The following is a 70,179-nucleotide window of genomic DNA, read 5'->3' on the forward strand; positions in this document are numbered from 1 at the left end:
GCGTCGCAGACCTTCGCTACGGAAGCAAGCAAGCCTGTGTTTATACCTCTGAGATGCTGTTCACAAGCCGCTTCTCCAGCCGAGAGACCCAGCCACGACGCGATCTTTTCAGCGATGGTGCGACCTTAAAGATGGAGCGCTTCCTCTCTGTAACGATCTTTCTAATGTTACCAAGCTTTTGTGCCGGACCCTATCCGGCTCTCTCCCTCGCTCTCCGCCGCTGGATCGTCGACGACCAAGCGAGACTGCTTTCTCACTCAGTCAGTGAAATCTCTAACGCGACTCCACGACTTCCTCTTCGGATACAGAGACTTCTTGACGTCATGCCAAGATGTCTGCCGGAGAGCATTGGTGTCGCCACGTCTGTGGGTCGATGGAAGAGCGGGCGAGTAAGCGACCAAGCGATCTGTCGCATCCCGCACGATCGGATGAACGATAGACAACAGTACATTCGAGGAAAAGGACTGAAAAATATGCCGAATACTCGATGCATGCCTACCCGTGCTCGATCATGCGTCCTCGTAGTCGCTTGTGCTCACTCGAGCCTCACGGGTACCAGTTTTTCTCCTCTATGTTTCACAATAACTACCGCGAACGTCTCGCAAGGCGATGCTGCTCCTGCGACCGGAGGCGAGGGGTCGCTGGGACGTCCTGCTGGTTGTCTCTGCTATTTATTTCATACGTCCTTTTAAGTGGTTGCTGGGAACGGAATAAAGGAGGAACCGACAGAGGCAAGGCTTCTGGTTTTACAATCGACTTCCTCTCGCGACACAGCTTGAGGCGAGGCGGACTCAACCGAAAGCCATCGGAGCGTTTAGCCAAAAACGGTCATTCGGACGGACAGAGCCGAGAACGACGATGAGAAAAGTCGGGGAAATAAAAATTATTATCGTTCGACTGAATAAAACGCGGTCGAAACAACGCGGACGACCGACCGATCGAGAGAGCTCGCCAGCCCAAGAGCTTGACGGTCCAGCGATGTTCGGCCGACTTGTCCGGCGGTTATTATCCTTCCGAGGAACGAATCGGATTTCAGACTCGGGGTCAAGCTTGAGAACAGAGCGCTGGAAGGTGGATTCCGAACACGACGGCAACGTCGCTCGTAATCGACTTCCGGACTTCGGCCCGATTTCGAGGAAAATCAAGAGACGGGAGACTTTGGGAATTTCTGGCGGGAAAATGAAACATCTCCACACTGAGTACGAGGCGGGACGATTCGTTCTCGAGTCTTGCGGCGCATACCATACATCTCCGATCGGTATTTCCCGTCGGAGCTTCTAATAGCAAAATGATCATCATTCAGAAATATTCGCCGGGATTCTCCGGGAATGCCGGCCCGAGATCGTGACCTCGATCCGTTGATCATCGGATCTGTGGAGATGTCGCCCAGGCGATCCGCTCGGCAAGGTCGGCCCGAGGAGTTTTTGGCCGAAAAAGAAGAAACGCATTACTGTATTGCGTGATAGCGAGAGAGCACTGCGAGGATATTTCGTCTTGGGCAGAGCGTTCCTGCGGGAATGCTCTCGGTCGGTGGCCGTCGTCCCGACATCTCGAGGACAATACCTTGGTAGGGGATGGCGGGCGGCCGGGGAATGCCAGGCCGACCCACTCTCCCCTTGTCCGCTCGCATGGCTGGCGTGTAAGGATACGCCATTGAAGCTCAGCTAATTAAGTGCGTAATGAATGCGTGGCTAACTTCTACGCTGAAAGAGAGATTGTGCTCTTCGGGCGGTCGAAAGAACAGGACGAGGAAATAGGAGAAGAAGAATAGAAGACAGATGTTCGCCATCTGTCCACTCATTGGCGCAGAGGTCACCAACGCTGGAAAACAATGTTCCTCACTGACGGAACTGCCGACTCAGATTTCTCCGGCGATCGCATTCGTGGAACAGCGCGGCGACTTCCGAGAGGATTTCCCGATGCCGGAAACTGCGACGAGTCCGCTGAAATAGCGAGCAACGATGTTTCAAAGGGATTGGATCCGCCGACGGGAAAAAACGCGGCTTGCTCGCGTATTATCCGGATGTAATCGCTCAGAACGGTCATTATTTTCATCGGAGCCCCTCCCAATCGGGACTTTCCGACGACTGACTGAGATGGTGGAAAAATCTTAAATTTGATCCCTATGCTCACGGTGGCCGTCGAGAAGAACGCATCGGTGATGGGAATGAGAAGGATTCTGACGGCTCAGGGAGCGAAGGTCGATCTAAAAACGGACTCACAATCGGCTCGATCGGAGACTGACTCGGAGCTGTGTCTATCCGACTCGATAGAAGGAGAGAAGATGGAAGTTTTTCCACGACGGCAAACTGAACTGCGACTACGGAGGATGACTTCTCCACAGACTCCGAGGTCGTCGTCAACGTCCACGTCGACTTCGCCGTTGGTCTCCCGCGGTGCCTCGATTGATACTGAGGCCAGTCGATAGGATCAACGTTTCATAGTGCAGTTGGCCTTACTTCGTCATTTCACTCTGAAAGCTTTTCCTCCCGTCCCGCAGCCGACGGATCTCTCAGGCTCTCTGCCGGAACAGTTTCCTTGACCGCCCCGAAGAAGTCGCTGTCCGGAGGCCAGCAGTCGAACGAGACGAGCAGAGTCGAGCGGTGTCCTCGTTGCGCCATCTCAACGACGTCGAAGACGGCGGAGCGACCGAGACGTCAACGACTACCAATAATATCTCCGCTGCTGTATAATAATTAGACCCGACTTGCTTGTCGTGACTTGTCGCAAAACTACAGGACTTACGACCGTGCAGATCGAGGAGGAGACCGCGGTCGAGGGAAGATACTGCTTTCCGTGTCCTTCTGCTCGGTCGCTCGGTCCGGCGGTCGTTCGGAAAACGCGTTCCCCGCAGCCACAGAAGGAGCGAGAGAGGCGGTGGGTCGGTCGATCGGCCCGGGGAGTACACGGCGTAAAACGAACTTCGATGCATGGCTCCGACGATTGCGACGCGGGAGCCCTTCCCGAAATAGAGCCGTTCCCGAATAATTTTTCCGAATAGTCGTCGACCGATTTCATTCATCCATCCATCCCTCCGTCTGTCTGCCTGTCCCAGAATCCATCCGTCTGTCGTCGTGTGTATGCGATTTCGGTGGCCCCGACAGTCGTCGCAGCAATTGTAATCGTTGTCGTCATCATTCCCATTGTCTTCTCCATGGTTGCGTGCATGCAGAATGAACTTGATTCGACGGTTCGTTGGTCGGGCGGACGGGCAAGCTTTCGTTCGTGCGTTCGTTCGTTCGGCCGGTCGGTCATTCGTTTATTCTCCGCTACGTCCGAGCATTGCAGGCAGCGGCGCGCTCGGTTCCTTTCCGAGTCTCCGTTTTCCTCTCCCTCGAAGTCTCGCTCGCTCGCTTCGGTAATTCATGCGCAGATGTCCCGCACAGCTCCTCGTTCGAGTTAACCGAGTTAACGAGAGAGAACTCGATGTTCTCGTTAGTCTTACGCATTGCCGGACGTTTTCTACATTCAGGTACACTTCCCGCGAGCGACCAAATAAAGAGTGATTTTCCGACCATCTAGTTCATTTGTTAGTCTACATCATGCTAATCCATCTGTGTCCATCCGAGAGTTTATAGGCGCGTCATAGGTACACTCACACATTTACGCATGACGTATTCTCATGTCTACTATTTATGTACCTGCATTCAGCAGCAGCGAAAAAAAAATCCTGCCCCCGTACAAAATGGATAGTCTGAATACACCCCGAGACTTCCTGTGTGTAGGTTATGTTTCGGCTCGAGTTTTCGATATACGGGTTCAACTCGGGTCTCAAGCTGTGTCTCACTGCCTCTGAAACAATCTTCGGAATTTTGCTCAAGATCTGCGTTTGTTTGAATCTGCGCTCGTTCGGATCTGCTATCGAATCCAGGCCCTCGACATCGGATCTCGATTCGATCTGACCGGATTTTGTCGTTTCTTCTATTCCATGCGTAGGCGGATCTGACAATCGGTCAGTTGATCAGGAAGCGCCAGCTGCCACAGTGCCTGCCGAGGCCACCGGATATCAACGTAAGACCCAAGTTCCTTGTGTAGGGAACTTCAGCAGGTTCTACCCTGTAGCTGGATATAGTTATCTTTCCTTCCGCTGTCGGGACAGGCAAATTCTTTTCCTCGGTCGCGTGGGGACGAATGCAGGGCGTCTTTTCGTACACTCAACCTGACCGAGCAAGCCAGAAAGGCTCTAAGAAGAAGCGTGAGGTCATTCAGAAAGATACGGCTCCCTTGTAGTTAGGCCGAACGTCCACCTATCAGAGATCTCAAAACTCGAAATCAGTCATTCGAGAACCTCTTCTCACGGGAACTCTCCGCCGAGCCTTGATTCTGTCCCCCTGTGGGCACGGAGATTCATGCCATGATTTTTCAAGCTCCACCTTACAGGCGCGACATGGCTTTCACTCCTCTCAATCGCCTGTGACGTCCTTACGCTTAGGAAAAATCCCGGTGCCCGACCTCTCTTCTTCCAGCGATCAAGAGGACAGTAGACGGTGATTTATTTTGAGAGGAAGAAAATCCAGTACGCGTTTATCGAAGGAGAGATGTATATTCGAACATCCCCGCTGATCAAGTCTGTTTTCCGATCCCCCGTTGGAGCCGAAAATATCGGGAATATGAATTAGGGACGAGCCTTCTCGACTCACAGACCGACCGAATGAGTGAGTGAGTGAGTGACTGTCTAACTGACTTGGTGGAGACTCAGTCGGTCGACCCATCGAAGCGGTCGACCGGTTGGGTGGGTGGCCGGGAGCTCACCTCGGTACTCGGTTGAGTGGAGGTTATAGGAGAAACAGGAGTAAGGCAGACGAGCAAGACAAAGTGTGGGGTACGCCAACCAACGGCGCTAACGAGCTGTTTGCTATCGGGTGGGGGCGTCGACATATGTTCATATCGTCTGGGCCCCCAAGTTTTCCTCGTCGGCTGCTTCGCATCCTCGGTTTTTGCTCCCGATCATCCCTCGGTACGGCTTTCCTCCAGCAGCAGCTCTTTCTATCCCCAGCTCGCTGTCGAGAGCCTCATCTCCTGTGCTTCTTTGTCAACTCCCTGTCGCTCCTTCCCTCTTCCGCCCGAGCAATAAGAGCAGCCAAGAGGACTAAACTAGATGTTTGATGTCGGTATATAAAAACAATTAGTGATATCGACAAGAGATGAAGGATCGTTCTGGCCCAGTGGTCCATCTCCGAATATGGATCGCTGCAAGCTGGGTGCTAACGGCCCCGCAATCGCCATTGATTTGCACATCCCCGCTGGCTGGAGGTCTTCTCGCCGCTGCTTGCGCGGCTGTTTCGGGCGCTCGTTCTCCGCTTCCTCTGTCGTTCGGCTCATTCAGCGGCGAATGTGCGAGCGCGCGCGCGACTTTCAATAATGATGAAGAGAATATTTAGCGATCGCGGAAGCTTCTCTCATGATCCCATCAGAAAACGAGCACCGCCGACTACATTCTACGGGAGGCCATGTCGGAAAATGTATAGCGCGGAGGAGCCGTTCGATCATCGGGGTGACAGCTCTGGTATTCCTCGGGAACCTGCACGACGCTGACGGCGAGACGGAGGAGTTTATTCCACGATATTTTGTTGTTGTTCGACACCTGACTCGATCCGCTCCGTGACGGATATTTCCACATAGCAATAATCGACGCCTTGCCGGATGGAAGTTCGGGGGAATGAATTCGAGGAATTCTTGATGCGAGGCGTTTTCCGCGGAATCCCGAATGATCATCGAGACCCACGAGGCTCGGGGCTTCGGCCGGTCTTTTCGGTCCTGCGATCGACGTATACGTACGTATGTACGTAGTATACGAGATTCACGCAACGTATATCAGCGTTTGTGCTTCACATACGATTGACATGTTCGGGGAGCGGGAATAGCAGAGGAATAGGGAAGGAAAAGTTGGTGGACGACAGGAGTAGAAACCGAGAGAGGAGAGCGATTGGCGAGGAGCCGCGACCACGGCTTTCTAGATCGACCATTGTGGACAGAGCGCTAAACAGAGCGTTATCGTATCCGGCGTTGGGCTCTCGCCTCAGCGAGTCCAATAAGACTTTACCTTCCACATCACCTGTTTCGCTCTTCTTTCAATATCGCTTTGCTCGTCCTCTTTGCTTCCTATTCGTTCCCACGTACGAAGCTGGCTCGCTCGCTCCCTTCATCCATCCGGAAGTACGCTGAATTGTTCGCGAACCGCTCGCTTCTAGCCGAGTCTGACGGCATGCTGAGCGAATCTATTCAGGGGTGAACGTCGAATTATTCTCGATATCGTGAGCTCGGGACATGAAAGCACATCGAGGCAAAGGTCACATCGCACTACGCGTCCGCGCGAGAATATGGCGGTGCCATGTGTGATTTATGAGCTTTCGACAGGCAACTTGCCCCACGCTGAGCCGACGCTTCCCGAGCATTTTCTTTTCCATCGCTGGAACCGTGGTTCGGGGCAGAATGCCTGGTGCCTTCGGTGAGACTTCATCCGCGCCTGCTTGAAGCCGCCGGAACGAGGCATACTTGAGCAACATGGAGATCCCGTGGGTCGCTCTTGATGACCGCTGCCGCTTCCGGCCTTCGCCGGACCGCTGCCGGTTGGATCATTGTTCTGGGCGGGTTCCTCGTATAAATTGAATTGTACAGCATTATTCTGTTGGGAGCGTAACTGGACGTTGTTGCTAGTCGCAGTGGTGCTGCCGGAGTTATTCGGTACAACAACCGGTCGCGGACTTGCTCGGCTGATGGCACCGGGTGGAAAATTCATCCTTTGCTGCGTGTTCGTGATGCAGCGCATTCCGAGTTTGTGTGCGGCCCTCCTTCCTGAGGAGAGTTACCTACGCGGTACTTTTTCCAACTACTGTGGCTGCAGCTATTCTCCTTATGTAACTGTCGTAGCGTCGGCCGCGGCAAGAACACCGGTGGAGCTTAACCATTCATAGGAGGCCGGGCTGATGGTGGCCAGCTCGACAGACAGTCGGTCGGGCTGACCATGGACAGGGTGCGCGACCAGCGTCTTCCTGGAAACGGGCAGGATCCTGCTACGGGAGCATCTTTTTTACGCAGGCTGTTTGCGTGCCTCGCTCGCGGGCTGTTTTGCGAATCTGTCGGTCCGTCTGTCCATCCGTCAGGCTGGCTGGCTGGCTGGTTGCTCGTCTGTCGGCTCTTCCGCTGCAGGAGGATATGCTGAGCACGTCTTGTTGCGGCTCTCTCGAAACGAAAAATGAAATATGCTCCTTATGCCTCTTCTTCCACTTCGTCTCCCACTCTTTTTCCGTGGCTTCATATTCTGCTTGTCTGAGCGTGGGGGCCGTAAGGCGAGCCGGCAGGCAGGCGGACGAGCGAGAAAAAATAGCAGATACACCATGAGAAACAGGCTGTTCAGGCGTAGCACGGAAGGGAGAAGCGCACAATTCCGCCTCTGGAAGACTCAATTTAGGACTTGAGGCTTCAGTCTGTCGTTTCCTTGCTCCTACCAAACTCTATTCGACTCTGCTCGCCGCTGCCGGAGCGGACGGTCGAGTGAGCGGGCAGGCGGGTGGGCTTCGGGCCTTCCGTGCGACGTTTCCGTGCTTGTCTTCCTTGTCTTTCTTTGTCTGCGGAACGGCACCGACGGCTCTGGCAGCCGCCGTTCCCTGGGTGAAATTGGCGAGAACAGCCAAGAGCTCGGGAACTCACTCTGGCAACCGCATCCTGACTGTGTAATATTGCCTTTGTTCCTCCTCTCCAAATCTTCTCCTGCAAACGAAATCCGCTTCCATTGACCACAAAAAGAACACTCGATGAAGAAAAGGATAAATACCACGAACAAGCCGCTGTTGAGCTGGTAGTGGGTACCGACTTCTATCGAACGAGGGATGATCGCCTGCGACAGATGCGGCCGGAAAAAAACTCACTCGATATCAAGTAGGGAGAAAACCGGAGAGGAAAGAATTTGTTCCCTCCTGAGACAGCCTGGAGCACTAAGTCGTCGTCGACCGGTGAAATCGAGCGACGACGGACAGACGAACTGATGTCCGTGGAGTCTCCACATTGGGAGCGATCGAATGTGCTAATTCAAGATGTGGCTCATTTCTACGCAGCACACAGGTTGGATTTCTGGTCCCCAGCTGTCGGTCACGGGAAGACAAGAGCTGAGGGGAAGCTCGAGTGGCCGAACGAATGAAGTTCGATATGGAAGCGGAAATTGCTTCGGGGCGTATTGTATTAATCATTCATACAGAAACTCACATACATATATAGATAAATCTATGCATCTATCTATCTACGGGTAAGCGGGACAGCGATACATCCAGAGAATCGGAAACGAGCGAGGGCAAGCATTATCCTGAATGGTTTCCAAAGAAGCCGAAGAGCGGAAAAAAACCGAGGCGGACACAGAAGAGCAGCCTTCGGGGACACTTTCTCACATCGCCTCGTCGCTCCATCCAATTGCAGCTGTCTCTTCCGCCCTGCAACGCCACTACTCCGTTGCAATAGTTCCCGCACCCTGCTATTGCTGTATGTATCAAGTGTCGTTGAAAAGCAAACGAATTGCCGTCAAAGATTGAGAATTTTATTAAATTCCTCTCCCGTTCGCAAATAATACTTCGCAGCAATCCTGCTCCCGGGCGGAATGCATTCCGCGCTCCTACCGCGGCCCCGTCCGCTATCGGCGACGCAGCTTCTGCCGCTGCGGGAACCGTCGTGGTGAAATACACCCTTCCCCTCCGATGTCTTCCGATTCCTCTTCGGCTGTCCTCCGGCTTTCGTTGGCACGCACGAACCAGAGCATCTGAGGGGTGCAACAGCGGCACCGATCGCAGGGGCAAATCGAGAGATCCGGCAGAACGGGGAGAATTATTATTATTGTCGGTGCACCTACTGCCTGTCGCATCCCCTCGCAGATACGACGTCTGCATTCCTTCATTTTGTAACGATGTGCGAATCGCTCGTAATTGATACTCTTTTTGTGATATCGAGAGGATACCAGGAGCGAAGGCATCTCGAGATTCGCTAGGGGGAAAAGGAATTCGGTGTCTTGTGTGAAGAACAGGTGTGCGGGAGTACTTGGGTGTTTAAGACTTTCTTCGTCTGAAGAGCATCGGCTGGCACCCATATTCTCTACGCTTCCTATGTACGTGGCTTGAGATCGACGAGATCGAGCTCTCGCAGAGGGGAACGGGACCTTCGAGGAATCCCGTGTATTTCATGCTGTATGCAGCCGTTTCCGACCGATATTGATATCTGAATTCGGTATTTGCCCTCAGCCCTGACCGGAGTTGGCCGTTCAGGAGGGCTTGATGGAAAATGAGCTTGACCTCAATAATTATCAGCGTGCGGATCGTATCTCTCGACCTGACTCGGGATTCGGAAGGCTGTTCCACTCATGTTGCACGGGAGTTCAGCTCGAGCTGCTCTCGAGTACTTGGAGTCCCATGATGGCTTCGATTGCTTTCCCGTAATGAATACCGAAGATCGCTTAATTTTAACCGGGAGTCCTGAGGAGGCTTGCGAAACGAGCTCTCTCGCTGAGTTTCCACGCAGGATCTCGGCGTTCGATGGTCCCCCACCGCTGGCGCAATCTTTCTCGATAACATCGAAGTCGAACCCCGATGGAGGAACTCGAAAACCCGGAAACCGAGAGGGATAAAAGACAAACATCGACGATCAGCGAGACGGGCAGAAGGGAGAGACCCCCTCCGAGCAGTGGCGTTCCTAGGGGGGGGCAACCGGGGCACGTGCCCCGGGCGCCGACTTCGGAGGGGCGCAAAATCGTGATTTCTGTTCATTTTAGCTAAGCGCGAATAGGGAGGTTAGAATTGATTCTAATACAGTGGAATTCAAAATTTATACAAGAGACAGTGAAGCTATCTCCTCCCGCAACATGGAGAGCCATCCTATTGGTCCGCTCGAGTGAAGCGAATGTCTCCAAGAGATATATGTACGTTCTCAGTGACCCTCGCTGATCCTCCTCCCCGTGTCTTTGCGCCACACGGAATTCACTATCTCGCTCTCTCGCCAAAGTTTGGCGCGTAAACAATTAAGGGTTCTGCGAGAAATACACACACATACATTACTGTGGAAATTCGGGTGAGTTCTGCGACTTCTCCGATGAAATTGAAGCTCCAAATCCATGACTCGAGTCACGGCGAAGCTCTCATGTTAGCTTGTTTTGCAGACTGAAGTATAGACATGAAACGAAATGGTATTAAGGAAAGCGGAGCTCAGGGCCGAAAACGAAGGAAATCGATCCATAGACAGACGGAGAAAAGTCGAAAGGTTCTCCTGTCATTTTTAGCTCGGAATAAATCGACAACACCGCAAACTCTTCCGCCGGGAACCCCATTTGATCACGATGAAGTACCACCGACTCCCCCTGATTCCCTTTGTGATAGCGATGAAATACCGTTGACTCCGACTGATTCTCTTCGTGCTCGCGATGAAATACCGTCGACTCCGACTGAATCTCTTCGTGCTCGCGATGAAATACCGTCGACTCCGACTGATTCTCTTCGTGCTCGCGATGAAATACCGTCGACTCCGACTGAATCTCTTCGTGATGGCCATGAAATACCGCCGACCCCGACTGATTCTCTTTATGACGGCGACTCAGACCCAGTGACTTCGGAAGAAATTTCCCGGGATACCAGTGTCACAGCATCATCAGTGAACGCTCCGGAAGACTCACTCATAACCAATGTCTCATCCACACCGGCAGCTATCGCCGAGCACGATCTTGGGCTACTGGAGTTTCACTCGAATTCCGGAAAAGTCACCGTCTCCGATAGTTTAAGAGTTGAGATGGTGACCCTAGGGAGCGAGTACTTTCAGAACAGAAACGGCCCTTTTTTTTCGACGCGGCGGAGATGCATGACTCAATCGTGGTTCTACAAAAGGTTGGGAAATGGCCTCGGCACAAAGATTCTCCGCACATGGCTCGTCTACTCTCCAACGAAGGGCGCAGCTTACTGCTTCTGCTGCCTTCTCTTCGCCAGAGCTGATGGACACAATTCAGCACTGACGTCCTCCCAAGGATTCACGAAGTGGAAAAATATAGAAAGGATGGATGCTCATGAAAATGCTCCGTCTCATAGAGCCTGTTTCGCTGATTGGAAAGAGCTCGAAAGAAATCTGAGAACTAATAGCGCTATCGATATCGAAGTGCAATCAGTGTATGCAACCGAGAAACAGAAATGGAGGTATGTTCTCAGCAGAATAAGTCACTGCATCAAATTCCTGGCTACACAGAATTTGCCACTCAGAGGCCACCGGGAAAACCAATGCGAAGACGTGGGTAATATCGGGAATTTTCTCGGCCTAATGAAGCTCGTCGCAAACTTCGACCCAATCATCAAGGACCACATGACTCGCTCTCGGGGAAATCCGGGCTCGACGTCCTATCTGGGGTCTAGAACGCAGAATGAGCTCATTCATCTCATGGCAGGACAAGTGAAGGAAAAACTCCTGAGAAAAATCAGAAAGGCCAAATATTACGGGATTCTCGTGGATTCCACACCCGATCTTGCTCACAGAGAGCAACTTTCGTTCGTGTTGAGATATGTCGACGTTGATTATGAACAGAAAAAAAGCTCAGGTCAGGAAGTCTTTCCTCGGCTTCGTTCAAGTACATGAAAAGAATGCTGAGGCATTGGTAGCGACGATCTTGAAAAAACTTGAGGACGACAAGCTGGATTTCGGGAACTGCCGGTCCCAATGCTATGACAATGCCGCCGTCATGGCCGGTCACCGCTCCGGTGTGAATCAACGGCTGCTCGAGAAGAATGGTTTAGCGTTATTCGTGAATTGTGATAATCATTCCCTCAATCTAGCCGGCTTGCACTCTGCCCGCAGTGAACCAGCAATGATTAGCTTCTTCGCGACTATTGAAGCCCTGTACGCCTTCTTTTCCCGTTCGACTCTGCGATGGGAGAAGTTGAAAAAGACGATCCCCGTCGGACTGAAACGCGAGTCTGAAACAAGATGGAGCTCTCGCAGCGATGCTGTCAAAGTAGTCAGCACGCATGTCAGGGAGATTATCGATCTCCTGGATAAAATGTCTGATGACTCCTGCGACTCGGTAGAAACTAGAAGTGAGGCACGTCAGTTATTCACCCGCATGGTCTCGTATGAATTCTTGACGCTTCACGGCTTCTGGAATAACCTCCTGAGCAGAGTCGATAGGGTCCAGAAGAGACTCCAGGATCCCTCCATGAATTTCCATGAAGCTGCCAATGATCTGTCGTCTCTGAAGAACACCTTCTCCAGAGAAGGATGCGATTTCGTAGACGCAGCCATCACTGATGGCCAATGCCTCTGCGATGAATACGATGTAGCATTCGAGAAACGCAATAGGAGAAGAAGAAGTATGCCAGATGAACACCGAAACTCTGAAATCTCCGCTATACAAGAAATGCGCCGTGTTATGTACTCAACGATCGACCGGCTTCAGCGAGAAATGAGAGAAAGGTTCGAGCGACTGACAAACCTAGACAATACTTTCGGGTTCCTTCTCGACACTCAGCGGCTACTACAAGGCCAGCTGAACGAATTGAGGTCCGATTGTTTGTCATTTGCGAATATGTATTCGGATGATGTCGACGGTAACGACTTATACAGAGAGATATGTGATTGTAGGATGTTAGTCAGCGTGCGGGAGGAGTTACGATTAAGGAAACCCGAAGAACTCCTCAATTTCATCATAGAATACGGCGACGAGAGTGTCTTCCCCAATCTTCGGGTAGCGATACAAATACTACTGACGATTGCCGTCTCGATCGCCAGTTGCGAGCGATCCTTCAGCAAGCTTAAGCTCATCCTATCATACCTCCGAGCGTCAATGGGGCAAGACAGACTGATTGATCTCTCTATCATGAGCATAGAGAGAGAAGTCACCGAGGACACCGACTTCGAATCTTTAATCGATACCTTCGCTTCGGTGAAGGCTCGAAAAGTCGTATTTTAAACATGTGGTATATTGTGATACGTGGTAATTCGGAACCTTCGAATGTTTTAAGTTTAAACAGAGTGAAGAGATCAGAACAATAAATGTAAAGATGTATATGTAAAGTATACTGAAAACTCAATCCGTCGTCTTCTGTAGAAAAAAAAATCGACATGAAGGGGGCGCATTCCCGTCCTCTGCCCCGGGCGCAAAATGGGCTAGGAACGCCACTGCCTCCGAGCAAGCAAAACCGAAAACCGGGTCTCTCTCAAACTGGTCGTTCAACCTATACGTGGCCCGGCTGAGTTATGCTGTGCCGAAGCGATGAGCATCAAGGCTGACATCAAGATACGGGGGCGGACGAACGAAGAGGCATCAAGGCTTGGCGAGCGATAGTGTTGCAGCGAGAGCGGGCATCTCCCGCTACCGCCGCGCCGTCGCTTCGCCTCTTTCCCCGCTTCGTCCGTGTTCTGATTATTACAAAAATTGGCCGCATCATCTCGGCTTGGATTGCCTGTTTTTCGCCTGGGGCCTGCGTCGCAGGATGCCCATCGGCCGGTCGCTCAGCGAGCTCGGATCGCATCCTGATCTCTTCAGAAAAGGAAAGTACAGGCATGTACAGAGCGATCTCGCGGGCGAGAGACCGCTCGGAGCGCTTGCTCGCGCAGTACTCAAACGGCCTGATGGCCTTCTCCGCGCGAAGAACGAACAAGAACTATCCGAGAAGGGACAAGCCGGGAGGGGAATCGCTGCGATGACGCCTCACATCAGAACGAGCGGACGGACAAATGCGCCGCCTCCCGAAATCGCCCACGTCTCCGTGTCGAGCATCCAGGATGGAAACAGACTGCCGCCACGTGAACGCGCTGAAAGAGAGTCGTCACGGGGGTCTTGCGGAGAACTGTGGAGTTCCGGCTCGCTTCGCGGGCCACTCCGGAAACTCTGGCGCTGGGGGCATCGGAGGGAGCCATGACGAGGGACATGTGAGAGGGGACGTCAAGGCAAACTGAGTGCCGGCCAGCAGTGCTTAGAGCTAGTCGTGAAGATGGCGAATATAAGCGGAACGTCGAGGGGCGCCGAGTAACTTTCGGTAGCGACTCAGAGAAAGGAAACGGAATGAACAGCGGACGGAAAAGAGGGACAGAGATGGAAGAGGGGGGAGGAGGGGTGGGGTAGATCGAGTCTCGACGATGACTCCGTGGGTAAACGCCCAAAGATGGACTTTTGGGCTCCATCTCTTAAATGGACCGTCCAATGCCTGAGAGGATTCCGGGGGAACGTTCTTCCCGTCGTAAGGACGGAGAAATTCACGTGAGACTACGTCCGAGTCTCGATATCAAAGAATCAATCATGGAAAATTAACAAGAACTAAGCCAGCGCTTTCATTTTTTTCCAGGTGAGTTATTGCTTCCTGCGATAGAGCCATCGACCCGATAGAAGAGCTTTCCGAGGGAAGTCCTGCAGCACCGCTAGCAAAGACTCCACGCGGATTATTTGGTCCATCGATTTTGGCGAGCGCGATTAGTTTGTCCTCCCGCGTACTTTACCGACTCGCCAACTGCGAGCAGAAACGACGGCTTCGGGCGCCACTAGTCCATCTTCGCTCATCTACGCTTTGTAGCGGCTGACCGACTGAATGACTCGCTGGCCGACTGACCGACCCAGCCCATGGCTAAGTGTCTGCGGGGGAAAATTCTTCTCGCCATGAGTCCCAGGAATTAAGAGCCCGCAACTTACCGAGATCACCGATCACGGCGTCGCGTCGGTCGCTGGCAGCTTCGGAGGAATTGGTTCACTCGGACTCGACACGATGGCGGTCAACAGGAGAAATCGCGATATCCCACGAGCGAGTCGTGCCAACTGCGCGCCGTGCCCGCTTCCTCAGGACCCCTCGACATGGCTCTCGAAGCCTTCAAAAACACGAGGCAGTCATCCAAAAAAAGGAGAAATGAACGGCTTGCGCTCTCTGCGACAGACGACGGCCTCGCAGATGATTTGCATCAGTAGCTCTCTCGCTTCCGATTTCGCTCTGTCGTCAAGGGTTTTTGGAGATTTTTGAAACTTCTCCACCAAGTCTCGCGACTCGCTCCCTTCAGTGTGTAGATGAAGATCCTGACCTTGACTGGTGATCGACTTCGTGGCTCGTCCTCCGTCCCGGGGCCTGTGTTAGAATCCGAGGAGAACGATTCAACTCCTCCTAAAAAGATGGAATAGGGGTCGCGGGACCTGAATAGCCGCTAGAGAAAAAATATTCAACCATCAGAGCGATCGGGTCATCTACATCCCGTACGAAAGTCCACCCCGTATTCAGCATTCGGGTAAGGGAGAAACTTTGCTTTCAACGGTAAAAGAAGAACTAGTTGTGGTGGCGTGGGGCTTCAAGAGCGGCGACTAGCCATCGAGCGACTCGCAGCTGCTTCTCATCCTCGTCGTCGCCGCCGCCGCCGCCGCCGCCGTCGTGGTAGGCTTCAGCATAGCAATAGCGGCGCTGACAATTCTTTACCGGATGGGAGCCTTATAGTTAAGTTCGCGAGCCGAGCGCAGCGTCTTGTCTTCCTTTATCGGGATCGGAGGAAGAAAATAGCTGGAGATCGAGTAGGAAGCTGTACAGGCGAAAAGAAGGAAGCGAGGGAACGGAAGGGAGGCGTGCCCCGTGTGCCTCCCCGCGTCGTTGTCGTTCTCGCGGGCACCGCCATCACCGCTCGTCTTATACATACGCCGCCGTATGAGAGAGCATAATTCAACTTATCAACATCCAGTCTCCTTCCGCTTAGTCAGTCGCTTCTGGCTCTTCATCTTTCCTGCTCCGACAGCACCTACAACCAAGATTCCGGCATCGATCGAGCTCACGAGTTGTGTTTTGGTCGAGACATGTTTGTCGTAGATAATCATCACCTCCGTGTCCGGTTTGGCCCCTCAATACCGCGCGGGGAGTCGGAGCTCCAACATGCGGTCGATAATCTCGATCAGTTTTGCATATTCACCTCGCAAAATATTCTCATGCTCCTAAGCGGACACCTTCCTCTGACTCGGATGCCCTATGGTGGATTTTCGGCTCATTATCCTCACTCAGCGAGGCAGAGATTTCAATTTTTAGACGAGAACGTCAGCGGCGGAAGGAAGGAGAGCTCGTCGTCGTCATCTCCTCTCCGCGAGCATCAGTTGGTCTGTCGATTTGGTGTGGCTAGAGCCTCCGTGCTCTTCCATGGAAGTTTGTGCTCCAATAACAGTGCAGCAGCGCTTCGAGATTGCGTCCCTCTCTTCGAGCCGCGGCTGGACAGATGTTTCTGCTCCCTTGATGTCGGCGTTTCTGTTTTTTTCCCAACGGAAACAGCGTATACGCCGATGCTACTCCACTCCGGCTCCACGCTGCGGGCTCAGTGAGAAGATTTATCTCGAAGATATATTACTCCGGAATACTCTCTTATCGCGTTAGCCTCTCCCAGATCTTTCTTGGATGAGCTTGCGATTCCGTTCGCAAGGCCGTGTTGTCTTCTAAGCTCGTCCAGAAGTTTTTAGGGATCATGGAAATATCTCGGGACTTCCGAATCAGCAGAATCCGATATGGCAGAAAACCCTTGTTCATGTCATGTTTGATCGTCGCTCCTCTCGTCCGCATGCAAGGGTCTTCAGTCAACTCGATGGATGGAGGTTTCGGCTCATTTCGGCAGCGGCCACGAATGTCCGAGCCGTAGCCCACCGGGATCGTAATAGTTCGATTCTGTCGAATCCCATCGTAGCAGAAAGGAAAAATGTCACGGCCGCACGCGAAACAGTTTTTGCTCGTCCGTTTAGAGGAGGGCCAAGTGCGGGAATATCGGAGGAGCGATGCTGCCCCGTAGTGACCGACGTCGTCGCGGACAGGATACGACAATCTTCGTAAGAGCCCGAAATCCCCTGGGAGGAATACGTCTGTACTACGCTCTATGGTCTGCTTGCCGGTCCGCTCCGTCGGCTGAACCGCCTGCCTGCCCGCCGACTATATTCCATCTTTATGGACACAAGGTCAAGATACTTTGTCGCGAGCCATCTCATCTAGGGCGCCGCCATCTACGATTGCCCAAGTGATGGAAACGATTCGCTCTGTATGTACCCTCCTTTTTCGATCCATCGATCGATCTGCTGTCCAGCGCTCGTGACGGTGCGTTGGTCAACCCGCTTGATTCCATCTTTCCCGATCCATCGCAACACGGAAACCCGATGTGTCTGGGACGCGCTCTATAAATTGATTCGACCAACAAGAGCATCATCAGGGACGGTGGGCACGTATCGTACGATCCATGCAGTTGATCTCGTTGTTGGACTTTTCAGTTGTCAGAAGTTTGGAGTACAAGTGGCAATTGCAGTTCGAGAGCGAGCCAGCGAACGACTTCAGTAACGAACAGCTCAGTTAACGTCAAAGGGAACAAGAGAAACGAACCTAACTTGGTTCGTTTGGAAGAAGAAAACGTAGAAGGCCTTGAGCCTTGCCGTAGGACAGGCACGTCTTACCGAAAACCGATGGTGCTGGCACGGCGATAGGCTTCCGACTCGGAGAGCCCCTGACGAACTGGCTGCGCTATTGTCGACGATGTAGTCGACTCAGTCAGTCTGTCAGTACTTTCTCCCATCCCCTTTCCCCTCTCCCCCTCCCCTCGTACGCCCTCCCGAAGTGGGTTGGAGAGCCGGGAAACGGGGCAAGAAAGATCACTCATTTCTGTCGGCTCGAGAGGCGGTTAGCAGCGCTCCGGGTGCCCGGAGCAGTATCAGTAATTGTTCTCGCAATTTCAGTCGGACGTACAGAGGGGGAGTTCTTGTGATGGCTGTGGGCGGAGTCGCTAAGGTCGGGAGGACGAAAATATCGAAACAGGGATCAGGCCTTGCTCTGCAATCGACACTGACAGCGAGTGCGGCGCCGGCATAGACCGGTGGCAGCTCGCCGGTCATGACTTCTGGCTTATTTGTTGTGCGTGTCGCCGGCTTCGGAACTCACAATTCTCATTCATGTATTGAACAACGGAAGGCAAAGTGAAAGCCAGGCTCTGCAGCTCGCTAGCCCGAACGACTTCCTACCAACGTACACAGAAACCCTACCGGGAGTAGGACCGCCATTGCGCCACAAACTCTCGCCCATATGAACGTGCCTCGTCTTCCCTGGAGCAATATACTTCCAGTCGATTCCAATCTCTATTTCTCCCTGGGCCTTCCTTCCCCCATTGAATCCACCGTAATGGATGATGGAAAGAGCCGCAAAAAACACATTAGGTTCACTCACGTACTGCTTGTGTGTCTGTAGGTGCGTGGCCGGCCGGTCGTTTATGTTGTAGTACATTTCATGAGGCCTCGCTGGGACACGTCATTCCTGCCGGACGGCTGGTAGCCAACGCAAACCGGCAACCGGACAGGAACACCGGCAGGACGGTGGTAATGGTGCCCGCCGTCGCCATAATCAACCTCCTGACTGACCGACAGGGGATGATGATCTCCTGGACAGATAGATGAATGTAGCTGGACGGAGGCACGAACTCATCGATGGATGTACGGAGAGATCGCTGGCCTGCTGGCTGTATGGCAAGCACCTAGATTCTGGATGGATGCATCGATGGATAGAAAGACAGACAGATTGATGGGTGGGTGGGTGTTTGAGCGAATCGATGGCGCTGGCTCCGTTTCGGAACACCCGCAGGCGGATAGGAGATTTTGGGAAAGCAAAAGCGCGGAACGAGGGAGTAAACTAGGAGTTGGTTTCCTATTCCGACGTACGACGCAGACGTAGTACAAGGTAATGGTTTGTTTGCTTCGGAGCGAGTTCTCTGCAGAAACCCTCCGGTCGCCGGTTTGCTCTCCGATCTTGAATAACATTGTCGGGCGAGCAAAAACAATGTTCTACCTCGACTACCCCGTTTGGAAATCGTTCCCGGAACGTTTTTATCGGACTTTCCCGGGAGCCGTCCCTGCAAACTTCGGAGCCATACGTTCTCCAATAGCGGTACCGTACCCTCAATTCGGAATATTCACTGAAATCCAGCGGGAGAGTTTGTTGCAATCCATCGAGATACTCTTAATGAGAATTCCCCACGAGACGATTTGTCGTTTGACTTCACCGGGCAGACACGGACACGGCCCGGCGGTCACCCGGTTAGGTCTTACCTCGTGCCGAATCGACCATTCCTTATAGCGTCTGATACATACGAGCAACTGCGTTGAGAAGGACCAAACCCTTGCGAATCCGAATGATCCGTTCGGCAGAGCTCATGACGATTCTGGACGCCCGTTCGACGTTATGCCTTTTGCCCTCCCGGCCTTCATGTCCCTCAGGTCGATAGGTAACGGCGATCAGACAGGTTCCTTCTCCTTACGCTCCGGCTGGATTGAAAACCTGACTGAATGTGTTTCGCGAGCTTGACAGTCCTCCTTCTCCTTCTATTCGGAAGATCTACGGCTCGGAATCCTCGCTCCACGAGCTCTGTCCACCGTCCTCGCGCGGACCGGGTTTCTTACCGCCATGAGGTGATACAACGGATTCATCCGCATATCCTGCATGGGATCTCATCGGATAAACCATAGTAGAATTGTCGCAACCTACCGACGGGTCGCACGTATTTCCTCTTCGCCGCGAAGGCTGACGCATATTCGGGAACTCGCTCCGAACGACTTCCAGCGGGCAGCAACGGATGCGATTTGACATTGCCTGGGGAATGAGTCGGCGGGCATTTTATTCTCTTTTTCGCTTTGAATTTCTGAATTAGCGTGCCACCGGCACAGCAGGCGCTGCCTCGATCGCCCCTCTTTCTCCGATCAGAATTCACCCTCGGATCTCCCGATGCATCGCTCGTCGACGCTTCCCGAGAGATGGATAGACAGTCAAACAGACAGACAGATGGACGTATTCTCATACCGCATCCGGCGCGACATGAAAGCTCGAATTTATATTCTTCGGGGGTATGATGCGAGTTCGGCTGCTGACAATATGATGATCTCGCCAGCGGATAGGAATTTCCAATTCTCTTTGGTGAGCTGAACGACTGATTCTTTTGAGTCAGAACCGAGAGGAGTTTCGGGCGCTCGGTCGCTCAGTCGATTCCCAGCGAAAATTTCCGCGGAGGGCAAACGGCGCGGTGCTCGATGGAATTGGCACGGACGATATATGAATACATTCGAGAATAGGGCCATGAGCTCCGTATTCAGGGCTCCGGTTCCGCTGGGAAAGTTTTCGCTCGTTTCCGAGTTTGAGATGACCGCTCTTTTTCTCATCGCTCACTCGTTGATTCGCTCGATTTTACTAAGCACTTCAAGGTTCCTACCGCTGTGCAGCTAAGTTTGCGTGTACCAGTCCATTGATGGAGTGCTTTCTCATGGTCGTCGAAGCTCTTCCTACCGTTTCGCGGAGCCTTCACTTCTTTTGTTCGCCCATCATACGCCTCCGATGTAATTATGCTGCTGATGTTGAATGCGCGCAAAACGGGATTTGTTCTCTCTCCTCCACCACGTGGAATTAGTGCGTTGTTCAGCACCCGAGAATGCCCCGCTAGTACCAGCGACAAGAGCACCGGCAGTTACAGAGACAATGGGGGTAAGGGGGGGGGGGGGGCCAGAGGGAGGAGTGAGCTCTGCCGCCAGCAGGAGCCACCAAAAGATCTTGTTGCTTTCGGAGAACGGGAAGAACGGCGAAGCGGCAGCGGCGATGGCAGGGAGCAGAATTTGCAATTACATCATTTCTTAGAAATCCAATCTCTTGCTCCGAAAGGAACGAGATACCTGTGCCGGCGCCGCTTTTTCGCAAACAAGCAGCGAGAAACTGTGACAACCGACCTTGAGTCTCGATGAAGAACGCTTTGCGCAGCTGGACGATTGGATCGCTTGAGGAATGACTTATCTATATTGAGAAGACTGCTGCCGAGAAAAGGTTCAATCCCGGGGACAAGTCCCTCCGTGGGTCGGAGAATTCGTTGGTCATTTTTTCCTCCAGGAAACGCTTTCCCCCCCTGGTTGCGCCTCTTCTTTGTCGAATTTACGCGGGATAGACTTGACCTGAACCGTGAGCTTGAGTTTCAAAGGTTTGGAGACAAAATTCTGAGAACCGTCTTCAATCTTCTGCCGTTACGAGAGGCGAAACTACTCGACCTAGTGCCCAGAATCGCAACCCCGTTTTAATTTTCGCAAAGGGCACTTCCATGGAATTGAAACTTCCTCCTCTTCAGGGTGCGGAACGGAATCGTTCAACTTGCGGTTGGCGCGGTATATTCTTCGCTCAGCCCGTCCGAGGACTGTGTAGGCATTTCCGGATATTCCTCTCGGGATGGCTCCTGCGATATTTTGGCCACTGGGGGCGATATCGAAGGTTCCCCATCACATTGGTGGCACCGAATTTGTCGTTCTTCCTTTTCCTCCATCCGCACGCTAGCTCGATTCTCGCAGCCGGCCGGATTTTGTGAGGCAACGCGCCCGGAGCTCTTTGAAGAGAAATGATGACAAAAACGCCGGGGCGGGACGTTATTTTAGCGCTACCGTACCCTACGACCACATCAATGGAGGAAGGAAGGAATGAGTGTATGGAGCATGTGGTGATGCTTTCCGCTCCTCAGGCACTCAAACTCCAGCGTCTGTGGCTGTTGGTTTTCACAAACCCCTCGAACCAGCACTACGACCGATTTGAGAGGTTTGCTGAGTTTGCTTGTCGATCCGTGCGTGTCACGCGCTCCAATCATTCTGAGGGCAGTGTTCCGCAAACAGCCGATCACTCTGATACGGGGCTCTGATACCTGACCCCAGACGAGTTCACACCGCGGAGGTTTCATCCAACGAGGACTCCGAACGAAGAAAAAATCGTTCTTAAATCGAATGCCAGCATCGAGATCAGACAGAGGAAGAGTATAGGAGCCGGCCAAAAAACGATCGCTCCGGCGCAGCCTAAAATTACGCGATTCCTATCGAGGTGTGCAACACACGATTATCCGGACGGGCTGAGAACCAGTTCCTCCGCAAATGTAGCGTTCCCTCCGTCATTCAGAGTACACATCCGTGCGGATGAAATCATCCAAACAGACGGACATACGCATAAATAAGTTCGACGGTGCGTGTGCCCAGCTATGTGCTCGTTGCCTTAGTGATTTCGAATCAGGGGAAAGAATGCCGCCAGCCAGGAGGAGAAGGGTCAGGACGCGGTGTAAGGCAAGACTCGCTGACTGACTAGTTGAGTGAGCGTCGGGCTACTGAGTCCCTGTCCGACCGACCCACCGGTCACCAAATCCACCGTTGAGAGGAAGGGGGCGGGGGAGGAGGTAGCGGTCTACGAACCAACAATGGATGAAAAATGATCTTAATTGTGCTCGAAAGGAACCACGGGTCGTCATGTTCGAAACCACCGTCTTGTGTGCTCGGCGCTCGGGAATAGATCTTGAGCTAAGCCAGAGGGGAACGCAAAATACCGGGGACTCCGGGAACAAAGCTCCCGACGCATGTGGGGGTGAATGGGTCGGCGCAACGCAGACTGTCCCTCCTATCGGCAGAAGCGAACTACGAGCAGTCAGTTGGGGAGCTATCGGGGCATAGCTTGTCTGGGAGCTAGACAGGCAATGACATCCGACTCCTAAATGGACGCCCCGGGCAACTATGGAGCGCGTCCGAGCTGGCCGTGCGGCGGCATCCGCCGCGCTGTTAGTGGTGGTAGGTAGCAGCGACCATGATACCTGCGAGCAAACAAGCAACGACAGCTTGCTGATGTGGCGCTAAAGAATCGATTCTCCCGAGCGGCACCGCCATCCCCATGCTTGCGTGGTGGGAAATTCCGGGAGCTCGGCAAATTCGGGCTCGGAGAGCTTCGATTGGCTGAACGGGAGTTTGAACGATGCAACCGCTGACGATGACGAGAGCAGCGTCGACGTTCCTGCCTCTAACCTTCCTTCAATTCGCTGAGGTTCCTCCTGATGCGACGAGAAACGCAAAGGAATTCAAGGGGATGCGTATTCAGCAGGTTGACCGCGGATGATCTCGTTGGCTTTTCTGATATTCCGGCTCAACTTGGATGGAAGCCCATCTCTGTGTGCAAGCGAAAAAAACGTCTACAGGCCGTCCACTTTCACCCGGAACGATATAATGCTCACCGAGTGCGATCCTGCTGCGGCCACTGCTGTTGGGTGCCGTTTCGTAAATGTCGCTCTGCCAAAAAGAGTATAGCAGTGAAAAAAGTCCCATAAAAGAGGGATTTCACGCCCGCGAATTCGAAGTTCTCCACGAGACTCCTTTGCTCCCTCATCGCCATGATGACCATCAACCGTTTCGTTCGAAGTTTTCAAACATCTTGGCATCGGCTACGAGGCGGTTCGGCCTTCTGCCGGGAACGGCGAGGGTGACCAGGCTTGATGACCAGGCTCGGTGAGAAGCGGAAATCGCTTCGGAAAACAAGGCTCCGACTCGAGTATCCTCTTTCTCGATGCGGCAGGGAAATCTCGGACGAAGTTGCTCCTCTGGCCAGCGAACAATGGCGACTCGACGTCGGGAATTCCCGTGCCTCACGTCCGTGACGCACTTAGTGAAGATTCAATTAATTGTTCCTCTTACGCGGACCATCGGTGCCGGAGCATGAGCTTTCGCACTAGGGCTAACAGACACCGAGTCCCGCCATCTGCTTCCGTGAACTTGCAACGCAAAAGACAGAAAAGCGAAAGAGCAGGGGAGCAGGTCGCAATCAGATCTTACGTGTCCTGGGCGTTCGCGTGTGCCATCCAACCCGTGGTGCCTGTCTGGGGCAACGACCGTCTTATCGTTAAATTCATTCGTTATAATCGGGAAACGTGACAGCCGTAATGGATAATTTGCAAGCGTTCCCAATCGTGCGCGGCCGGTCTGTCTTGCGGACAGCATAAGGACCTCTGCCGATTCCCCGACCATGGGTATTCCTCACGTACGTCGTGAGCACGTACAGCATTCAGAACACGGAAACCGTACGGGTCTATGAATCGATTGTCATGCTTGACCTGAGAGAAAATTTGCGGAACTCTCGCAGATACCGATATTGAGCCTAGCGGCCGTTCGTGGCCGGAAAATATATGAAGAAGTCGGGAAAATGAACGACCCCAGGCTCGAAATGTCACGTCGGACCTTCTTGTCGAGCCTAATAGATAGCTCCATTCAATCACGAAGCCGAGCAGCTCCTCGCGAGTCATTTCGTCGAGTAGTTCCGTGTCTCCCGAGTGTCCAGCGACTCGGAATTAGGCGTCTCTGACCTCTGCACTGGAACCGTGCCGATCCTTCGACTTTGATCGAGTGCGAGTCCGACGTTGCTCAGGTGTGATTTCTGTTCTCAAATAATCACGAATCACGATCCTCGATCTCGACCCAGGGCTGTATGTGATTCTTGTGAAAGTCCTGCCCCGGAGCTGGATGGGATCGTGACTCCGGTCGTGAACGAGCTTCCCGCTCATAGAAATCGTTGTTGTTGTTGTCGCTGCTGCTCCAGGTGAGTAGAAGCAACAAGCCCTCGCTTCTCCCTGTTCACTGCGGACAGAATGCTTCCCTAAACGGAACGCGAGTCGATGTCATTGTTTCGCCGTTAAGCGAAGTAACGACTCGCTGCTCGACCGTCGAGCTGCATGAATGAATTTCTGTGTTTGACGTCTGCGAGTTGAGGCGGCATGGAGCGAGCTGCAGTGTTCGGTAAAAGTGATTGAAGCTGTCCCGCAAATTATCGGACTCGATCGGTGCACGTGAGCGACCCAATCAAGAGACGGAATCGACCGCTGAACGATCTGCTGTTTCGGTCGACCGCACGGATCGCAATCAAAGTGTTTGGATTTTCGGTGGCAAAATTACTCTCTGTGGACAGTTCCGTCCCTAGCGACGGTCCTCTTCCACGCTGTCATTCGTTATGAACATGGACGATCGACAGTTGGACTTCACACGAACGATGGATGTCCGGAGATGGTCAACGTACGAAAGTAGATTGCCTGCGGTCGACATCAGCGACAAAACAATTAGAGAAGAGCTGCCGCTAATGGAAGCCGGTACAAGCACCGACATCCCTCGACCAGCCTTCGGGTCGATGCGTGAGTTCGTCTTCCGGCCAAATCTGCCTCGACAAAGTATTCGTACGTAGGCCGGAAAGTGTTTCGGGGAGAATTCTACCGCGGCAAAGGCTACTCCTCGCATCGAGAAACACCGAGTCTGCATTGGATTATTCAAGTTCCTCAGAAAAGGCATCGGTTTAATACTCGGGAAACTTCTCTCTCGAACGTCCAGAGACCCCGGGCTAACATTTTTCCTTCTTTCCAGCGTCCGCTTCCGAGGGTCCCGATATATGTGCCTACATCCTAACAACCATCTCGATCCTCATAATTATGATGACATTCCCTTTTTCACTTATTTTTTGCATAAAGGTGAGTATCAGATAGCACGACTTTGTACGTAGGTAGCGCAATTCACTAAGTTCCTCGGCCTCCGGCTCACTCAGAGGCGCTGCGAGGCAGGGCTAGTCGAGCTTCGCTCGTAACCGTTCGGGATCAGCGTGCGTATGTACATGAGCACATCGCGAGAATATATTATATCGGGTATATCGAGTTCAAGGAAGCCTTTTAGGTGCGAGTGGCTCGTTTATTCATACACGACTCGCGTATATGACCATGTGAGGGAGTCTAGATGCGCACGGGGAGAGGTTCGCGCGGAAGGGCTATCATTGGCGAGAGAGCCGAGAACGACGGACGGGAACAGGGAGGAAAGGAGTCATAATGACACTGTCTTCCTCGGAGCCGGCGTCGTTCGAGCCATAAGCAAGGCAGAGCTCCTTCTAATGTCTATTTCCTCATCATCTTCATCATCACTGTGATCATCGTCGCTCAGAGACTACTAAAAGTCGACTTTAGGCTCGGAATGTCTGTGAAGATCCTCTCTGACTCCTTTTCTGCCGACCTCCTCCAGCGTAGTTCTCGGAGAGCACCAGCGTTTAAAACAGAGGGATCTCCGCTGAGCTGCTTTTTATTTCCGGGGCTCGGCTCAAGAGATTCTCCGAAGCAAGACGTTGAGAGCTCTGCTTTCCTTCATATTCTTCCCTTCGTTCTCATTTTCGCTCGCTCCCTCGTTGGGGGCTCGTCCGACCGTCGGCGTCGGTCGCTCGAATGAGCAGACAGACGGACCGCGGAATAGCTCCAGCTTGAGCAGATAAATTGATTGATTGATGAATATGAAGGTAGATGGATTATCGTGCCGCTCAGGGTCGGGGCGGGAGGAGAGGAGGGAAGGGAGGCTGTTTCGCGAAACAACAATGAGGAGCGAAAACAGAAGACGAACGCGAGGGAGCGAACTCATTACGGCGAAGAAAGTTGAACAAGGCCCAATCCGTCAACGGCAAATATACCCCGCAGCGCACTTGCTCACCCGCGTACCCGTTTCTTCGACGCTCGCGGAACTTCGGAGCGGCGGCGGGGCGGCGGCAGGAGCGACTCTTGCTGAAAAGTTTCCACAGCGATTCCATATCAATTTGACGTAGACTTCATTGCCACGGTCGTTTTTTCGGCTACTCCGATCGTGTGTATATGCACGACGACATCGGCAAACCTTCGTCGCCAAAGCAGGCGTCCCGGCTGGAGATGTCAAGAGCGAAACGATGAGCGGCCGAGATCTCTGAAAGAGCAAGACAGAGTCCTAATGCAAAGACATGGCAGTGCTCGCGCACCTTCGTGATTCCGACCGCTTGACCGAAGGTTGCGTCGGGTTTCCACTTGGAAACTGGAGCGCGTGCCGATGAATATCTGAGGGTTCGGCAACAGGAGCATATGTACACGGGTCGCGGAGCGAAATCCGCGCTGGGAAGATGTTCCTCTCTCCGCCCCGTATTTATTTGCGCGAGGCGCCACAACCCCGTCCATTATTGCGTCGAAGGGAAACGAGGTTGAGATGCTCCGTCTTTAATTATCGCTTTCCGCTGACGCCGTTGAATTCGTTCATTTTTGAAAGAGTTTCGCCACCATGATTGCTGGTCGGGTGCGGATGGAGAATTGCGCGGGCACGTGGCTCCCTCTCGACCGACTTGGCTCGTTCACTCGTCCGCCTGCCAGATTGATGGGCAGATAGGTAATTGATGAGGATTAATGAGTGGCTTGTGTGTGACTAGCGTTCAGGGACCGCATAAACGGGCGCAACCCCCTACCCCCGAATCCGTTTATTCATCCTCACTTAATGAATGAATGAAGGGTGAGTTACGGTTTGAAAGGGATGAGCAAGTCCCTTCTTGCAAGCGAGCCAGCCAGCCGGCCGGCCAGCCAGCGACCGACCGACCCGTATGGGTTCGGAGAGTGAGCCGTAGAAAACGAGCCGTGATAGCGGCGAGACGGCGCGACCGGAGCTCCGCGAACGCACAAAAATTATGAGCCGCCCGGTTGAATTTGAATAAACGCTTCGCATGTGCGTGCCACCGCTATTTAGCCACAATGGAACGGAAGAGGGAGAGAGGGAAAGACGGATTGCATTACACCGATCGGATGATGCTGCTCCCGCGAAATCCCTCGTTGTTCGTAGATCGTCGCCGGCATCTCCCCTGTCGTTGTTGTCGTCGGTGGATGCAGCTCGTTGTCGAGTTAGTTTGTGTAACCGCGACTGCAGCTCGCTCGCCGCCGCGCCGTCGTCAGTTTGATGCGCCAGCTTTGCCCGCTGCCGGGGGACAAAAAGCCCAGTGCCGTGGAGGGAAAGAAATCTAGCCCGGGCGAATCTCAATCGGCCCGGCGATTTCCTCTCAATTTCTACTGGGATAGATATCGCGCACTCACAGGCAGATGCGGGTGGCTTCCCAGGAAATTGTATAACATAACGATCTGGTTGCTTGCCTTTCCTCGCTCGCTGGCGGACAGCAAAAGCAGATGCGGTGGAAACAGCGTAAGCAGACCGGAGGTCGTTCTCCCGGATTCCCTCCTTTCTCCTGAGCCCCATTGAGCTCAGTGGAACACGGAGGCTCTCTCCGCTTTGGACAGTCTCAATCCATGAGAACGGGGGGGGGGGAAGTTCGGGCAGGCACGGGTTAATCGTGATCCGGATCCTAACTTCCTTGAAAATTACAGGTTGTTCAAGAATACGAGAGAGCAGTCATATTCAGATTGGGTCGATTGCTACGAGGAGGTGCCAAAGGTCCAGGTGAGTGACTCGGTCGCCCTTGCGGAATTCGACGCTAGCTCCAATAGAGTTTCCCGGATTATCAAATCGCTCTGAGCGGCTGTCTCAAATGTGTCCGCGACACCTTCCAGGTATCTTCTTCATAATACCGTGCATCGACACCTACTGTAAGGTGGATCTTCGTACCGTGTCATTTGACGTTCCTCCGCAGGAAGTGAGTACTCGATTTCCAGCTTTTCCAGAGCGCATTGCCTTCGATTCCCTCGGATGAAATTTGACATGAGCACCTCGATTTCGCAAAGAAACGCTCGGGATAGTTCCCTCTCGTTCTCTCGGTGTGGCTTCTCCCTCGTAAATTTCTGAAACTCTCTCGGTGTGCATGGATGAAACATGTCGTTCAATGGGAGAAAATTCTCAAAATAAGTTCTCCGGGGCACAGAAAGGAAGTCGAATCTCGACCGAACAGAGAAGAACAAGCAGAACGTTTTCAGTCGAATGAGGTTCAAATCGAGTAATGAATTCTTTTGTCTTCAACGAAAATAGAGTTCTGATTTCGAACAAAAGATCTGATACAGAATTCTGATTCCCGATTCAAACATCGAACCAGAGAGAGAGAGAGGAGTTTTTGAGATTCATTCAAAGAGATGACAGACGATACGGACGAATGAACTCGCGATTCTTCTCGGCACTGGCTTCGGTCGTCGTCGTCGTGCCGCCGCCGCCGCCGAGTAGTTCGACTAACAGCGAGGGCGTGGTAGGCTTGTAACTTCTTCATCTGAGCGCAGTCTTGTGGCATCAACACGCCATCACTCTCTCGTGATCATTCTCCTTCGGAAAATCGAATTTCTCACTTCGAGATACCTACCCTTGGATCGAGCTTCCAAATTCAAGTGTGAGAACGACAGCTAGGTAGTTCGTTTTTAAACTTTCTAATTCAGACCCGGGTTTTTCATTCGAACGAATCCCATTCCATTCGAAGGAAATGCCCCGATACGAATGGAAGGAAAAAAAGAATGAGGACACCAAAAAACAAAGTTCGTTTCGAAATCCCCGCGTTTGCGGGAGTGAAGTCGGAAAGTCGATTGAAAGTGACTGAAACGATCGCTTCAATCACTCAACGAGACGAACGACTTTAATCTCGTCGTCGTCGTCGCCTTCACCACCCCGAACTCTTCTTAACAATCGACTGAAGCAATCCTTTCCTGCTGACTGAGAAATCAGGGAGATTCCGAAGCGGGAAGCGAACCTCTGCTGTCTCTCTTACTGGGAATGGAAGCGTAATTGTGGAGCGGTGGATGAATGAGGACCCGCGGTGACGAATGACTGCAGGGGAAGAGACTTCTGTTCGATTTTAATTCTTTGTTGCCGGTCTTGTTTTGTTGACACGTTGGATTCAGTTGCCTGTTATCCCTATCACGATAGCTGCATTCAGTCAAATCAGAAACAGCAGAGGCTAGCTTTGCGCGGAGTCAGGAGTCGAACGCGTTTTGATAAGGCCCTCAATGAAAGACAAGAAAAAAATTACGGAACACACGCCCATGGCTAAACCTCTCGGAGATCAACGCAAAACATTGCGCTCCATACAGAATTTTGCGAGTTCAAACTCGAATCCGGTGATTCAATGATTGATCATGACCAAATAAAATGTAGGTAGCTTTACATTGATATGATCCTATTCGAGGAAGAGGGAATCGGGTCGATCGTGTCGGAGGCTCTTGGAACGATCGGTGCTGGATCAGACACTGTGTCCTCCTTTTTCGGCTGAGGGAAGTCGAGAAGATGGATACCTCCAACGTTTGAGAGGATTCGAGTGAAACCCCTGCGACTCGAACTCGAGTGTCGAACAATGGCAGCGTTCTGTTCGGTTGACTACGACTAGCTGTCTGGCTAGGTGTCTGTACGTCACGCATACGGGACGAAGAGTCGAAAGGAGGACTGAACTCACGTTGTCATATTCGACGCTCCGAAGCGGATGGTAGCCGCGTCAAGCTGTCAAAGCGTCAACGAAAGAAAATCTCGGGGACGACGTTGTCACACACTTACTTTTTCGAGGGCTCCAGCGGGGTGACTCGGCTCGCCGGCTTTCTTGCATGCCTGCCTTCCCCTACTCGTCCTATCCATCCACGTTTCTCGCGAGCGAGCGAGCGAAGAAACGAGCAAGCCACCGGCGACGACGTCGTAGCTACCTGTCTGTCCTCAGGCACAGCTGTGCCGTTATGAAGCGGCAGCAGTAGGATCCCCTTCAACAGCGGTACTATCGGAGTTTCCTCGGGAAATATTTAGCTCTTCCGGCGCTCCGTCGTTGTCTCGATCGGTGCTCACCGCTGTTAACTTCCCTCTTGTTTCCCTCCGTCGGTATTCCGGAGCGAACCCCTCGAAGGCACTGACTCTCTTTGGAAGCGTTACAGCGTAGGTCGCCGTCGCCGCCATTAACCTTTCCGCCCCCTATCGCTCTCATAAGATGAGACTAAATTGGCTCCGGCGACGCACTCGCCGGTAATAAGGCTGCCAGCTCAGGCTCACTGAACAGAGCCTGAAAAGATCTCCCTCATCGAGTGCCTGGTGCGACTAACCCCTTCCGAGAGCTGGTTGAAACTCTGTCCTGTGGAAAAAAGAAAACAGAGACAAACCGCCGTTCGCTCAGATACAACGCATTGAGGGGCTCGCTCCGAGTTCCCCGAGCACACAGTGGACCGTGGGCGACTGCCGCTAGTGGATGCGACTGTGGTGCTCGCGGTCTCCGAAAAAGAGCAAGGCAGCGCTCGCAACGAGTGGAACCAACGATTTTGGTGACGACTTCCCCTGAAGAAGAAGGGTCGGTGGTCGGATTGCCGGACGAAAGCGAAAGGGATCACCCGAGGTTTCGAGAACGGCCGGGAGAGGCATGTGTGCTTTTAGCGTCGGCCGGGCTGGAGTTTCGAGCAAGTGGTATCAAGCCTCTCGGGGGGTAAGCCTCAAGCGAGCTCAACTTCATACCCTGTTTGCACCGGTGTAGGCGAGCACAAAAACGCGGCCAATTTTTTAGGTTGGCAGTGCTCGCACTCACCGCGGTAAGTGAAGAACTTGCATGGGGCCTCATTTCCTCCGCTCCCTTCGGTCCTTCTGTGGGCGGGTACGAGGATGCGAGAACGAGGCTGTTCACAGAATAGAACGAGCTTGTAACGTTGTGAGTCTCGTGCAGCGATACGGGGTCCCGCGAAGCGAGAATAATAATCTAATAAAGCTCCTCATTGCAAACCGGGAAACAAAACAGCCGACACTAGCATTTAGAAGCCAGCGATGTTGTTTCCTGGATTCACCGTCAATTGAGAAGACTTAATTAAAGCGGCTGTCGAAAAACGCCCTGGACTGGGGAATGATTTTGATAACGGTATAACGCCCTTCCGGGCTCGCAGATAAGTTACCGATGTGCCGATGGAAAGGCTGAGACTGCCTATCCGACGCCCGGCCCGAACATTGTTGAAGGTTCGACCTTGGCGTGTGCGTGAGCGCTCTTCGGTCCTCGGCTGACTGGGCTCTCCGCTGGGTGTCTCTCCGCTATCAATCCTCCTCAAAAGATACCGGAGTAGCCGTCCTAAACGTACTGGAAGAACGTCCGCCTCCGGGGACCTAAATCACTTGAAGGGCTTCATTGAAATTTGCACTATATGTCATCATTAGGCGACCTCTTCTATATCGGAAGGCAGTCGAGCTCCGGGGCGTTCTTTTCTGCCTCCTTTCCCTCGCTGTGCTATTTCGCTTCCTCTTTCCATGCCGCGTCTTTTTCGGTCGCCCTCGAGGTCTACATCGCCTTTCGAGCCCAGTCTGCATGTGAGCAAGCGGACTCCAATCGAAAGCAACCTCCTGCGCCCGGGACCGGATTCTGGATCTCGGGAGCCCCATAGATCTCGGAGTCCCGGCTCGCAGGCGGTGAAACGAGAATGGATCTGATCTTGAGCCTGGAACATTCCATCGACGCGTTTTCGTCGAATACCGATGACCGCAACAATCCGTCGATTTTTCCAATTTTCGGACAGTACGGCGTGGGAAGGGGTCGAGAATGCAGGAATCCTCGATTCCCCTTGACTGTGTATCCGAGATTCTTTTAGAGAGTCTGTGAGATTCTGTGTCCGGGGAGGGGGGAGGGGGCATTGGGGATGCGCCTTCCCGCGAAATCGATAGCCTAACAGGCATCCGAGGCAAGTCGCCGTGCTGCAGGCGACCACTTGGCTTCTTCAGAGATCTCCATCATCAGTGGAGTCTGCTTCGACGCCTTCATCGATAACGAGTTTTAGATGCGTAATTCCAACACGTCTGCCTCCTCCCGAAGCTGACTAACGGCCCGGCTCCCCGGCTCCCCGGCTAGCTACAACCTGGCTCGGATGAAACAAACGAAGGTAACAGCTGATCGCTTTTTCCCTTCTCTGCGAGCTGGCTGCGCTGGCTTGCCTCCGAGGGCAGGCAGTGGCGGATACGGTCGATCAGCTCCGAAATCAACTTCGACATTCCGAAATTTAATCCAGGGACATTTTTCTCCTCCGAGCCAGGAGTGGATTCTCCGCCGGGGAGCTGCTAACAAGTGAATTCTGCAACGCTCGGCACACAACCTTAACGATCCTTCATTCTGTCTCTCGCTGCCGGCGGCGCCCACTGATAAAGAACTCACATCAGTCAGGAGCTATCCCGACGTTAGTTCGAAAAACGGATGCGAGCGGAGGGAACTCACCGGGTCGTGGGCGATTCGGAGCGTTGGAAAAATCCAATCGTCAGACCAGCCCGATCCGAAGAAGCAGCCGGCGAACCGTTGCCACAAATCACCGCGGAAATATTCTGCCCCCGCCACCTAGCTCTCACTTGATATCAGCGTCTTCCAATACTATCCCCATTCGATTCCCCTGGAATGAACGACGATGAGCCGAAAACGAAATCGGATTTCGCCGGATACGATATCGTAGGGGAAGTCTGACAGGTCGAACTTCTCCTCTACACTGTTGTATTCGAGAAGCGAAAATTTCTCACGCGCACTGCATTTCCCCGTGCTCATTAGCTCGTTTCCGCAGCGAACCAGCAGCCGTTCCCCCTTATCTGGAAGTGACACCAACAGGACGGGTCGAAGAAGCAGTGGGATAGATTAGGAGCGAATTACGCTGTAACTTTGCACTTTGTTAATAAGCTTACGTGCAATGCCAGGCCGTATGACAAGACGCTCGCTCGAGCTAACGGTGTGCAAACACGAAAGCCAACGACCCGTCGACCTCATCCTCCCCATTTCCGTCAGCTTCAACTTGACTTGACGTAGGGTAGGTGAGCCCACAGTCGGGTGAGTGCTCACCCAGCCAGCCAGCAGGCCAGCTAAGCTCGGACGGCCAGACTCCACAACGGCGAGGAACGCGCGGGTTTCAGAGCTCGACGAGGGCTGAATAGCTAGCCGTCCTGGAGGAGCGCAGTTCTGAGCACACTTGGTTTCGGAGCCACCATTGAAGTTGCAGTGATAGCGCCAACCAGCCGGTCAGTCAGCCAGTCACTGGAGAAGCCGGTCGGTGGGCATCTTCTGAATTTACCCTGGGGATGGGGACCATCTACGGAAGGGGGGACCATCGGTTGCCGGGTCTGGGTTCAAGACGCAATGAGCCATGTTCGTCAGTGCGGACGTCGTCGTTTGCGAGTTCCCCGGCGAACAGGAAAAGACCTAGCAGAAGCGGGAGCATCGGTTAGAAGATAAAACTGGCCGTGAGGATAGGAGAGACTTTTCGAGGGACCCTCATTCACTGCCCCATCTCCAAGCCGGGGAAATATATATTTTGCGACGGCTGCGTCCGAATGGCTTTCAATCACTGGAATTCAACTCTCGGTCGCTCCTGAATTTGCAAGATATGACATCCGGAGACAGGCAAAGTCCCCTTGCTGAGTCAGCATCAGTCCTCTATTGAATCCGCGAACTCACGATTTTTCAGCAAGTCATTCCTCTACGAATTTCCTTCTAGAATGCCTCCTGACGAGCACACTGTCCAGGGAGCTCTGGACCCCGCGTTTCCCCCCAGATGTAGGATCGAAGCGTATCCTTCGGTACAGATCCGTATGTGCGTAGCTTGAGCATCGTTCAAATATTGCAAGGGAGCCAGTCGCCACGCCGGCATCGGCACTCACTGGGGGGGAGGACACATTTATCGTGCAGGGTGACGACATCTCGACTCAGTCGGCTCCTTTTGAGATCGTTCCCCTTCCTCTTTCATGCTGCCCAGTCCCGTTCCCTCCTCGTTCCTGAGTCCCCGGGGGCTCTTCCCCGCGGATAGGAAGCTCAGGAGTGAGGAGCGGGTTGGTGGCCAACGACTCTTGTCTGCGTTCCTTTCAAAATCGTGCAGGTGGAAAGTCTACGTGAGGGTGCCGCCACAGAAGCTGTCGACAGCGACGAAGACATTCCCAATGGGATATTTTCCCGTTGTACCATCGCCAGCTCCGGCTGTGCTCCGGCTCGGAGCCATCGCAAGTATGCGGTGGGGTGGGCTCGGCCCGACCGGAACTACGTGTCTCAAGAGGGAGAGCGAACCCGCCTCGATATCAATGTGGAAACAGTGGAATATGTTGAGGCGAGGGAGAACGTGTTGAGGGAAATATTTTTGCGGTGATTCGTGGCATTGCCTGCCACCAGCTGCCAGCCCGGCTGACTGACTAAGGGACGATCGGCTGCACACGGCTGCATTTTTTCCTCCCTATTCTTCTACCTCGGCTTTCCCTTCGGACTCCCCTATAGATATGGCAATAGTGTCCCAACAGGGTTCTCTAGTGATAAAATAGCGGGAGCGATGGTGGCAGTCGGCGGATGGAAGCGACAAGGCAAACAAAAACCAAACGAATTTCCTAGGAGGAGACCCATGAGAGAATGTTCGGACTGTCTGACCACGTACATATTGGCCTCGCTTTGGCGATGGGGTGAATGGCAGCGCTCAGGCAGGGTTCGAGGGGCTCTGTGTGAGCGGGGGGACTGTGAAGGTTCGAGTGGCAAGGTGTCGGCGAGGTTCTCGACTCAGTGTTAAGTTGAGGTAGTCGCGAGACGTTGCTGCGCCTCCTCAGACTGACTTCAGAATCGATTTTCTGTTGCCTCTCGAAAGCTCGAGCTTACTCGCATGAACAAACAGAGCGACCGATCAGCTGTTACCTTGCTCCAATCCCCCTCGTACCCAGCGCGATCAAGAAATCACAGATTATAAGGTCGTTACCGCAGAATGTGTTCAAAGAGACTCCCGAGGAAACGGAACCAATGATCGATGGATACCTCGCGTGAGCTTGATTTAATTCGAGAAATTCTATTCGACCTAAATGATTCCTTCCACGATTCGGATAGGCAGCGCTGTTGACGAACACGGCCCCGCTCCCCAGCGAACGACAACCGGATTCCTTCTCCTCGCCCAGGATTCCATCATAATGCTCGCCTCTAAAATGGATGTTAAGCATTTTCCCCGTTTCTCATCGGATAAGCCACGAATGAAAGCGGCACACCAGCGGTAAATAGCGAAAACATGTTCCGGTTAATACAACGGACCGAATTTCTTCCTCTTTTTGTCCATGCCTCGTATTACACGGACTTCCCGCGCCGTGTACGCGACTCGCCTGAATCCCGCGCCGTGCGCGCGGTGTTGCCACTCGTGTTTTCGGAAGGCACCCTGAAGGGATTTCTTCGGATTGACGAATGCTTACCCTATCCCCCACGACACCCCTGCCTCGAGTCAGCGCTCCGGATTCTCTTCTGCTCGTTCCCCGTTTCGCTCCAGTGGTGTCGTGGCATACCCGGTTCCGGGACAGCGGGTTCTCGGCTTCACTCTGGCGACGTCACAGCCGTTTGCAAATCCGGAGAAACATTTTGTTTGTTCGAAGTACTCTACCGCTCTCGCGAACCGAGCTCTCTCGGTCGTAGCCGTCTTCTTCTTCTCCTCCTTGTAGTTTCTTCTTCACGAGCTCGTCGGATCCCCGTTGCTCGCTTCAAAGTCGTCCGTCTCTTGCGACTGATCCTGAATGTTGAGTTGCAAACGGGATACTTGCATTCCTTACGCTTATCCCTCAGCGGACAGACAGGCAACCAAGCAAGCAAGCACGCAGTTTGCCCGCTCGACAGCTTACCGAACGTAGAGAACTGCGCCTGTCGGGGGGTTTGTCGGCCGGGGTCGTTTTCCACTGATTTCCATTCCTGACCCTGCGCCACCGACCGACGTCACCGATACGACGGTCCAGGGGAACTGTTCCCTTGTGGAACGGAAAGCCGACCCAGTTCCGTCTTGCGGCTCGTCTGGGTGTCCACCCTTCCCCGTTATCGACGAAGCCTGGGGTCACACACGACATTTGTCGCAGAGGCAGGAGTCAAAATGACAGACTCCGGCCCCAGTTGGGGTTTCGGGCCTCCGGCGCTTTTGCTGAAGTCGATGCAGCGCTCACTTGAAAACGAGCGGGTCTCTGAAAGACCGTAGGCCTTGCTTGTTCAGAGAATTACATTCAGGAATTCGAGCATCCGGGAAATCGGCCCGAGCCGTAAGAGTCGTACGACCATCAATCGCTTGACGAGCGGTTTGACGAAGTAAGCGACTTGTTGTGTGGCCGTCCGTCGAGGCAGGGAGGTTTGTGCGAAGAGAATCAAGTGAATCTTAATCGAAATACGCTGACGACTGGTCTTCCACTGACTTTGTTTGATGCATGGCTGACTGATAGCGTGTGGCTTCGTCGGCTCGCGGTTAGTCGCTCCTTAACAGTTCCACGTAGAGACACAATCGCGGGTCACGGGGTGCGCCTATTCCCACGAAATCGGTCTCCCACGATCGTCGCATGGATCTTTCATCGGGGCCGGCTCTGTCAGATTGAGCAGAAAATCGCCGCATACTGCAAACAGCTGGTCAGACATCTAATGAGATCGTACGCGATAATCGCACCGAAGGAAGAACAGAAACAATGACCCGGGCTCACCGCCAGGTTTTGAGGATATTCCTCGAGTGTTGAACGCCGCAGTACATCGCTTTGATGTTTTCGCGTCGTTTCGCGCCACATGCTGGAAGCAAAAGGGAGATCGGGGCAATACGGGGCTTTGTGGCCACGTCGTTGTTTTTTCAAATTTTCACGCAAACCCATTGAATGTCCCGACGTTGCCGAGGTCGCTAGCTCGGATGGGTGGGAGAATCGGATGAGCCGATTGGACGGAAGAAAAGTCGGTCGGGCGGTCCGTCAGTTCGGGAATGTTTGTTACTGGCGTAGAAGCCGACAAGCAACTGTTGCCGCCAAGTTTAGAGATCTTTTGATTTTTCGAAGCGCCTCTGAAGAGTATTTGTTCTGTCTGATGCCTCGAACCGACTTGCTTTCATCATCTCACAAGGGTGAGCCTTTGTGTTTGCGTCGGCTCGAGTTTTAGTTTGTGAAAGCGTTGGCGCAGAACCCGGCACTCGTAGCCTGTCTGTGAGAGTTGTTCGGCGTCTTTCATTCTTTGTCACCAGCAACTTCCCCAGCCAATTCCCAAACTTTATGACAAACTCTTTCGTCGTCAGCCTTGCTGCGCGGCTCTCTGTCGTCTCGCTGATGGTCCAATAAATGTTTAATTGCACCAACCCTCTGCCGACCCGAACCGAAGAGTTGACGGCTTATTTTTTCGTTGCGCGGTGTTGATTTCTTCAAAGATACGAAACTTACCCGTCCGAATTTCCGCCCCCGGGTAGCTTCCTCCGTCCGGGATGATGCCGCCAGATCTCATCCACTCCCACGAAAGGAATGATCTGAAAGTGGACGCACTGATTCAAGAACGACTCCCAAATAGACTCGGGAGAAACACCGACGTCTGCTGTTCCGGACCACGGCCTGGGAAACCGGTGGCCGCCCTCACAACATAGACGAGGTTCGAGATTCGATGAAATTCTCGATGGGAAATATGAGGGTAGCTATGTGGCCGCGGGGTAAAATGCCGCCAGCCACTGGAAAAATGATTCTTAATTCGATCGCTCGAAGGCCGAAGCCGAACCGGACCGATGGCGACCGCCACAATCCCCTTCACAAGCCACTTTCGTCGTTCCAGTGAGAACCAGCGGTGTTTCCACCACCCATCGACCGGAGGACGTCATTTGGTTTCTGGTTCGTTCGCTGTGTTGCCGACAAGGCCGTCTGGCTGTCGGACGGTCAGGGGGGCGAACGAGCAGCCGGCCCGCGAGGGACAGGACAAGTGACCGAGAAAAGTTTCTCGACGACTGCGGCGGCGGAAACCCCGCGAAATCGATAAGGTGAGCAGCTCACTCCGCCACTCCGTGAGGAGAGAGCGAGCCGGCTCCCGATGCGATGTCGTTGACGTTCCGGTCGGAGACCAGAATTTGTCTTCGGTTTTTTTTCCTGCCGCCCCAGCCTCGAATTGCTCCGCTGTCCGGCCTCTGGTCGCTCGAGTAGCGGACCGTCTGGAAATCTACTCGAAGTTCCCAGATCCAGATATCCAACGTAAATGCTGACGGTTGCTTCCGAGACCTCGGGTGGACGTGAGCATAGGCCAGGTCGTCAACGGTGACAAAGTCATTATAGGTGTGAACTCAGAATCCGAGATCGATCCACCATCCCTTGTAGCGCTGCGACACAGAGCACGGGAATTATTTCGCCCGTGCAGCTCCCTCCAGGGAGCGAGCATCGATTGGCTCGCTCGAAGTGTAATTGCTGTTGTGCGCGATTTCCGCTTGAGAAAACCTCTCAGCCTAATCAGTGACTATATATTTCTCGGCTGCTCCCGGATATACCATATTGAAGGTCACGTCCAGACCTCGCTTCATCTATTGGAGAATCATTTGTTTCGACTGACATGGAAAGCTGTTCGCCCGCTCCGGCGAGTGTTCGTTACCGTCAGAGATCTCCTGGAAGCTCTGGGAAGGTTTTCCGGGTCGACGTCAAATGCACGCACAAGCTCGCCAACTCGACAGAGCTGCATGTCAGGAGGACCGAGGCGTTCGCTAAAACACGCAGTCAGGCGGCTACATCGTGTCGTCTTTGACAATCGCCAGCATTGATGGCGATCGCCTGCCGCCTGTCGAGGGCTCGCAGGACTGCGCAACTGCTCTGGAGGATTCCGTACGCTTCGCGAGCCGAAATGGGACGTGAGGGTTCCCTTCCCGTCGTGAGAGTCCACCGCTGGCATTTCCACTAGATTCCAGATGGGACGGGGTGCCGCATTGGACCTTCCTGTCGGTCCGTAGTCCCGTCGACGGAACACCCGAAATAAAGACTAGCGACCTCCGACTCCTTAGGCTCGCCTTGTTCACGACGATAAGCGACAGGCCCTGTAGGGGTCGGCGAGCGCCGAGAGCTCCGGAAGATTGTTGAGCGGCCAAAGCGGGAGCGACGCTGACATGGATTGCCACAAGACTCCGGGAGGGTGTTTCCAATGGCTACTCCCAGGCGCGTCAGAACTCCTCTCCCGGTGGTGAGCCATGGTTTGACGGCGGGTGTGAAATCGTATGACCATATGCTTCGAGTGAATCTCGCGCAGAGATGGCTCGAAGGGCTCTTGGCTTGAGGCTTACGCACTAACTGAGTGCCCGAGTGAATTCTCTCGATAACTAATGGGTTCAGTGGTCTCGAATGCGCCGCTAGTGGCTGTTCGTTCAAACAGGGCGACACTTCCCGGAAGCAGGAACCAGAGCGCGCCAAGCCTCAATTTATCGCTTCAATTAGACACTCAGCGGAACTGATCCGGGTGCCTGCTCTGCCCCTTCCCGACATGCTCGAACTTCTTCAGACGCACTGAAGTCGACGATGCTCGAGCGACAATTAGCTTGACCGGCGTTTCCGTTCCTGTCGACGTCATGGATGAAGGATCGATCGATCGATTCGAGTTTGGATCTGATGCTTCATCTGCTTACCAAAGCCGACTGATCAATCGAACTCTCAGCGCGGGGTCCGCACGCAGCGGCATCCTCCACGGCCCAGGTTATCGATGGGATACTGATGACTGCCCTCATCGACACCGATAGGCTTAGCATCTACAGCGAGATGAAAGGATCCCGCTTGCGACGATCCGAGGGAGGAGTCATTAGGAGGTCTTCCGACACCCCAGATCCGGAAACGACTGCCTCGCTCGGTGACGCTTGCGGACCCTATGACGAGAACCTGTCGCTTAAGTGATGTAAAGCTTGTCCGATTCCCGGCAGTCCGTCAATCGTTCGGCCGGTTTTTCCGACGTTCCCTGTTTAGGGCATACGGGGAATAGTCCTGTATCATTTGTGGCGAAAAAAGGATCGATTTTCGCCCGTAGCTGCCGAAGGGGACCACGGGCCCCGGAGCTCCGGTTATACGAGCCTCCATCATTGACAAAGACCTTCTTCAGTCGTTGCGGCGAGGTTCCGCTCCGGGGACTGCTTGCGCGGATGATAACTGCTTGAATCGTCGGATGCACACTTGTTGTTCCCTCGAATCGAATTCAAGCAATTTGTCTGCTCTTTGTTTGCCCCCTGCTCCAAATGCAGTCGCGTGTCGAGCATTTTGCAGACGGTTGCGACCGCTCGGATCTTTGTTCGCGAGGAACCGCCTTCATAGGATCGCATGTTCCCTCTGCCTCATGTTCTCTCACAATGGGAATGTTCTGAGCTTCGTAGGGGCGGTCGATGCGAGAGTCGGGGAAGTACCCTGCAATTCTCTCGCACAATGCTTTGCAATGATCTTGCGTCGCGTCGGGTCAAACCACCCCGCGGACTCGTTTACGCCTTGTAAGACATGAGCGTGGAATCCTCTAGAACTTCTGCGTGTCCGGCGGGTGTTTCGCGTGTTTCTGAAAACTGACCGGGTCTCCCTGACGACGGGTCAGGCGAGCCCATCGCCGAAGCTCAATGCTGCACTCGCAATTTTCCCCATCGATGTCGGGCGATTAGTGGGCGGCGTTTCGGGCGGTCAGAAAGGTTGTACCTACGAAAGACGGGCGGCTTCACAGAGTTGACGGAACCGCGAGTGATTCATCAAAACACACATCCGAGCCCCCTGATTCGGAGAATTTCGTCTGCGCGTCGGTTGGATGAACCGTATTGTAAATCGGAGTGCGCAAAACTCGAGTGGCACTACCTTTTCATCTGTTCGTCCGACGCGTCTCACTCAGCGCCGGCCGCACACCGGATCGCTACCTTGGCAGCGTCCTCGGTTGCGTCCGGGACGAATGGAACAGCATCGAGACATCGAGGAGTTCCTGCTGGACTTTGATGACGCAGCAGAGGGTCGTGTACTTCGTCGAAGGTTCATCGCGAGCAGGTCGGGACGAAGTCATCAGTCCGAGCTCAAGAAGAGTCCGACCGACTCCGGTGTCGCAGGTATAGAGTGTCGCGCCTCCGGATCCGAGAAGAAACAGCTCCCGCGCGAATTTCGGCGAGCTCTCGAGTTTACGCAAGGAGTACAATCGTATCAGACGAAACAGGGGGCTATTTTTCTTTATTCAACAATACGAGATTTCAAGTTCGAAGTAGTTTCCAACAACGTGCGTTCAATTCACAACGCGTTCTCCAAAATAGGCATAATTCTATCTAGGGATAAAGCTACTAAGGTATATACAATGTCTGGAAGCGTGACCCGCCGCAACCTAGATATCACTTTAGCACCTAGATTCCAATTGCACTAAAGCCAGCAGTACAAAAGAACCTCCGTTTCTACAGGCTGGGATAGCCGATCCCCGAAGGGTAATACGGGAATAAGGGACTCGCGACGTGTGTCGGTCCATGAGCCACCCAGGGACGGAAACTATGCGAGTGCATGTGGAGCAGATCCCTCCAAACGGAATTCGATGCTGGCCAATACCGAGGGTCATATGGCATCCGGAGCTGCAAGTCCAATTGCATCGGTGTCATCTGAGGGAGGGAGGGATGTGGGACAGGCACGAGCTGCAGATCGCCTTTGGAGCTTGCCGTCTGGATAGCCGTGTCGGGCGATGAAGAACACGGGGTTTCCGGACTCGAGGAGGCCGCGTCTTCCCGCACCGATTTCGTTTCCGTCGAATCTTGATCCTCGTTCATACCTGCGTCGTCGGCACTCCGCTTGGTCGTTTGCCGCCGGTCGTCGTCTCGGAAACCTTTGGCGAACGGGTTGTACTTAATTTTAAGGTTCGTTACCTCCTCGTTCTGGTAGGCGGTGACCGCCATGAAGCTCGTCTCCGGAAAAATGAACGTCGTGAAGTTCCGCGCATCCAATCGAGCGATGTCACTGCCGAGGAAGACGTGGAGGCGAGGCGTATACCGGTGCATCGAGTTCAGCACCATGTGGGTGTCTGTCGAGGCGGAGCTGTTGGTCAGCTTCAGCTTAGGAAAGGCCACGGTCGTCGACAGCCACTTCGCTCCGAGAGCGGGGGAATCCGGGTGGCAATACAGGTTGAGCTTGTGCGCCGGTGCGTCTGTTTTGTACGCCGGCACCCAGTGCTTGCCCATGTACTTGTATCGGTATTCATCCGTGGGCACGATGTCTATCAGTACGAAATAGTACTGATTGGCCTCCAGGCCTGTTATTTTGAACTTCAGGTCTGGGAACATCCGTCGGCCGGACTTGGTAAGAATCATCTCCGTGCCATTTTTATGGAACTCGTACCAGAGATCGCGATTCTCCAGGTCCACCATCACGTCTACCATTCGAGGATCGTTGTTGGTGATTTGCACCTTCGGACGACATCTTGGGGCATCGCGCGGAGGATATTCCCCGCTCTCAACGATCATCTCGGGAGAATTCCCCTGGGATCCTATTTTGCCGGTTCCAAGGGGCAAATCGGGATTCACAAAAGTTTCTGCACCGAATCGTCACTCTCCACTCGGAGCGGCGCGAAGCTGACTCACTGATACGGAACAAACTAGAGTCCGGTCGGAATTCCTCTTCTTAAGTACGTCGAAGCTTCCCTTTCCGAGGGTCAACATTGTTTACAACAGAAAGTCGGCATGTTTGTACTCCTCAAAAGCTCATCTCACCCTCGACTCAGTTAGATCGTCGCCGCCACTGGGATCCTCTCCAGTGGCACTCGCCTCGCGGAGCAACCTCAACAACCCTACGATGACTCAAGCTGCAACACTCCGACGATCGTCGCATTCGATGACGCTGAGACCATTTATCTGCTCGTTAGGAATGACATCTATCAGACGGGACGGAAGGTCGTTTCTGAATTCGTATAAAGCGAACCCGATCCCAACATGGACGGAACGAGCATCACACGCCCCCGCGTATGTACCTATCTCACCGCTCCGGAGCGGGTAGTCCCAAAACTCATGTTTCCGGGCGGGGTGCTGCTGCACTTCCGAACATTCGCGCGGGGTGCCGTCACGAAATTCGGAATCGAAAATCCTGGGCCGGGAACGCCTCGACGGAGCTACCGGCAGGCGGTTCATGGAACGCTAGGCGTCCCCCGAGAGACGACAAGTTTTCCCACGTTCTTGGTCCTGGTCTGGAGCTTTACGCGTGCTGGAAAATCGCGCGGCCCACGACAGGGGCACAAGATGAGGTGTGGGATGGATTCAATCCACTACACTGGGGGAAAAATTGGGCACTCCATCCTAGTTCCTTGGAAGCTCGACGCCGATGCATCCGAATTGTGGACTGCTCTTGCCCGACGGGGGCAAGCTGGGCTGGCGGTACCACTGTTCGTCGGTCGCGGGCACTCCATATTGCTCCATGATCCCAGAGGTGGCAGAACATTCCATCCGCGGATCGCTGTGGGCGCAAGATTTTCCCATTTTCCGGAGAATTCGAGTCACTTAGTAAGCTCAGTACATGATAGAGTGTAGTTTTCGGATCTCTCGGAAAGCTTCGAGAAGTCGTCGATAGAGGGAAAAGACGTCGGCATGGCCATAAACTAATCGAACACATCACCGACTACTGCTTTCAAGTGGGTTTGGATTCCGTATGCAGAGCGGTCTCTGTTTTGGGGCAATAAAATCAGCTCTGAGGATCTCCTGTTCATTATTGGGTTGCTGTCGGCGAGTTCTGATCGAGAGTTCCCGTGGCCCACACGGCTAACCGGCCTACGGGCAGCCTCGCACTAGTGAGGCGGGCGGGCGGGTAGGCGATCCACCGACCGCCTGTCTCACCAGCGCTCGGCTCACAAGCGACATACAGGAATCGAGAGCGACGCTTCGACGGCTTGCTTCATTCTGGGCGCTGGAGGAGCGCCGACCCGACTCACTCGCCAACTAACAAACTTGATAAAAACGTTTGATCAGCACCGAAGCACGTTTTTCCGATTCCTAGAGTTTTCGGGGGTGCATGGCTCACTCGAGAGCGCTCCGTACTCGCTCGGTGGCTCGTCGTCAGATGAAGTCGCTGGCTGGCACCACTGCGTCAAAAGTTTCATCTCGTTCTTCTATCGCCCCTCCCCACCCCCGCCCTCTCTCACGCGGCGCTCTGTTATGCTTTCTCTAAATTATTGAAAATAAACAAAATTTGACTGCGGCGTCTAGAACCCCCCCTCGTAGAGTGCAATCATGGGGTTCAATGTGTCGATCATCGACAGGGCTTCGCGGACGAATGAAGGTTTCGATGGCTATTCGATGCGGTGCGGCGGGGATGGATGGAGGTTGCCGAAACTTCAAATGACGCTTCCTTGCACAAACTATTTGGCTTTTTGAAACAGATGCGATTGTATTCTATACATTCTTCCGGAACAACTTGTATTCTGAAATTCTTAAAGTTATTCTTCATGCGCCTGCCCATGGAATATCCGAGCCCGTAGATTTGACTCTTAGGAGATGAGCCTTTCTCTGAAGCTCTGAGGGAAAGCAACAAAGCGACGGTGTCTCTCGGGCGAGGTGTATCAATCGGTGAAATGACTATCATCTAGACGATTCGGAGCGAATCCAAGCCCAGGATCAGCGGACCGGGTTCCTTTGACGCAAGGGAATCCCGTTCCTCCAAGAGTCGATACCCTGTTTGCGGTAATGCCAACGGAGAACTCTCACTGGTATCCTCGGGCTGAAGTCCAATTCGCCTCCGCGGAGAATGCTTAGCAACCCATTGAGAATGCTTCGGGAATCTTTTGAAAACGCGATCATGCACGCACTGCAGTCGGATCATTACCGTTCTGTTTACGTTTTCCCGCTCCTCGTTCCCTAAGTTTGTCTTAACGCGTGGCTTGCTGAGGATTCTCAGACCTGGCTTGAGATCTTCCCGAGCTCACGGATGGAAAACACACGAACTAAGGGTTTCCGTTTACAATAATTACCTATTCCCGAAGTTTCTGAGGACGTTTCATGTTGGGGTGAGAAGGCGGCCCCTGCGCGTGCAGTCTGAAGTTACAAGTCTGTCTAACCCTGATCCGCTCTCTGATCTGGGGAAAGGGTGCAGAAGCTCAGCACCAGAGCCGTAGACAACAGAATGGTAGATCGTGTGGATTGAGAATTAACCGAATGAAATTTTTTTTGTCACACGCTGCGCAGGGGCAAGCTGACCCGTTCCGTGCTGAGACGGCGCCTGCATATCTATCGGCGTTCATCCCAACTGAACCGCCCCCGCCGTTAGCGGAGGACGTATACTATGGGGTGCCACCCTTAACAAATACATACGCATGGGTTAGTGTGTCTTCTAACTCGAGAGCTTGTTTTTTCCACCCTTCGAGTAATTCATCCCCAACGTTTGGTTCTACAAATTCCATCATTTGACACGCCAACTCCTCCGAGCCACCCGAGCCGAGATTGCATGGCAGAGGTGGAGCGTCAGCCCGATACGCGGTCACGAAATCACATCCGTCACACAATTCCGCCGTATATCAGTCTAGCACTCGGCCAGCCGAGCGGCTCAGAAACGCCGAGCAGAATAGGGCGGATGAAGCGTTTGCTCTCTCGCTTTCGTAGGCCCGGTATCTCGCCCGCGCGCTTGCGAGATGATAATGCAGTAGAATCGTCGCAAAGGTCCAAACGACAGCGCGCAGGCGTACTTCCCACAAATCCTCGGAGCCTAGCAGCAGCAAAATCCAGAAAGCGTTCCTGCGAGACAGCAGCTCGTAACAAAGGACCTTCTCCTCTGACCTTAGGGTTAAAATATTATGCTCCCATTGCAGGGCATTTACTGAGAGAAGGCTTAAACTCGCTAAGATTTGATCATACATCAGACTTTCTCCGTCGACTCGCTCCCAGCCGCTCCTGGTGTTCCTTTTTAGAAGCCATCCGAGCCACTCTTGGAAGCCAGCCATGTTTTTTTCTCCCCTCCACGGAGGAGCCTGCTACGTCCGAGAGAGCAGGAGAAGACGGGAAGCCACGATTCCCGCTACGACATCGGCCTTCCTGGCTCGCTTCTTTTCCCTTAAATGGCGAACTATTCTTCTCTCGGGGCCTCGCGTTCTCGTTGGAGTAACTGACCGACGAACCGACTGACAGCCATATCTCAAATTTCCGAAATGGTCCGGAAGAGATTTAAGGACTACTCCTTCCTAGCGTAGACAGACATGAATGTGTACGCGCTTCGAGCTCTATCTAGAACTGCGGCCTGGGAACAGAGATCGGCCCAGAGCGCGCGATAATCAAAGTGCGCCGAGACGATGCCTGCATCCGAAGTACTCGGCCGTAATCTCTGTGCCGGTGCGGCGGTGGCGACCCGAGACAGTCGGGCAGAGTGGTTCGATGAGATTTGTCATCGTCATGGGAGAGCAACGTTTCATCAGCGGTGCACACGCATACCAACATCACCACGAACATCCGAGACAGACGGGATCGCGACTTGCAGGTCTCGATACACCGAGAGCCGCCAAACAGATGCGCATCTCCCCAAACGTTTTGTAGCCCGGTGTTGTTTCATCAACACTTTGAGTATCCACCGATGCAGATCGAGAAGGGAACTCGAGATTGAAAGACTCTGCGGACCGAAAAAGGAACAAGCGAGCGCACACACCAACCAACGCGAGAACAAACGAAAGACCGACCAACCAACTAGTTTTACAGCGGGTGAGAACAGTCGGAATTGGCGGGTGGCTGAAAGAGATCCGAGAAGGGATATCTCAGCCGTGATTAGGTGATGAATGGAAGAGAGACGCGCTGGAATAAAACGGAGCCGTTGCTTTCTCATCCAAGCACCTTGCCGCTCTCTTCTCGATTTTTCCTTGCTCCTATTGGCCCCTCGTCGAAGGGAGACCTTTGCCGCCAGCGACGGCAGCGTTCGACGCCTCAATTTATCTCCACAACTTTTTAAATGTCGTCTTTCTTCTGCTCCCTCCGCCGGAGTCGACCTCCCTCCGGATGCGACCGCCAGGCAAAAGTCTTTTCCCGGGATAGACGAGAGGAAAAAGTTTTGCCAATTGGCCTCCTCTTTCGCAAGGCGAGTTGCTGAACGGTCGGATTACGCAACGATCGAGACGAGGAACTTTATTTTTGAAATTTCCTAGTTTCTTCTCTCTCGACGTAAGGAACGTCGTGCGGAATCAGGCTTCAACACGCGCCGTTCGACGGAAGGACGGGAGACTCCGCAAGGAAGCCCGACGATGGCATTCCGATAGAGAATGAAATATGCAATACACAGAGGAGCTGATGGAGCTCTAGTCCTATGTTTGGACGAACTCGAATATTTGAGTTGCTGTAAAAGTGCGTCGGCGATTCCTCTTTGAGGGACAACGCCTCAGGTCCGGTTTGCAACGAAACAATGCAGGTGGTTGAGGAATCAACAACCGGACCCGAAAAAGCGGCAGCAAGGGACCCTTAATGAGTGGGGAAAACCTCTGAATTCGTGAGCCGAATTATTCAAAGCAGATAAAGGCTCACAGACTGAGCCTTCATAAAAGCAGTCCACTTTAGAGGTGAGGAAGGGTCTCTCGCAAGCTCCAACTCGCCTCGTCGTCTTCACAAGTATTATTCGACAAAGGTCCGCGTGGGACCTTTCGCCATTCACTCGAACCAGCCCGTAATAACGACAGAGCCGCTCGTCATCCCAAGTTCCCCCTAGGGTCCGTTGGCCCGTCATCGATGATCACATTTATCAGCAGTTCCATGCAAATCGGCCCCCTTTCCGCTTCACGACCGGGAACGACGATGAGCTGGTGACAATGAGAGTAATTCTAAAAATGTTGGATCAGTTGTATTCGGAAGGGACGGGAGAGGGCCGAGTAATTACAAATATCGTGCATGCATATCCCTCGGTTGAAATCGGGCCGCAAGAGGACACGCGAGCGAACACACTCCGATTCGCTTTTCTCCGGTATTTCGAGAGACTTGGACTTTAGTGGACACTCGGAATTTGTCGGAGCAGCTCGCTAGGATACTCGATATCGTTCAAGATGAATCCAAGCCGGATTCTTCCTGGACCACGATCACGCTCTCGCATACAGATCTTACAGATCACAATATCGCAGACGTTTTTCTTTTATAATTTCGCGCTCCTTTATCTATTGTCCCGCCTCTCACGATCCGCAGACCTCTGTTCCTCATCGAAGATAACTTCGTTGAACGATGATCACAGTGGCCGGTAGTAATAAATTCTCGCGAGCTTCCGATTCTCGATCCGAGCCTAACGGAAACGCCGTTGTGTTTTTCCAGATTTTGTCCAAGGATTCAGTGACAGTGGCGGTGGATGCCGTGGTATACTACCGCATCTCAAACGCCACCATTGCCGTCTCCAACGTGGAGGATTACGGACACTCGACGCGACTGTTGGCGGCCACTACACTGCGTAATGTCTTGGGTACCAAAAACCTGTCGGAAATCCTCTCTGAAAGAGAGTCGATCAGTCACGTGATGCAGGCAAGTTTAGACGAAGCAACCGACCCCTGGGGTGTCAAAGTGGAGCGAGTTGAGATGTAAGTACCCCGATCACTTTTTTCCTTAGTCATGGTCATGGCATATAGCATCATCTTTCACGAATGTCCACGATTCGGCGCACGTATGGAGAAACTTATTACAGGGGCGGAGTGGCCCTCCTCCCTCTGGCCTTTGGCAAGCGTCCACCGTGACTTCATACTATGCGCCGGCATTAATCATTACAGAAAAGACGTTCGTCTGCCAGTACAATTACAGAGGGCTATGGCGGCTGAAGCCGAAGCTGCCCGAGAGGCTAGAGCCAAGGTAAGGAATCTTTCTCACGAGCTCCGACAGCGGAGCTACCTGAACTCCGCCGATAGAGACTTGTATAGGAACATCGAGCGATGACACAAATAATTATCCCCGATCCCTGAAATCCTCTCCCAGCGAAATCTCGAATAACACCCGATCCGCACAGGTGATCGCCGCCGAGGGAGAGCAAAGAGCCTCCCGGAGCCTGAAGGAGGCCGCTGAGGTGATCGCGGACACACCGTCAGCGTTGCAACTGCGTTATCTGCAAACGTTGGCGTCGATTGCGGCAGAAAAGAACTCCACCATCGTGTTCCCCATACCAATGGAGCTGTTCTCCGGTTTTATTGCTCACGATCAGAGACACGAGACTCACCATCATGAAGGAGGTAGGTCCTGCGCCAAAGAGGAGCTCGACGACACCATCATCAGTTGAGAGGAGCCTTTCTACTAGACGGAGACGGTTAAAAACGACGGCTGAATCTGTCGGTGGGTGTTTGCGCGGTCAGGCGGACGGACGGCAGTGACTCCCGTCGTTTATCAGGACGGATGGTCGGCCGGTCGGTTCCATGATTGCCCTGTTCGCTAGCCCGACTTTGCATCCACCCTCCGCCCACGCATCTTCACACCACCATCATCATCGTGATCATCATCAACATCATCATCATCATCATTGTCATCATCATCACTCCCTCCGATTCATTCGCTCGATCACTCAGTCTGACGGAAACTCGCCCATCGTCCCGTCGAACCGTCCTCCGATGGGTCCGTCTCTATTTCACGCTCTCAAGGCTGAGCGTGCGCGTCTGACAGTTGGCTCTTTGGTTGCAGGGCCCAGCCCTCCTATGGCACCGCCGTTGGAGAAGAAGGAACCGATAGCATAGCAACAACTCACCCCGGTCAGACGACTGCTGTTCTGGGCTCCTCCGGGGGGACAACGCCGAATGTCTTTGGCAGCTCCCCCCTCAATCCCAACAGCCCCTAAGCAGTAAGCTCTCTTAAGCTCGGCCCGTACTGAGCTCTCGAGCATCATTGAAAATCCATCGATGCCTAACTCCCGAGCGAGTTCACTGCAACCATCGGATGGACGAAACGAGAACACGACGCTCTCCGTTCTCCGGGATCGGAGCGACAGCTACGGGCCACAGTCATTGTGACCACAGACTCGATAAGAGCCTCAGGTCTCTGACATCCGACCTGCTAGTGCCACGAATCTGAAAAATCTATGAAATTAAACGGAAATCTTGGGGAGAGAAGATCTTTGCAACACCGGATAAGAGCCAAGCAAAGAAGCAAACAGCTAAGCATGCATCGGAAACTGGGGAGAACAACAACATGGAAAAAGCATACCACGGCTCCGTTTGACCATCAGAAAGGAAGACGGATACGGAACAGTTCATCAGACGGAAATGTCGGAAAAATCGATTGTTGCATCGGATCCTTCAACTCTGTAACGGAAAGCTTCTCCCAACGAAGAGAAGCTTCCGCATCAAACTACTCGCGGACTATAGGAAGACGAACAGGCAGACAGGCAGGCAAGCCTCGCCATGTATTCCACATGGAGCTCTCCGCAGCTGCTGATTCTGAGTTTGATCGGCTTTGGTTTCGAATCGGACGAATTCCCGATATCGAGATGCTTAACTTCCCTGACTCTATGGACGACAGAAAGAAATATGCAAGCGATCCACGTATCCTCGTACGCACAGCGTTGGGCCACGCAGCCATTACTCCGAACGCTCCCGGAAACTTCAAATGAACGACAGACATTCCTACTTTCGTTATCCATTGGAAGTCGGACGTTATGGATACTCGGAGAATCATGGAATCATTGACTCTCTACCGTTCGGTTTCTTTCATGATCGACGACCTGAAACGCTGTTTCACGCCGTGTCGACCGATCGCCCCCCTCCCCACCGAAAATTCATCTCTATGATGTTGGTCGAAAGCTTAATCAATAGCTACTTTTGATCACCGGTCGATCGGTCGACAGGGCTTCTCAAGGATTCTCTAGCGAAAATTCGTAGAGAATCGACTTCTCTTGGTTTACGTTACTAGAGTGGATGGTGAGGGCCTGACGTGCTGCGAATGACTGACTGATTGATTGATTCTGATAAGGGGTCTTCAGCGGAGACCGAGTCTTCGATTGTTTCCTCAAAACGGCAGCCGACGCAACAATTACCTCGAAGATAAGGCCAATTAAACCGCTCGGATAACTTATGTTCGTATTTACGCTACCCCAGCATCCGAAGCAAAGAGATGAGTCAAAGGAATGAATGCTAGGCGATGTGAACCGCAACTCCGGTAGACGATCTGGAGAAATTCTCCGAAAATCATGATCATCGAGCAATCGAAGTCTGATTGACAGAATTGATTGATTCATTGGCTTATTGATTGATAGAGTTCGATTGATTTGGGCGTCAATTCGCACGCAAGCGCAAGATTGAGTGAGCAAATGCTGAAACGCTAAGAATAAAAGTCGTGTCACATGTCTGAAGTGAGAGAGCAACAAGCAAGGAGCAAAAGAATGCAGTCGTCGATCGGGGAGGCGTTGTGTTGCTGTCTATAACGAGTGGACAGCCGACGTTTCTCTTCCGGTACGAAACGGTAACCATCCACAATCACCATATGTCAGCACCGATTTACTCAGCAGCAATGACAAGAGAAACACCACTCGGGTCGCGTACGAGCAGAAATATCTTCGCTCCATGACGACGACGGTGACAACAACAGCAGCGACATTGAGCAAGCTGTCAGCCAAGGAGGCTGGGAACATCGCGAACAGAAAACCAACCTCATTCTACCAGCAAACCTACCGAACAGTTGTACCACCAACACCATTAAGTATGAAAGAACAATTTGAAGAACGATGGAGAAGGAACGCTGCGTCCCGCGTCGCCATCCCGGCCTCTGGCGGCCACAGGGTCTTGGCTCTGCGGGACAGAGATCAGGATGTCCTTAAAAAGTAAGGTCACAACGATCTAGAATAGGAGACGACGATAAGTCACCAGGTAAAAACAAACCCCCACTTCTTCTTCATACTTGTAATACGATGATGCGAGTTTTTGGTGTGCGAATGTTCAAATGAGGGGATTTCGATTTTTTCCAATTTTCCAACAGAACAACACGAACAGATCAAACGTTCACCATCATCTATCAGGTCAATCCTGAAGCGAAGACATATGAATGATTGTTGTCAGATCGTCATAATGATTGCAACGAGCACAGCTGGAGAGCATTCGCCCCCACGATGTCTTGAAACGGCCTCTTCCCATCGAGGGTCACAGGGACAGAGGGCATTTTCTGCGTCGTGATGAACTCGTGATATTCAGCCCATAATTGATACCGAGCCCCGCAATGGGACTGCATGCTCCCCCAAATTCAAGGGGGCCCTGAAGGGTCACGCCGGCAAAGGGCCTGAGAGAGGAAGGGGGCAGCGATGATCTCATTCAGCTGACTCGAAATCCGAGATTGATTCATCGAGCGATTGAGCGATTGTTTAATCGGTGTCATGGTGACGGCGTTCACGGGTTATCCCGAGAGCGCGCGGCGATCATGTGCTCGTTCACTCGAGCATCACATGCATACAAACGGTCACGTCTCTAGATCGGATCGTTCATTCACTCCCTGAATCGGTCGCCGTACAGAACAACGATCACCACCATCAACACAGCAACAACCTGATTCTCGATAACACCGTTCTCATCGTTTCTTTCCGATGAGAATGTTTTTGGTAAAGATAAATCGAACGAAGCGAGTGTATTCGGAAAATTAAACTATTGTCAGCTCGGACAATAATGACACGGATAAGAAGCGTAAGAGATCTACACAATGAATATGACGACGAAGATGATGATACCCATATGGACGATAATGATGGGAAATAGTACTAATCAATGTTCCTTGTTGCCCGTGTGGAGTCTTGTGGGCTCCGCCCGTGTGTTTTGACTGAAAGATTTTAGATTTACGACATCATTGAGTGTTTCTGTAAATACACTTTTACTTTTGGAAACCAGCAAGAAACATTTGACAGAGAGAACAACTCCGACGACAACATCATCAACATCTATGACAGAGAAAACAACCATGTAACACAACAATGTGTCTCCTCCAACAACAACTCAACATGAGGTCTTTGAAGACTCATCTTGAAGTCATCAATAACTGATGCTATGATGACACTACAATACGAAACACTTCTGCTGATGTGCATAGGTTGTTAGCAGCAACGCAATGCAGACTTAGTATCGCTCCTCATATTCGAGAATTCAGTCGCCAATCAGATTTGATCGGGAGCGGCTGACCTAGAGGCCGTTTGAAACGCATCCGACGACGGTCGAGCGACCGAGCAGTTCAACAGGCTCAGAGATAAATCGTCAAAGCCGACACAGGGACGGTAAAGAAAGAAGAGGGCGTGTGGTAAATTCAGCCGTGCATATCAGTCCGATCGGATTTTTCAGCACCGCAGGCTGATCCCAACATTCTATGCATGAAGACGACCTCTCCGGGGATTTGCTTGACATCGCAAGTGTAGGCGTTGAGTGTGTGCGCCACCTTACACCCACGAGGCCGGAAGGGTCGCTCCTGCAACTTACCTTCGCTCGCCTCTCTCGTTCTCGTCGGCTAAAAAAAAACCTCACCACCATATGAGGGAATTCTAACCACCATCGTATGACGGCACTTCGCGCCCGACCCGAGAGTCGATTAAGCTCGCACGTTCACGGCAATCTCTCGGACACAAAGTTCCGACAAAGCAGAGAGGGATCTCGCAGAAACCACAACAAAGCGATCGGTGGCGGCAGCGCGGCGTCGAAAAGCTCTGAGGGATCTTGCGCTAAACACCGTCAAGATGCCGTCAAAGCTGAGGCGCATGCCACCAGAGCTAGCACAGCCAGAACTCCCGAGAAATTCTGTTTGGGGCGGAATCGCTTAGAAGGAGGGGTCAGTTGGCTTCCATTAATTACCATCCAAACAGAGCTTATCATGCTATCTTGAACACCGACAAGAGACTGAAGCATTCGTGCAAGCCGCAGGAATTATCAAATGGACCAGACAATGATGATATCAACCATCACGAAGAAGAAAAAATGTCAAAACCTAAAAGGGGAAATGTGGCGGGATACCACGAACAGGAAAAAAATCCTTCCATTCGACAAGCATCAGGAGAAAAATTGGCGAAATCAACCCGGCCAGCCACCACCTGATTTTCTACTGATACTCGGCGCGGGCAGAAAACGCTCGCGCCCCGACTGGAAAAGCGCCTAAGATCTCGGATGTTTTACGATGACCTGCAAATGGGGGACCCCGTATAATTTTTTCAGTGAGATCCAATAAGGAAGGAGAAAAATATGCCGACAAACTTCAAAACCGAAACCAACTTCAAAAGTGCATCAGTTCTGTTTTGTTATTAAGCCTCCGCCTCTGCCTACGCCGCTTGAGCAAGGAAATCTGACGAGAATTTGACAAAAAGCCACACGGGTTTGCTGTGTGCCAGCAAATTCACACGGAGACACTATTCGTCTCATGAACATGCGCCGAATGAGATATACGCTACAGCAACACCAGCAACATTGACGACAGGACAGTCTCAGGACAAAGAAGCTTTCACCGAAACAACGGACAAATGACAACGATTGAGCTCTCAAGAGCGTCGTTCGATTCGCCAAAATTGGTATTCAGGGTGAATTTTCGCTGTTGGACGGCAAAGTTCGCACCAGCAGCGGACATCAAAAGCCAAATCGGAAAATGATCTTGTATCATTAGGGTGAAAACGGAGGAGCGGCAGACATACCGGAAGCTGGTGGATAGGACGCCAAAACTAGATCAAAACATCAACAATGCAACAACAAGACCATCGTCGGTTAGGAGACTCACATGCCAACAGTTTATAACGAAAACTAACATACGGAAAGGTATCCACGGAAACAACTACTACAACTGAATCTACCTCAGAAACTGGTGGAGAGAGGAACATCAATAATAACTTACGGAGACGGACATAGAAATCAGGGATTCGTTGGGCTACATTTACATTCGAGCTCGCACCCTGTCTTACGGAAGATTGACTTTTACTGTGAAAGGAGTTTCGGAACCAAACAAACACGAATGGCTTACGAAGCGACAAACGTACTAGAATCGAACGGCGTTCAAACTTGATATTTCGACGTACGTCCGATCTTGTGAAAAAAAATGATGTCGCGAGCAAGCATAAGCGATGGTTTACAAACTCAGGAAAGCTCCGCGCTCACAAGCAACCAGCAAGCGAAACAAGCGAGCGAGTGAATCCAACAATGAGACGAACATGACGAATCACGCCATAAGTGTCAAACGTCTTGACCACTGTAACCGCAGATTGTAAGAGGAGGAGAAAAGAATCGCTTTACCTTATCTCCTAGGTAATGTTCACACTGCAGCACGCCACTTTAGTTAAAAGCTGGTCGCTGCTGTAATACTTTAAGAGGGGCCGTTTTCTCTCGAGCGGCTCACTAGCAGTCTACTTAACTTTCCATCCAATTTCCCTTTGTACCTCATTCTCGTAGCGTATATACTTCTCTGGACGAGTCCTACGGGCACTAGGTACACTGCTGGAACTCAAGTCGAAACACACATTTTCACACGCATGACTGATTACCGACAGAACGCTCCCGTTTGTTTTTCAAAACGCGCAATGGCCTCATCGCTATGGAAGACCATAGGTAGCGTTGGAACCTGAGAAACGGTTCTCACACAAATCCGTCACGAGGCTCTTGGGAGTCAAGGGACGATCTGTAGATGGATTTTCCGGATAAATTTGTTCATAGTGAGACTAGTTGGCATAGCCCGAAACCTCCGGTCCGACCGAGGTATGGAGATTGAGGCAGGTCATCTCTCCAGTCGCCTACAGCCTACAGCGGAGCGAATCTTGGAGGAACACTGAATTTCGAGGCAGCTGCTAGGGATGACCTTGCCTCGGAAAGCCGTTTCTTCCTTGGAGAAGAAAGGCGCGCGCGCAGCGATACACTCCTCGACCACAAAACTGACTTACCCCTGGCAGGAATCTTGTTCCTGTCTGTTCGATGTATTGTCTTAAACTATCTTCAGTGATCAATATTCATGAGCAACGGATCGGCGTCGACGGAAAGATTCACTCGGAATTTCAGATGTGACGAACTTCCTCACCTGGCTTCTTGTCGGGACATCCGATCATCATAGAGAGACTAGTCGACGACTGATCTTTGTGATGGGTGTTTTTCGGTTGTGCTGTCTATGTACTGTAATCTATCGAGCAAAGACGGAAATTCATTCGATCAGATATTCAGACGCAGACCGACGAGTTGGACTCTCAAATTTTTCTGAATCATGCGGTTCATCGGAAGGTAGGAAGGAACGAGTAGGACGACTCAGATTACGGTACTTACGATGAAGTCTGCCAATCCGAGCAACTGCCTACAACCCCATACGGAAATAGACGACGACCATGCACCTGGCGAGCGGTCGGTCTCGGAGCCCCTGTGACCGTTACCTCATCGCGGCCACGCACCGACGTGTGATATCATATCAGTATTAGTCCTGAGAGCGACTGGAGCTCAGACCCCACCAAGAGAAGTATTACATTCGGCGGACTTACGGACAGGAAATGAAGACGAACGATGGAGCAATGCAAAGCACCTGATGCTGTCTGTGGTGGGCGGCGCGGCTCGTTCTGTTTTCGAGGGCTGGTTTGTTGCTAACGCCTCCACGACCCATTTCCGCTCGTCAGGTCGAGTCTGTATGAAGTCAATAATGATGATAGTAATAATGTCCGGGATAGTTATTCGATCTAAGGACGGTAATTTATCATGATCATCATGCAGAAATACGCCTCATCATCTACGAACTCATCATTCTTCGCGGAAAAAAATTACCCAAAAAACCCTAAAATGATTTGCGTGCAACGAGGAGGATAGGCGTTGAAGTGTTCAGAGTCGGGCCCAGTCTTTTTGCGGAAGACAAAGAGAGGGCGCAGAACGTGTGCAGAACGGCCTCCCCGAAGATCTTCTAGCAACTCATCAATCGTGGAAAATCTCTTCGATTTCCACTCCATTTATATCAAACGAAAGGGTTCGTTCATCGCTATGTTAGCCGCGCCGAATTGGCGATTCACTCATCTCACAGAGCGTAGAGTCAATTTAGGAAGGGTACTCAATCCCTCGGAAGAGCTAAAGGAGAGAAAGCGAGGAACTTGGGATACTTAAGATTTTGGGATTCCGGTGATGCAGCGGAACGTGTTTCCCATTAGGAGACCCGGCGCGACTCAATTTTCGAAGAATTCGAACTCGACCCTACGGATCGATCCAATCCGGAGGGGGCGGGATTCGGTCCTCCCTCAAGTCGTTGCTATCTGCCTACGAAACAGAGACACCTTCTCTCCCTTCTGTCTCTTCTGATGACCTTTCCATGCAGACCATCCGGTTCAACTCAGCTCCCAGTATGACTTGAAAATTGTGGAACCGTGATCAGAAAACCCAACTGTTTGTGAAAATCCCCTCGATGTTGTATTACTTATGCAGACGCAATGAAAAGCAAAAGTCATCCAACGAATGTGATGTTTGGACGGCTGTGGGCCCCAGAGGACACCGGTGGATCCGGATGGGCACCGATTATTGTGAGAGAGTTTAAAAAAACACTCTCACTGCATCCCTGTTCATTCGACTCGGCTTGCGGTAACACCGACGGCAGAAGTCGAGGTGTCTCAATCGATTCGAGCAGAATAGATCAGATCTTGAGGGGATTCGCCAAGCAGCATCGGCGCGACATGCTAAACCAATGAAACGAAATTCTGAAACTGTTTCAAATTGGATCCACCGCTCCGGGCCTGCTCGTCCACGTGAGCCACTCGAGAGGTGTGACGGATGCCGATTCAAGCCCAGGCTTCGCTGCTCGTACGCTCTCTGGATCGAGATGGCTTTTAAATTTGTAGTTTTTTGTCGTCAGAGACCTCATATACAGGTAATACATACATATGAGATTTCTATAACCGTCGGTAACTCATTCATTTTTCCCAACGCAGCTCGTGATTATGTATAGAGACGAGATACGAACAGATACCAGTCCGATACTACCTTAGTACTGATGCGTACATATATGTCGCTCTGATGGAACGGATGTTTTCATCCGAAAAATTTTACTCATGAATTCCTGACACAAGATTTGGCCATTGCGTGGCAGATGGGAGCTTATTCTCAACTCGAACAAACTCGAAAGACGACGCTGGAACACATGACGACACCTCGGATTCGCCAGGGACGGTGATCAGGAATATAGCAATACCTAGATGCCCGATAGAAGACATCGATCCTTTTACTGCCAAATGAATCCTAATCAGAATGTAGACTTGGACTTGAAGTCTTCGTCGTGCGGACCCTCTCAAAATGCGTGCAAGGGTTCGATGAAGTGACTGAGTACTGAGTGCTAGATTGAACTTACAGATCACAGACACAGATAAAGATATATTTCTTCGTAGGCAATTTTCGAAGCAGTCGTCACTTGTATCGCGTTTTCTGTCTTCGTTGCCAGGTTTTCATCAGGAGGAGGACACTAAATAAACTTGCGGTGTTCCGAACTTACCAATGAATGAATCATATTATTACCATTATTATTCTCATCAAAAAGGATATCGATGATTGGCATCGATAAGGTCCATTGTATTACTTTAGAGTTCATTATGAATATTATTGCCCATGATCATTAATTATCACATTAATTCGATTCATACATTGCTGGCGATACGTTTCTCGTGAAAGCAGGTTTGAAGCGGCGATAAGTATAATTCATGCGGGAAATACTGCACCGAGACGGAGTCTCCTCTCGCCTGTTCCTCAAAGGACTAGAAGAGGGGAGAGTCCGCCGGAAGATCGCGAGCCTGTATGACCATGGGAAGGCGTTCTGTCTCCTCAGAAGACAACCAACTCAAAATCTACTACCCAAATAATCGAGGAACATGCAACAATCCTCATGGTTCTCTGCTAATAACACTAATACTGTCACTACTAATATTAATACTGATACTACTTGTCCCGATATGCATCATGTGTTCATGGTGGCGAACCCAACCCTTTTTCTGGAAATCTATGACTAACGCTGAAAATAATGACGATTGATAATATGATCACCAATTCTCATTGGAGCTGTAATTCTTATCGGTATTCTTATCATCATTATCATTATTATTATCATCTTGACGTGAAGGCTAAACAGCGCCACGGTGACCGAATGAAGGAGCAAAAAGATTCAGGATAAGACTAGGAACTGCAGCGTATAAGATATAAGCAGAGAGGCGGATCACGACGAACACAGAGCTATGAAGAAGATAACTCCACTTTTGAGATGACCCAGCGAGGGGATTATACCGGGACTCGCGATTCATCTTCGATTAGTTAATATTTTCTTGGATCTTGTAGTAGACGGTGCACTGCTCGGAGGAAGAACAAGAGGGAGCAGGTTGACGAAAACCCAGAGGAAAAGGGATGGTTATGGTAACATAATGATTCAACAGGGGAAAGAGATCCCGATGAGTTTGAGCAGGCATGTTCGCCATTTTGAGGTTTTTGTGGAATGTTTCTCGATATTACCCTCGCGCGAGATGAATAATTCATCAATTCACGACAAGTCTCAAAACTTGGAAGCACCCGCAATGAGTACTTTTTCGGCTCCAACTTTGGACAACAACAACAACCATCATGAGGGAAACTTCTGTATTTGAAGAGTAGCGGACATGTGTTTATAAGAAACTGAGCAAAACAGAAAAAGGAGATATGACTGATGATGACGATGCGTAAGGATAAAAGATACGATTAATTATTAAGAGAGGAAGGGTACTACGGAACATGAAACCAACGCCAATGATCATCCACACGTTCGAAATAAAGTGTAATGCTTTGGAGCAATCTCTTACATACGTCAAAGTGTTTTCATTTTCTGAGGAGGAGCTCGTCTGACTGTTCCAAGTCCCGCATGCTTCCCGTGTCATTCGACTTGATGAGGCCCAACTCCACGCTAATCTTTCGTGAGAACCCATTTCCTCGATTTCTCCCGGATTCGTGTGGTGTAGCCGACGACGCGGGAGAGCGCCAGAGGAGCGTGGCAGGGCCTTCAACTCAGGTTCAGATCCCGCTTATCACCGGAATTCCGTCCCTTCAAGATTCCGTTCAATCGATAGAGCTGGTCGCGTGGAGGTCACGCACCGATAGCAGGCGCGTCCGCAGAGGGAGGGCTAGGGGGCTATAGCCCCCTCCCAGATTGAGACTTCCTAATGCTAAGGTATAGAAGCGGGTTGCCTTGTTGGAAATCAGCCCCATGCAAGGACCCGATCTAGCCGACCCCCCCCCCTTCGAGAAGAATCCTGTGGACGCCACTGGCCGATAGTGATCGAGCTCGGCGGGGACTGTCGATCGAATGAAGAGAAAGCATAATTTGCCCATTTTCGCCAGAAAATGCGTAATTACGACGTTCAAGCATGAATGCGCATATTTCCCTCAGTTTCTGACTGATGTTCGATACAAATGACTTTGCTATACCAGGCATTTTCATGTCATCGGCGACGAAATCCCTCGTGAGCTTTCCGGGGGGTTCCAGGATCACAGGAGACGACCCGAGTGATGCAAGCGGCAGCAAAATGGAGCGCTTCAAATCTCGACAATTCAGAGCAACACCTCCCATGCACGTCTTCAATAGCACAAGTAAGACGCTATCGCTTGACAGACGGAAACGAGCGTGAATGTCAGCAGAGAACGTAGGTTTCTCCTGGAACACAGGGTTGCAAGAAATGAAGCGGATAGCAGACGTCCTTGAGCACGGGTTCTCCTCAAACGCCGGCGCCTCCGAAGGATTCCTACCCGCAGAGCTTTCGGCATTCAAGTACGCACCGCTGACCTCCGTAGATGTGGACAGAAGTTTTTCCATATTGAAACATATTCTCAGCGATCGCCGTCAGAACATTCACGTTCGATAACTTGAGAACGGTGCATGTGGTACAGTGCAATCAATGGAAAACGCGTTGATCTAGAATCTAGATGTATTGAGAGTGGATATCTCCACGCATACTTCGCTCATTTTCGGAGCATACCTGCATGCGTATTTTTCAGCGCTTGAGCATACGCTTTCTACTATTGATACTCTAGGGTCGAGCTTCGGCTGCATTGGAACGTCGACCAAATTTTTAGCGGAGGAAGAATGTACCGACGAGCGGAAATCTCTCCATGGTCGGAAAGCAATAGACTCCGCGATCGAGTTGGATTTCGCGAGCACCGTTGGGATCGCACGACTCGTTTCGTATTTCCTATTGCATTTCGAGAGCGAAGAGAACGCCGTCTCGCTTGTTGGGTTCTCTCGATGCTCCTCGCAAGTGTCTCGAGGAGTGAGGAGTCGTGCTGTACGAAATCGACTCCCGTCCAGTGATGCTTTGTAGAATGCACAGCCTCCCTGAAATCGATCGAATCGTGGTAGGGTTAGATAATGGAAACTGATCGATTTGTTCGAGGAAACAACAGAGCTTTGAAAAGCCGAACCTTTGGAGCGGTCATACATCCCGGATCCGCACCTTGACGGGGCGGGAGTCGCGAGAAGTCGGATTCTCGTATTTTGTCGGCGACCAGACCAGCCCAATCGGCTGAAGAAGCTGGGCCATTCTACGCTCCACCTCGTTGGCTCCGATCGATACGCGCTCGCCTACAGCTGTCCCATGTAGCCATGTGGATTCGATGAATAGTGCTCAAGTGCAGTGGATCCGGATGAGCTCTCAATGGTTGGGTGGATTCCGGATTCAACCATCAAGCGGGAGCAGTTCAGCGACAATCAGTAGAAACAGATAGGGAAGTTGGTCTCCTCGGTCGGCCTCGTCTCTCATTATTTACTTTCATACATTCACTTCAGCCTGTCTTCCGAAAGAGTTCTCGGAGCCGCCCCCAATTCGAGCTGCCCCGAGATCCATGCATGCATCCGCCCATCCATCGAGAAGGTATCCCGGAAGAAAGAAATGTAACGGGTTTGAAGAGCAAGAACGAGCAGTCCATCGGAGCGGGGCTGATGTGCGACTTCCGATGAAACATCGATCGGTGCGCTGTCGGAGGCTTTGTTGTAGGCTCTGCACGGACTGAGGAGCGAGACGGTCAATCCTTCGAACGAGTTGACTACCCTGGGCTCTTTCCCGGCTGACTTCTAAACATCTATCCAGTAGATCCTTGAGAGCCGACTATGCTTTTTTCGGTATTCTTCCGCTCGCTTTCTGTCGAGCTCATTGAGGTATTTTCTCGGGTCAAGGCCTCGGGGAGACCGCCGGCTAGCCCTCTTTCAATTCTGAGGGGTGCGGCAAATGATTCTCGAGAATTGTTTTGGAATGGAGACGACGAGCTCTCCTTAGTGATCAATTATACCAATTTTGATGTTTTCGTGAAACTCAAGGCTAACGTCTCTAAAACGGGTTCAAGGCACATTGGAGCGACCGCATAAACCGTCGACGATAACTACGGATCGGGAACCACTTGTTCCGAGCAGAAGAGCGCTCTTGGACGAATTACGATGACATGACGCAGCTCCTTGCTTGGCGAGTTTTACCGAACATGGAAGTCGTTACAGGGAGCAGACATTCCGTGTCTGAGGAGTCTCGGAGTCACTCTCCCTGAGCGAATCACGATGACCGTCTCCGAATGATACGCGAAAACGCGTTCATACCGTTGAAGCATCAGGTTCTTGGCATGAGCCTTTGACTGTCATCAAATTATTCCCTCGGACCCGAAAATAATATGCGGGACCCGCTGCTTCTCTCATGGGCTGCTCGGATCTCATGGTAGACGCCCGATTCATTGTCGGCTCCACCTCGAAGGAGTGAGGAGACCACCCAGGATCCCACGATAAGTACGGTGGATTCGATTCTTCAATGCCTCCCGAAAATGAGCATCGAATCTCGACCCGGTGTCCGCGGAAGCGGGGTTCTTCCGTTCTCTCGTCTATGTCTCATTATTTTATGACAATGTCAGAGGCCGCACCTTCGGCCACATCGCCCGGAAACACCCATCGCATGCGTAGCCGACGCTTATAGAGCACTGCGAGGCCCTGCGGCAGCGGCGCGGTCCACTTGCGTTTAGAGATCCACCCACATGGAATGATACCTAAATCATCATTGTAGTATGGACGATGATAGCGAATGATGATAATTTGATGATTCCTCCACGGGACGCCCCCCTATCATGTACGCAATACGTAGGGGGAGCCACGCTTTTGCTGATAAGAATTCCTGAGTTGAATTATATCACCTCACCTTGTCGTAGAATTGGATGTCTAGAGCGTGCTTCTCAAGCTCCGCGAGTGAATGGTCGGGAATATATACTCGCATATTTTCGCCTACTTTGCCATCACAGAACCCCTACTGATCACATGGAAATCATCCAACTCACAGATCCGGTGTTCATGCAATTAGGGCGATACTAGACGGGCTCCAAATCAGACACGAAAACAATGCGTTTAATGACGATAACCACTTTTAGGCGAATGGCTCGATCGTTGCAGCAGATGTGACCCAGGTGGCATCTGTCCTCGTCTACAGAAGAGTCTCTGCCGCTCACAGACAACGTACGGAGCGCTGGAAAATGCTGCAACACTCACTTCTGCTTCTCTTGGCTTCCGCAAATTCTGGTGAGATTCGTCTTTTTCCCTCGGCTGGTCCTCCCGCCTAACCAAACAAATAATTAAGCAATGACCGCGCGATCTTGAATCGATAGCGAGAGTCTACAGACAGCAAGTAGATTTGAAAGCTGCTTGCGCCGCTGAGGATTGCCCCGGCGAAGACCTGATTGATAAGGTTCGTTCCATTGTGTGCCTCCATCACGATCAGAAGATACCCGATATACAATCGTTTCGGCAGATATCCGTATTCCTCGAGAGCTGAAACTTTTCAATAATATACCCGTGATCAGTTCACAGGAGCTAACGACTTGATCTTCCTATCGGGAGATGCGTCGTGTCACAGCGTAAATATACGCGTGAAGCCACATGTCAGTCTTTCCTACGAAATTAGCGGGGACAAGAAGTGAGTATTCGTCCGGCGCACCTTTGGCCGCGGACACTTCAATGGCCGGTGTGATAGGTGTTCGAGCTCGAAGTTACGCTGAAAATTCCGATGATCTTATGAGTTTAAGTTTCAGTTACTCGCATCCTTTCAAGGATGGCTGCTTTCGACCTGTACACAGTACTGTACTCAGAGAGATATTCCTACCCATCAAAACTTGTGCCGATTTCCTGATCAACGTTGAGTGCAAGAGTAAGTCCATAAAAAATCCCAGTCTACGCGTGGATTCTCGATTCCTATCATGCTTGCCGAGCTTCCTGCTGGCACATAGGGCGATCGGTGGACGGAAGATATGTGCTGAGTGTGGTCAAGGCGGAACCTGTTTCAGATTCCTCTGAAGAAGTTTTCCTCATCAGTAAACGCACTTCGAAGGAATGCGCTACGGCGGGTCTTCGAGAGATCAAAGAAGATTTCGGGTTCATCATCGCGACAGAGACACTGGAGAAGTGCGATGAGGCAGGAGAGGATTTCTGGCGTTCCGTTAGCAGCTGGTTCGAAGGCGCTTATCAAAGTGTCGTCGGTTGGTTTTGAGGTGAATAAATTTACATTCAAGCATTAGAGTGAGGTGCGAGGAGGCAGTACTAAAACCGGGGGAAAGCGTTCCATAAAGGAAAAAATATGTATCATGGTGGCCAGAGTGTTTCCCATTCGTATTGACGGAAGGAGGGAGTTCCCAACTGATTCCCAGATCTGTAGTGACTTCAGTGCACATGTCCTCTCCCGATGCCTCGAGCGGAGGGAGGATTCCTGGGGTCGTGCGTAATCCCGGGAACGATCGAGAGCTGTACGATTGGATATCTCGAGAGGGATTATACTCGGATTTTTTGCTTTTCAAGCAGAGTTTTTTTTAAATATGATCGCAGAAGATGAAGAATATATATTTTACAGAGCTTTTTCGGGCTTAGAATATTCTCCTGCTCCGAGCTCGCTGCTGGTAGAACGAGGGGGGAGAAGCTTCGAGGGGTGCTTCGCTGAACTCGGGTCGGCGGATTCAGAATATTTTCTGTCTCGATGAGTCGATCATCTTTCATTCGCATCGCTTGTGAGCCGATGTTGCATGTCAATCGCTTCCGATGCGATGAGAACGACTGAGCGACTCCTGTCGGGGATGTTGATTCCCGCCAGACTGCCGAGGAGTCACCTGGGGACCGATGCGTAATTTGGAACCGGGAGAAAACTTCACCTAATCCGAGATGAGGGTGATGAAAACTGGACCGCTCGTTCTGAGAGGAGACATTTCCCACCTTGAGTCAACGGCCAACGCAGCTTGGCTAACTAGAACCGGGTCCGAGATCGAGCTCAGTCAGTCTCCGATCGATCATGCGCACCGCAAGATGGCGCTGGTCGCGACTCCTCCGATCGTCAGCAAGCAAGCAAGACGGTGAATAAGCCGAATGATCTCTTTGCTGCGTTTCGCATCCCTGTGCGGATGAGTCATCCCGTGGAATTGAGGATAGAGCGTCAGAGCGGTATTCTATGAGACACGCTGTATCTTGTGGTACAGTGTACTTGTCCAGCGTTCCATAGATGGCGGCAAATATTGATTCGGGTGACTCTAGAGTCGCAGCTCATATTTCCATGTATGGGTGTGTATGGGAGTGTCGTCCACAAACTTGCTCTCCCTCATTTCCGGGAGATCATTCCTGGGAGAGACCGTTCTCCACGGTTCTCTCTTCCGAGGGTCATCGCTCCCTCATAGCACTCAACGGTCCTTCTTGGGGACGTGCATCTACGCTAAGAACAGCCGGAATCGAACATCGGAAGTCGATGCAATGAGTGTCAAACCACGGAAATCACAATAACTTCTTATTCTGAAGCAAACCGATGAAAAGATGCGGGAAATGAGATTGGATCTTATGGGATCCGAGGGGGAACTCGTAGAGCTTGACGGATCGAATGCTTCTGGAAGTTTCCTCAACCGTGATTCGCCACCCTGTAGCAGAGTCATTGGCATCGCTAACAGTCATTGAGATGGGTCATCCGACAACTACAATGAGGAGACAATTGCGATGAGGGAACGACGTGTTTCCACTGAGCGTTTCTCGCGAGAGGGATAGGATGAGGTGCTCGAGAGGAAGAGCGCCTGGAAGCCTGAATCACCAGTCGATTCTCGGTTTCCAATCCGGCTCGAGCCCAGGGTACCCGTTCGCGCCCTCTCATGTTTGCCTGCTCTGGTTGCTGATATTAGCGCGTCGTTGATCCACGAGTTCATCTTCTCGATCAGGATCTGGCCTTGGAATCGAATAAAAGTGCCGTTCAGAGTATCACAGAGGCCACTCGCCCTGTGATCTTCAATGGGATAGCTCGTCTAAGGTATTCCGACTCTGCTGTGAGGAGAAATGCTGCAGTTTGTCGCAGTTCTCGCATTTCTTGTAAGTATCGCTCCCGTGAAGATCCCATTCCGAGTGTATTCAGCATTAGGCTCTCTGAAATGAGCTGTCACTATACTTGATTCAAAAGCTCTGCATTGTCAGAATGTGGCCGCTGCTACCACGACCACCGAACCGCCTCCACGAAATGTTTCGTTTAACTACGTCTCGGATATTCGTGATTACGAGGGTAGCGCATACCACATTACGTGCGAGTACGACGGCTCATCGAAAGAGCTCGCCATTCATCTAAACCACGACGGTTCAGAAGCTCTGAAGATGCTCCGCTATCAGTGGTCTGTATTCGCCGGAGTCCGATAAGCCGCAAGCTGCACTCGATCCGAAGACGACGAGGAGTATTATTCCTTCCATTTGCAGGAGAACTGAAGGCAGCGTCGTGGATGACACGTACCATTTCAAGAGCAACGCGAGCAAGAAAGTCACGTTGAGTGGAGTTCCCGCCCGGACGCGGATCTCGATCGGCTTAGTTCCTGATCCCGATCACGAGCAAGGGGGGAAATATTGGATCTACATCGGTAGCACGTGCTGGACAGGATCAAAGATCGGGAAGCCATCGAAGCCTGTTCTGAAACCGGTAATAATCATGGGCGTCTCCGAAGAGGCTGACCTCTTCGGGAAACGTGATGGATAGGCTCATATGAGCCAAGCGCAGACCCGAAGAGAAATTAGATTTTTGACAACGTTACTCTTCCAGTCCTCGGCTTTCACGCACCCGTTAGTTGAGTGGACGGCGCCGAAGAACCCGAACGGACCCATCGATGGTTACGACCTGAATTGGTGCGTGACTCAGGAAGAAAAACCGAAGACCGTCCAAACCCGAGCAGTAATGCCGACGAAAGAGCCCGAGACGCTGAAAACCCAGAATTCGAACCAAAGGAAAGCAGGAAACGCCTCGCGGACCGAAGTCGCAGTGGGAACCTCTTCCGACGACACCTCTTCGACGACGTCTACAGCATCGTCATCAACTGGGACAGAGTCAGCGATGACGTCGACGACGACTACGCCGAAACCTGAGCCGAAATGCGCTACTAAAGACATTCCTGTCAATCCGGCTAACGTCAATGTTTTCCAAGGTTACAAGACGACAATCGAGGGATACGATCCCGCTGTCGGCTATAGAGTTTGCATCCGTGCTTACAATTACAAAGGTACCGACAAGATCCATTCCGAAGAAGAATGTCAAACGCGGAAGGACCGGGCTCATTTCGAGAAACTGTACTTCGAGATGTGTCCCCAATGATGATAGTCCCTCGCGCTTCGCTTGAATTCAATGTTCTCATAGGTCATCCGCCGCCCTCGGCGGGGATCCCTGTATTTTAATAAACGTCGAACACGATGAGGCTGAATTTAGCTCTTGGAAATATAAGACTGCGCGTGGAGCACGGGGAAAGTTCTTCCGGACGTAATCTGAGCGCAAAAGCATGGGAAATCATGTGCAGTAAACAGGTCCTAGTCGAAAGTCGTAATCAATCCACCGAAACACAATCCGCACTCGAAGAATACTGCTCGACCGATCGAGAAGTCGTCCTCCCTCTCGCTAGATGTCGAACGGTAGTGCAACGGAGAAGGAACGGCAAACGTTGGCATCCCTCTTCGATTCTCACGGGGTCCGCATCGCGGGGTTGTCTCCCTGAAAACTCAGAGAAGTTACTGGTTGGAAGTTGCGATCGCAGCCAGATTCATAGTTTGCAGAATCAAGAAGAATCGAATGTCGCGGATCCCCCGACTCGTCCGTCGTTCGTTCATATCTCTCTTGACATTTAGGAGAACAACAATCTCATCATCATTGAGACTTTCATCTCGCTGACATTTAGAGGAAGCGTCAGCTATCAGCATTTTCCCTTCGCTCTCGTGCTCGGGTACCTACCCCGCTGCTAAGAACACAGGGCTTATGAGGGCTTTAGAGCAAAGAGCAGGAGAAAGCGGCGAATGTGAGAGATCGCGTCGACTGCACGCTTTGGAGGAGTATCTTTTAGACGTCGCGGGCCGCAGACTGTGTGGCAGTGAGCACAGCCGAGTCGTCAACCGAAAATTCCCAGTTCTCGAGAGGCTCGCATCCGATCCCACTGCGGAGGAGGTTCGCCTGGAGATACCCCCGTTCACGGAGGTCGGAAAGAGTATTCGAATCGCAGGCCCACTGGCAAGGGCTCCGACCTGAAGTTCGTCTGGCACGAGAAATCTATCCATCGCCAGCGGGAGCTCGACGACGTCTGTCTAAACAGTGCCCTCCGAACAGTTTTCCAGATGAGACCTTTAAAGGATGATCTATGCTTCTGGCTGGCGTTTTTGGTTTGCTTGGTGCATGTCCCGGATCGGATATTCGCAAAAGATGATTTCGAAGATGATATCGAGGAAAATACCATGAACTCGTCTTCGGGAACCATGCAGTTCCTGCCGGGGTTCCTCTCTTCGCTCAGCCTGACGCTAGTATCCGAACTCGGCGACAAAACTTTCTTCATCGCAGCCATTCTGGCTATGAGGAATTCGAGAGTGACTGTCTTTCTCGGCTCTTTCATAGCTCTGGTGTTCATGACGATTGTGAGCGTCGCTCTCGGTTTCGCGGCCAATATCGTCCCTCCGATTTACACACACTTCATATCGATCGGTGAGTTGATTTCGGCTTTAGAGGAATGTCTGGGAAAGAACCTAATCGCCGATAACAAAGAATCAAATACATCCGAGTCCACTGAGAGACGCCGAATCGACTCATCGACGATAAACCGACTTTACAGTCCGATCAAATTCATTCTTTCATTCAATGAATATTTCGCGCTCTCGCGACGAACCTCATCTGGAGCTATCTTATTCGAGAGAAATCTGGCACAGTCGATGAGCTGGCACGATGGCATGTCCCGCAGCGGAGAGACATCGAAACCGCCGTGGAAAGAAATCGAAACCGTAGCGAAAATACATAGTATCCTGCATGGAAAATACATGGAGACTTATTTCGCAGGACTTTTCATTCTCTTCGGCCTCAAGATGATCTACGACGCGTATCGGATGAGCCCTGATGAGGGTCTTGAAGAATTCCATGAAGTTGAGAAAACATTGCTCGACCATGAGAAGAAGGCGAGCCAGCCCTGTGAGAAAACTTTCCTCAGCGGAACATTCTGGCAGGCTCTGACGATGACCCTCGTCGCTGAGTGGGGTAAGATTATTCGCGCACTGCTCCTCCGCTAACTGTGCCCCGAGCCCCGACTCGAATTCTCGCTGCAATCTGTTCCCGCGCATCTCGATATTCATCTTCCGGTGACGAGTCGTACGCTACCGTCGCTACCGTCACGCAACGGGGCTTAAAGGCTCAAATGGTTGCGATTCGATAGTATCCGACAGCGCCGCGACACTGATATTGATGACCTCGAATGAATTTCAGGTGACCGTTCTCAGATTTCCACCATCCTTCTCGCGACTCGATCGAACATCTATGGTGTGATCTTCGGAACAATTCTCGGTCATTCACTTTGCACGCTACTCGCGGTCGTCGCCGGAAGATTAGTAGCTCATAAGATATCCGTGAAAACTGTCGCTTACATCGGAGGAGTTGTGTTCCTGGGCTGTGCTCTTTTCGAATTCTTATCAGGTTACGAAGATTCATCAAGTACTCTCTCGTCGACTTCCTGAAACGTCGATGGAGCTACCGAAGGTCGCGTGTAGAATGTGTAAATATGATTCAAAATAATCGAAGGCAGTTTGCGTACGAAATAACTTTCCTCATTCATTCGACCTTCCACCACCAAGGGTGTGCTCAGGTGCTACCTGGGTAGACGGACTCGAAGGCCGGTCAGGAAC

The 70,179-nt window shown here is 52.0% G+C and overlaps 5 protein-coding genes across 5 annotated transcripts; 4 read left to right on the plus strand and 1 right to left on the minus strand.

The window, feature by feature from the left end:
* Nucleotides 1–10,824: 10,824 nt before the first annotated feature.
* On the plus strand, nucleotides 10,825–12,916 carry LOC100903808 (uncharacterized). Its single transcript, XM_029112554.1, has 2 exons — nucleotides 10,825–11,514; nucleotides 11,549–12,916. The coding sequence occupies exons 1-2, from the start codon at nucleotides 10,825–10,827 to the stop codon at nucleotides 12,914–12,916; spliced, it is 2,058 nt and encodes a 685-aa protein (XP_028968387.1).
* Nucleotides 12,917–24,746: 11,830 nt separating this feature from the next.
* On the plus strand, nucleotides 24,747–49,808 carry LOC100903954 (band 7 protein AGAP004871). Its single transcript, XM_029112555.1, has 9 exons — nucleotides 24,747–24,918; nucleotides 25,133–25,248; nucleotides 27,919–27,991; nucleotides 28,102–28,184; nucleotides 45,334–45,465; nucleotides 48,415–48,674; nucleotides 48,861–48,939; nucleotides 49,094–49,313; nucleotides 49,756–49,808. Exons 1-9 carry the CDS (start codon nucleotides 24,747–24,749, stop codon nucleotides 49,806–49,808), a joined length of 1,188 nt encoding a protein of 395 aa, XP_028968388.1.
* On the minus strand, nucleotides 41,340–42,725 carry LOC108864784 (T-box transcription factor TBX3-like). Its single transcript, XM_018640992.1, has one exon. It carries the CDS (start codon nucleotides 42,628–42,630, stop codon nucleotides 41,578–41,580), a length of 1,053 nt encoding a protein of 350 aa, XP_018496508.1. The 5' UTR covers nucleotides 42,631–42,725; the 3' UTR covers nucleotides 41,340–41,577.
* Nucleotides 49,809–66,257: 16,449 nt separating the features above from the next.
* Nucleotides 66,258–67,740, plus strand: LOC100897498 (uncharacterized). The gene is made up of 4 exons (XM_003747231.1): nucleotides 66,258–66,372; nucleotides 66,475–66,665; nucleotides 66,748–66,964; nucleotides 67,085–67,740. Exons 1-4 carry the CDS (start codon nucleotides 66,340–66,342, stop codon nucleotides 67,628–67,630), a joined length of 987 nt encoding a protein of 328 aa, XP_003747279.1. The 5' UTR covers nucleotides 66,258–66,339; the 3' UTR covers nucleotides 67,631–67,740.
* A 624-nt stretch (nucleotides 67,741–68,364) lies between these two features.
* Nucleotides 68,365–70,087, plus strand: LOC100897645 (transmembrane protein 165). Its single transcript, XM_003747232.2, has 4 exons — nucleotides 68,365–68,549; nucleotides 68,627–68,995; nucleotides 69,344–69,538; nucleotides 69,764–70,087. Exons 2-4 carry the CDS (start codon nucleotides 68,635–68,637, stop codon nucleotides 70,009–70,011), a joined length of 804 nt encoding a protein of 267 aa, XP_003747280.1. The 5' UTR covers nucleotides 68,365–68,549; nucleotides 68,627–68,634; the 3' UTR covers nucleotides 70,012–70,087.
* Nucleotides 70,088–70,179: the final 92 nt, after the last annotated feature.

The sequence above is a fragment of the Galendromus occidentalis genome, unplaced genomic scaffold (genome assembly GCF_000255335.2).
Source record: "Galendromus occidentalis unplaced genomic scaffold, Mocc_1.1 scf7180000077515, whole genome shotgun sequence".
In the NCBI taxonomy this organism is placed as follows: Eukaryota; Metazoa; Arthropoda; class Arachnida; order Mesostigmata; family Phytoseiidae; genus Galendromus; species Galendromus occidentalis.

Excerpts from the sequence above, each read along its gene's own strand:
- LOC100903808 (XM_029112554.1), top strand. The coding sequence starts at position 10,825 with ATGACTCAATCGTGGTTCTACAAAAGGTTGGGAAATGGCCTCGGCACA. Across the intron at positions 11,515-11,548 it reads TTTCGTTCGTGTTGAGATAT|GTCAGGAAGTCTTTCCTCGG; the intron begins GTCGACGTTGAT and ends AAAAAAGCTCAG.
- LOC100903954 (XM_029112555.1), top strand. The coding sequence starts at position 24,747 with ATGGACGATCGACAGTTGGACTTCACACGAACGATGGATGTCCGGAGA. Across the intron at positions 27,992-28,101 it reads AGGAGGTGCCAAAGGTCCAG|GTATCTTCTTCATAATACCG; the intron begins GTGAGTGACTCG and ends GACACCTTCCAG. Across the intron at positions 28,185-45,333 it reads TTGACGTTCCTCCGCAGGAA|GGGCAAGCTGACCCGTTCCG; the intron begins GTGAGTACTCGA and ends CACGCTGCGCAG.
- LOC100897498 (XM_003747231.1), top strand. The coding sequence starts at position 66,340 with ATGCTGCAGTTTGTCGCAGTTCTCGCATTTCTT. Across the intron at positions 66,666-66,747 it reads AAGATGCTCCGCTATCAGTG|GAGAACTGAAGGCAGCGTCG; the intron begins GTCTGTATTCGC and ends TTCCATTTGCAG. Across the intron at positions 66,965-67,084 it reads CGAAGCCTGTTCTGAAACCG|TCCTCGGCTTTCACGCACCC; the intron begins GTAATAATCATG and ends TTACTCTTCCAG.
- LOC108864784 (XM_018640992.1), bottom strand. The coding sequence starts at position 42,630 with ATGATCGTTGAGAGCGGGGAATATCCTCCGCGCGATGCCCCAAGATGT.
- LOC100897645 (XM_003747232.2), top strand. The coding sequence starts at position 68,635 with ATGAGACCTTTAAAGGATGATCTATGCTTCTGGCTGGCGTTTTTGGTT. Across the intron at positions 68,996-69,343 it reads CACACACTTCATATCGATCG|GACTTTTCATTCTCTTCGGC; the intron begins GTGAGTTGATTT and ends CTTATTTCGCAG. Across the intron at positions 69,539-69,763 it reads GACCCTCGTCGCTGAGTGGG|GTGACCGTTCTCAGATTTCC; the intron begins GTAAGATTATTC and ends AATGAATTTCAG.